Source organism: Equus przewalskii, chromosome 5, assembly GCF_037783145.1.
Source record: "Equus przewalskii isolate Varuska chromosome 5, EquPr2, whole genome shotgun sequence".
NCBI lineage: Eukaryota > Metazoa > Chordata > Mammalia > Perissodactyla > Equidae > Equus > Equus przewalskii.
This window is the reverse complement of record NC_091835.1, coordinates 37542714-37614802: the sequence shown is the minus strand read 5'-3', so window position 1 is coordinate 37614802 and position 72089 is coordinate 37542714. Positions and strand designations below refer to the sequence as shown.

The following is a 72089-nucleotide window of genomic DNA, read 5'->3' as shown; positions in this document are numbered from 1 at the left end:
TTCAATACAAAACCAAAATCTGTGTTGTAGCTTATAAGAAAAAAACACACAATTTAAATTGTAGTTTTCTTCCATACCTCAAAGACTCCCTTACTACCTGAAACCTGAATTCACCCTAGATATAGACTTTTACACAAATTAAATTCTAAGGATCCAGATCTGGAAATGAATTTAGAGATGAATTTACCCATTAGAGATTGAGGAAAACATGGATTGGGAAATAAAATAACTTGTATCACAGAGATATTTAAAATTTTAGGATTAGAATGCAGGTATTTGAGTATTAGAGCAGACCATGTGACATATATAAACTGAGAAAATCAGTATTGCATAGTGGTTAAGAGGTATGGTCCCTGGAGGCAGACTGGGGAGCCACTTATTACCTATGTGACCTTGAATAAGTTAACTAATCTTGCAATGTCTCAGTTTCTTTATCTGTAAAATGGGGATAATGACAACAGTAACCACCTCCTAGGACTGATAATGTGATTTAAATGAGGTCCACATGTAAAGCACTTGGAATAGTGCCTGGTGCATAGCATGTGTTCAGCAAGTGATGGCTTTAAAGAAACTTTGTGTTAGGAAACACCTTGGGAAACATATTTTTCAACCTTTCACCATAGTAGGCCACTTAAAAAAAAAATCCCTCTCGAATAAACTATTCAGCCTTTGCTTAAAGACATAGAATAATGGGACATTTTAATTTTAGGGTTACTCTGCAATAAATGGGAGCTTTAACATGATAATTGGAAGCACCTGGTTTTCAGTGCATATCTTTTTTTTTCTATCAACTATAGTCACCATGCTATACATTAGATCCTCACACCTTATTCATCCTATAGGTGAAAGTTTCTTCCCTTTTACCAACCTATCCCCATTTTCCCCAGCTCCTGGCACTCAATATTCCACTTTCTGTTCTATGAGTTCAACAATTTTTTTTTTATTCCATATGCAAGTGATTTCATACTGTATCTGTCTTTTCCTAGCTTATTTCACTTAGCATAATGCCCTCAAGAGTCACAAATTGCTTCCTCTTGCTTCTTTTAAGGCTCTCTGTCTTTAACTTTTGACAATTTAATTATGTGTCTCAATGAGGGTTTCTTTGGGTTCATCTTATTTGGAACTCTCTGGGATTCCTGGACCTGGATGTATTTCTTTCCCCAGGTTAGGTAAATCTTTAGCTACTATTTCTTTAAACAGGCTTTCTTTCCCTCTTCTTATTTTGAGATACCTATAATGCATATATTGGTTTGCTTATTGGTATCCTATAAGTTCTATATGTTATCTTCACTCTTTTTGCATTCTTTTTTCTTTTTTTCTCCTCTGATTAAATTATTTCTGCTGCCTTGTCTTCAAGCTTGCTGATTTATTCTTCTATTTGACCTAGTGTGTTGCTGAATCCCTCTATTGAATTTTTCAGTTAATTATTGGATTCTTCAGCTCTATGAGTTCTGTTTGATACGTTTTTCTACTTTCTATCTCTTTGTTGACATTCTCACTTTGTTCATGTATTGTTCTCCTGATATCTGTGAGCAGCTTTATGACTGTTATTTTGAACTCCCATTGGGTAAATCACTTATCTATGTTTTATGAAGGTTGGTTTCTGGAGATTTATCTTGTTCTTTTTTTTTGGAACATATTTTAATGTTTCTTCATTTTCCTTGACTCTCTGTGTTGTTTCTGCACATTAATTAAACAGATACCTCTCCCAGTCTTAACAGACTGACTTCATGTAGGAGATGAATCTTGTCAATCAGCCTGGCCCAAGCTCCTGGTTGCCTCTCAAACCTTTGTTATTGTCCAAGCCACAAATCTTTGTTCTTAGTGGCTCCTAATAGTTGAGAGTGTGCCAAGACCTATCAGTGTCTTAATGGCATGGGAAATGCCCATACTCATGTTCAGATTCCTGGAGGACTACTAGTTACCCACCCCTCCAGCTCCCCAATGAGAGCCAATTGGAAGCCTGACCTCAGGTAGCAGCTGGGAAAGTCAAGACATTAGTGACAAAGTCTAGCTTATATCAGGGAGAAACTGGGAGATGGGTGCTTTTGCTTACTCACTCTATGTTAAGCCAGAGGGAATAGCTACTAGGAGTGCTTGTGTGCCCAAATAGAACCATCTTGTTTTTGTGTGTGGTCTCAGATGACTCATGAGTGCTGAGCCCCATCAGTTCCCAGAGCTGAGTGCTTTGGGAGACAGTCCCTTAGGTGGCAGCTGTAACAGTTTTAGATGCTAAATGTGTGGACAATCTCCTTCTAGGGAGAAGCTGAAGACTTGGTTTCATTGTTGGAGTGAGCCAAGGGGAGAAGGTGAGGGAAGTGCTCAGCAGCTCTTTTAGGCTGTGGGGAATATCCCACTAAGCACTTGGATGTGGACTAATTAGAAGCTAGACCCTCAGGCAGCAGCTGGCAAAGTGTGTAGTCAAACTCCTTCCAAGGAAAAAACTGGGAGATGGATGTTTTGGTCTGCTCTCTCTGCACTGAGGGGGGCAGGGAGAATAGCCTCAGGGAGTGCTCACATGCCCAACTAACAACTGACTCCTTGTTTGCTATAGTCCTCTGGAATTCAAGCCCTGTAGATAGATTCACAACAGAGGGGGTATAGACTGAACATAACTCAACACAATAAAGGTCATATACGACAAACTCACAGATAAGATCATACTCAGTGGTGAAATGCTGAAAGCTTTTTCTCTAAGATCAAGAACAAGATAAAGATCGAGAAGAAGACAAGGATGCCCACTCTTGCCACTTTTATTCAGCATGGTATTGGAAGTCCTAGACACAACATTTAGGCAAGAAAAAGAAATAAAATGTATTCAAATATGAAAGGAAGAAGTAAAACTGTCACTATTTGCAGATGACATGATACTATATATAGAAGATGCCACAAAAAAATTAATAGAACTAATAATGAATACAAAATTAATACACAGAAATCTATTGTATTTCTATACACTAATAAACTATCAGAAAGAGAAATTAAGAAAACAGTCTCATTTACAATCATTCAAAAAGAGTAGAATACCTAGAAATAAATTTAACCAAGCAGATGAAAGACCTGTACTCTGAAAACTATAAGACATTGATTTAAAAAAATTAAAGATGACACAAATAAGTGGAAAGATATACTATGCTCATGGATTGGAAGAATTAATATTGTTAAAATGTCCATACTACCCAAAGCAATTTACAGATTCAATATCCTTACCAAAAGACCAATGGAATTTTTCATAGAACTAGAACAAATAATCCTAAAATTTATATGAAACCACAAAAGACCCTGAATAGCCAAAGCAATCTTGAGGAAGAACAAAGCTGGTGGTGCCCTGCTCTCTGATTTCAAACTATACTACAGAGCTATAGTTATTAAAACAGTATAGTACTGGCACAAAAACAGACACATAGAGAGCCCAGAAATAAGCCCATGCTTATGTGATTAATAATCTATAACAAAGTAGGCAAGAATATAGGATGAGGAAAAGACAGTCTCTTCAAAAAATAATGTTGGGAAAACTGGGCAGCTACGTGCAAAAAGAGTGAAAATCGATCACTTTCTTACACTATATACAAAAATAAACTCAAAATGGATTAAAGATTTAAATGTAAGACTTGAAACCATAAAACTTCTAAAAGAAGGCATAGGCAGTCAGCTTTTTGACATTGGTCTTAGCAATATTTTTTTGGATATGTCTTTTCAGGTAAGGGCACCAAAAGCAAAAATAAATAAATGGAACTACATCAAACAAAAAAGCTTTGCACAGTGAAGGAAACCACCAACAAAATGAAAAGACAACCTACTGAGTGGAAGAAGATATTTGCAAATCATATCTCTGATAAGGGGTTGATATCCAAAATATACAAAAAATTCATACAACTCAATATCAAAAAAACAAACAATCCAATTAAAAAATGGGCAGAGGCCCTGAACAGACATTTTTCCAAAGAAGACATACAGATGGCCAACAGACATGTGAAAAGATGCTGAAGATCACTAATCACCAAGGAAAGGTAAATCAAAACCACAATGAGGTATTACTTCAAACCTGTCAGAATTTCTGTTATCAAAATGAGAAGAAATAAAAATGTCAGTGAGAATGTGGGGAAAAGGGAACCCTTGTGCACTGTTGGCGGGAATGTACACTGGTGCAGCCACTATGGAGAACAGTATGGAGGTTCCTCAAAAAATTAAAAATAGAGCTATCATGTGATCTTCTTCTGGGTATTTATCCAAAGAAAACAAAAACACTAATTTGAAAAGATATATGCATCCCTATGTTCATTGAAGCATTATTTATAATAGCCAAGATATAAAAGCAGCCTAAGTGTTCATCGATAGACGAATGGATAAGTAAGATGTGGCATATGTCTGCAATGGAATATTACTCAGCCATAAAAAAATGAAGTCTTGACATTTGTGACAACATGGATGGACACAGAGGGTACTGTGTAAAATGAAATCAGACAGACAGAGAAATACAAATATCCTATGATTTCACTTATATGTGAAATCTAAAAACAGAACAAACAAAGCAACACAGAAACAGACTTATAGATACAGAGAACAAATTGGTGATTGCCAGAGGGGAGGGAGGTAGGGGAATGGGCAAAATAGGTGAAGGGGAGTAAGAGGTACAAACTTTCCCTTGTAAAATAAATGAGTCACAGGGGTGTAATGTACAGCCTAGGGAATATAGTCAATAATATTGTAATAACTTTGTTTGGTGACAGATGGTAACTAGATTTATCTCGGTGAACACCTGTATGAAATACCAATAAATAAAAATATCAAATCATTATGTTATACACCTGAATCCAATATAATATAGTATGTCAATTATAATTCAATTAAAAAATATTATTTTCTTTCAGCCATGAACCAGTTGTTGAAGAAGTAAGATGTCAAAGACATGCACAGAATGGGATCTAAAATGCAGGTGGAGGAAGAATTGACCTTAAAAGGAGGAGAGACACTTAATCTTCTGACAAAAAAAAAAAAAGGAAGGAGTTGAGGGAAAAATACATTAAAATGTATTTGAAAGTTTGGGAGAGATGTAGAGTGAAATCATACGTGATGTTCTCAATTATTGATGTAATAGGATAAAACTTTGAAAAAGTAAAAGGATTCACAGGTTATGCTGATTGACTTGCCTAGCTGGGCCGCCAAAAGTCTTGCTCTGAAAGGGTTTAATATGTGTAGTTGTGTTATTTCTTCGAAACTAGGCCATGTTTAAAAATAAGATCACATTATTCTTGGTAAAGGCTATCTGGAATAATAAATATTTTACAATAAAAAATGCTTCATTTGTTTCTCTTTGTTTGATGTGGGGCAATAGATTTGTAGTTCCTCTCTTTACTTCTTATAATAATGTAAAGGTCAATGGACAAAAGGAAACACATACTATTCATATTTTTAAAAGGCTTTCTAAAAAGAACTTACTGATTTGTTGACTCCAGAATATTTTCTATACCTGAATAAGTGCTTTCTTATTTATCCAGTCTTTAGTTCATAAAGGAAAATGTCTAGCCTTATAAGAGCTCAGCTACTCTTGAATTTTTGCTTTTAGTCCTGGTAGATGGAGTTGGTAAGGAAGAAATTTCCTCATGCTTGTTTTGGACTAAATCAATCAAATATTGTTGTACTAATTTGCACAATTCCAAACCAATTAGGCAGAGTCCAAATCATAGCAAGTAATTGATTCTCCTCCCTCTTTCCTGGAACAATGCAAATCACTGCCCTGGCACCAAGCAGGTGACCACTTGCTTTCCTAAACAACTGGTTCTATCCATGGCTTGAAATATCAGTTAACCCAACCACAGAGATAAGGTGTATAACACAGAAGGAATCATGGCAATTGTGTATTGTACAATGGCCATATTCTACAAAAGTAGACATGAGGCCAAGTCCAAGATTTTTACTTTGCTTAAGTCCAATCTCTTACCTCACCCTACGTGTCCTAACATTTATTGAGTTTTTACTATGTACCAAGGATTGTTCTAAGCACTTTATCTCTAATAACACATTTAATCCTCCTAAAAACACTATAAGATTGGTACTATTATTTTTCTCATTTTGTAGATGAGAAAACTAGTTTCCAAGAGGTTTCAACACGCCTAATATCAATTAGTTTGTAAATGAAAGAACCTAGATTTGAACCCTCTTAGACTTCACAGCTCACACTTTAAATATAATACAGGCAAATTTCATCTTATTGTGCTTCACTATATTGCACTTTTTAGATGTTTCCTTTTTTACAAATTGAAGATTTGTGGCAACCTAACATTGAACAGGTCTATCAGTGCCATTTTTTCAACAGCATTTGATTACTTCGTGTCTCTAGGTCACATTTTGGTAATTCTCTCAATATTTCAAACTTTTTCATTATTGTTATATTTGTTATGATGATCTGTGATCAGTGATGTCTGATGTTACTATTGTAAGTGTTTTGGGGCACCACGAACTGCACCCATATAAGACAGTGAACTTAATGGACAGATGTTGTGTGTGTTCTGACTGCTTCACCAACCGGCCCTTTCCCCCATCTCTCTCCCTCTCTTTGGGCCTCCCTATTCCCTGAGACTCAACAATATTGAAATTAGGCCAATTAATAATCTACAATGGCCTCTAAGTGTTCAAGTGAAAGGAAGAGTCGCATATCTCTCACTTTAAATCAAAAGGTAGAAACGATTAAGCTTAGTGAGGAAGGTGTGTTGAAAGCCAAGATAAGTCAAAGCTGGGTCTCTTGCACCAACCAGTTAGCCAAGTTGTGGAATGCAAAGGAAAAGTTTTGAAGGAAATTAAAAGTGCTACTCCAGTGAACACGTGAATGATAAGAAGGTGAAACAGCCTTATCGCTGATATGGAGAAAGTTTTAGTGGTCTGGATAGAAGATCAAACCAGCCACAACATTCCCTTAATTCAAAGCCTAGTCCAGAGCAAGACCCTAACTCTCTTCAATTCTATGAAGACCGAGAGAGGTAAGGAAGCTGCAAAAGAAAGGTTTGAAGCTAGTAGAGTTTGGTCCATGAGGTTTAAGGAAAGATGCCATATCCATGACATAAAAGTGCAAGGTGAAGCAGCGAGTGCTGATGTAGAAGCTGCAGCAAGTTACCCAGAAGATTTAGCTAAAATAATTAATGGAAGAGGCTACACTAAACAACAGATATCCAATGTAGACAAACAGCCTTATATTGGAAGAAGTTGCCATCTAGGACTTTCATAACTAGAGAGAAATCAATGCCTAGCTTCAAAGCTTCAAAGGATGGCTTGACTCTCTTGTCAGGAAATAATGCAGCTGGTGACTTTAAGTTGAAGCCAATGCTTGTTAACCGTTCCAAAAATCCTAGGGCCTTTAAGAATTATGCTAAATCTACTCTTCCTTTGCTCTATAAATGGAATAACAAAGCCTGGATGACAGCACATCTGTTTACAACATGTTTTACTGAATATTTTAAGCACATTGTTGAGAACTACTGCTCAGGAAAGAAAGATTCCTTTTAAAATATTACTGCTCGTTGACAACGCACCTCGTCACCCAAGAACTCTGATGGAGACATACAACAAGATTAATGTTGTTTTTATGCCTGCCAATGCAACATCCATTTTCCAGCCCATGGATCAAGGAGTATTTTCACATTTAAGTTTTATTTGTTAAGAAACACATTTCATAAGACTATGACTGCCAGAGATAGTGATTCCTCTGATGGATCTGGGCAAAATAGATTGAAGACCTCTGTAAAGGATTCACCATTCTAGATGCCATTAAGGACATTCATGATTCTTGGGAAGAGGTCAAAATACCAATTTTAACAGAAGTTTGGAAGAAATTGACTCTAACCCTCATGGATGACTTTGAGGGGTTCAAGGAGGAAGCAACTGAAGGTTTAGTGGAAGTAGCAAGAGAATTAAAATTAGAAGTTGAGCCTAAAGATGTGACTGAATCGCTACAATCTCATGATAAAATTGTAACATATGAGAAGTTTCTTCTTAAGGATGAGCAAAGAAAGTGGTTTCTTGAGATGGAATCTACTTCAGGTGAAGATGCTGTGAAGATTGTTGAAATGACAACAAAGGATTTAGAATACTACATAAACTTAGTTGAAAGAGCTGCAGGAAAGTCTGAGAGGACTGACTCCAATTCTGAAAGAAGTTCTACTGTGGGTAAAACACTATCAAACAGCATTGCATGCTACAGAGAAATCCTTTGTGAAAGGAAGAGTCGATTGATGTAGCAAACTTCATCATTGTCTTATTTTAAGAAATTACCACAGCCACCACAACTTTAACAACCACCATAACCTCATGGGTCAGCAGCCATCAATACTGAGGCAAGACCCTCCACCAGAGAAAAGATTACCACTCCCTGAAGACTTAGATGATGGTTAGCATATTTTAGAAATAAAATATTTTTTAATCAAGGTATGCACATTGGTTTTTGTTAGACATAATGCTATTGCACACTGAATAGACTACAATATAGTATAAACATAACTTTTATATGCACTGGGAAGCCAAAAAATTTCTGTGACTTGCTTTATTGTGATATTCACTTTATTGCAGTTGTCTGGAACCAAACCCCCAATATCTGTGGAGTATGCCTATATTTATTGTTAAATAGAAATGAATAAAGTAAGTAGACCTGAGGGCCAGAAGCCTAGCTTAAGCTCTACTGAAAAAGCTATATGCTTTGGCACCTGTCTGCATCCACCTGGAAGAAGAGATTACTTTTTCTTCACATAAAGATGCTATATAGGCTGGCAGCAGCCCTGATTTTAGGAAACTGAAAGAGACCCACTTAATTCTTCATTTAGTGTCCTGAAGAAAGGTTCCTGGGCTTCTCATGGTCGCATTTAGAAGTTTGCTAAATAATTCAGACAAAGATTCCTTTTTCACCATCAAAGACAGCATTCTTTTACATTTTTGCCCAAATGGTCACTGTAACTTTGAAGCCTGTTCACACTAGACTTTTGAAATCACTCCAGGTCTGTGAGGGTCAGAAGAGGTCTCAGCACAATGTCTGTTCTCCCTGATTCAGATACTCCCTTGTGAGCATATAACAATGTTTCCAAGTTGGCAGTACAGGAAATAAGCAGATTTTTGTGCATTGAAGAAATAGGAAGGGAAAGGTAAGTCACCAAACAGAAGACTCAGGAATAGAGAAACATGTGATTCTTCAGACTAGCCAGAAAGAGTACTTCGGTGATTTGTCAAAAATCCTGCAATAGTATAGATCTGGGGGTTAGATTCACTCTTAGGAGTTGAAAGTCCAGTCACTGTGCTTGCTTCACATTGGTGAATTGTATTATCCCATCTTTTCTAATGCCTGGAACATATTAGCATCTTAACAGAATATCATGCTCCATGAACTTTGTCTCAAATCTATGTTGAAAAGTATTGAAGGAATACTTGTAACTTGAAAAAAAAATTCGTTTGAATGTTATGAAAAACATAAACTTTGTATGTTTTCCTTACTCATTATGCGGGTATACTTAGTTTTCTTGTTATATTTTCTATGGAAATTGTGTCACTTTGTAGGGCTCATCTTAAAAACAAAATTAGCATAATTTAAGCTAGATCCCCTGTCCCTAATATCTCCACAATTGCCTGTGCCTGAAATTCTACCATTAGAGAGACTTTTGGCCTTGAAATATTTTTTATTATTCACTCATTTTATGTTAAAATGCACATGCCCCAGAATAGTTTCATCATTATTATCAAAATGAATTTACAAGTGAGGTTCTTCAAAGGGGAATAGAATGGAATGTATGATGTTCTAAGGTAAACTTTGCTATTTTCTATTTAGTCAGAATTAGCCCAGATATTTTCTTCCCAGATGTTGTAAGAATATTTATCTTTTGATGAGATGGCCATTAAAATTTCCTCTACAGAAGAAGTTATCGAATATTTTGGATTTCATAGGTCAATAAAATAATATAAAATAGAAATTAGGTGGGGCTGTCCCAGTGGTGCAGTGGTTAAGTTCGCATGTTCTGCTCGACAGCCCAGGGTTTGCTGGTTCAGATCCCGGGTGCGCAAATGGCACCGCTTGTCAAGCCATGCTGTGGTAGGCGTCCCACATATAAAGTAGAGGAAGATGGGCACAGATGTTAACTCAGGGCCAGCCTTCCTCAGCTAAAAAAAAAAAAAAAAAAAGGAGGAGGATTGGCAGCAGATCTTCCTCAAAAAAAAAAAAATTAGGAAATTGACAAAAGGTGGCTGACCTCTTTTTTACAAAGTAAGAAATTAGACAGTACGACTATTTATTTTTGCCATTACTCTATAAAAGAAAGGCAATTTGATTCCAAACATGTAGGAAGAATGTAACCTCAGAACGAAGGACTTAATGTGTTGTCAGGTTTCCTTATTTCCCCAAGGATTAACGCAAACTTGGTCACCAACACCAATATCTTATTCTCAGGTATTCTCACATAATCATTTGAGAAGGACTGCTCTAGTGGTTTTCAACTGGGGATGATTTTACCCTCCTCTCCCAGGGATGGTGTATCAGTGTGTGGATAGATTTTTGGTAGTCAGAACTGAGGGAGATGCTACTAACACCTAGTGAGTCGAGGTTAGCAATTTTGCTAAACACCCTACAATGCATAGCACAGTGACCACAACAAAGAATTATCCAGCCCAAAATCTCAATAGTATCAAGATTGAGAAACCTCACAACAGGAGATCAAAGGAGTAAAGAAATTCCTCTATTGACAAGATGGCAGCTCAAAAGCCCCACAGGGCGACACTTGTTAGAAAGGAACTTCAGTGCCTTGTTTCCTGCGATTTTGACTCTAACTAGGGACTTTGGCCCCTATCTGAAGGCGTGTGGGTCAGAGTTAGTTACCATTTAATCCAATGCATTTCTTTTTACCTCCCTTTTCCCAGGCTAGATTTGCAAAAGAAAATGTGCATGAAAGTACCTGGCACAGTGTCTTAAAGGCTCAATAAATGCTGCTTTTCTTATTTTTTTCTTCTAAATATTTTTTCTAAGAAACATTTTCTTCATGTATCAATCCATTACTGGATTTAATAAGGTATCTGAAACAACTCACCAAACATTCCCTCAAAAAAGAAAAATGGTAATTTTACATGCTACAGAGATGCTGAATGGATTGATAGATGTAACAGACCAAGTTTACACCAAACTTTCAAGATATTTTAGTTAGCGAATTTGAATAATAACACTTAGAACTTTCTTGAATCCAATTTCCAATCAAAGAACTATTCTTGTCACTCCACATCCTGAACACTTTAATGGATTACAGTTGCCATTTGGACAAAGTAAAAACAAAATGGCCTTATGATCTGGCACCTTGGTTTGATTGCTGCCTAAGTTTCACTATATCCTACTCTCTCCTTCTGCATCCCAGCTTCTCTGCACTCTGAATCCCTGTGCATGACAGACTTTCTTACTTCTAAGTTGTGGAACACTTTTTACCTTTATTTGAGACCTACAACTTATCGCAACAACAGACACAGATTTTCATTACAAACACATACCTGTCTTTCATGTGGTGTCATACGTTGAAGGAGGAAGCCTTCCCTGCTGCTTCGATCTGTGCACCTCTCTTATGAGCGCCTCTTGGAGTTTGCAATTGCCCTTCCGAGGCACTTTTATCACACTGTATTATGACTGGTTTTTAAAATGTTTCTTCCATTAAGTTGTAAAATCTCTTAGAGTAGGACTCACATTTTTCTTGTTAATTAATTACTGAATTCCCAGTACTTTTTTTAAGGTTTGGCAGATAGTAGATGTCCAGTAATTACTTGTTAAATTAATGACAAATTCTTTTCAACAAATTATCCTGCTTTTTATATCCTTATCCGATTAGCTATTTGGAGGACCTTTCAACTACTTCTTTAGGTTGTAGGCATTGACAGGAGACCAAAGACAAGAGGGAAATAATGAATTCCTATGTGTTATACATGGTTAGTAATTTGGTAATCATACCCTGAAGAGATCCCTGAAAGCTCGTGATCAACTATGAATGGATCGATTGTAAAATGGCAATTGAGCCAAATTATTGAATTATATCATATTTGTCGAGTAAGTGTGCATAATAACAATTCAGCTTAATATGCTTGATATTTACCATCAGAGGCAGAAAGCCAGAGTTAGAAGGAAATTTGGACAGGCCTAGGGCAAAATAGGCTATGAGAAAAATATAACTTAGCCTATAGCAACACAATATATTTCCATTAAATGTATCATTGCTGTATGACCACAATATTAGAAACTGGTAGAAAGACTGATGTGTAAAATTATATGAAACAGTGTGGCAAGAGTCATAGATAAACGTAAATATCACCATGGTAATCACAGTGAGCTAGGTGTCTAGACCAGCAGGGTTACTCAAGGTAGTTTGAGGATGGTTCAGATGGTCACAGGGAAGGAGATCAGACCCACTCAGCTCAAGTTACTTCACTTTGTTGCTACTCTTCATTTAGCAAGCAGAGGAAAAGAGAAAATAAGGATACAACCTCCAGATGCCTCCTTTGTTCTTCAAATAAGTGCCGTCTTTATTGGTTTTATCAATCTTGGAGCTGATGACAGAAGGAAAGGGAGTTCCACTGGTTCAGAGGAATCCGGAACCTTGGATTAGCTAACTTTTATCCCCTTGTATTCTAGGGAGAAAAGAGAAAATCATACCTCATCACTCAGGCTTACTGTCTAGGTTCCAAATTCAAAATTTTTTTTGGCCCCACAGTTTTATAACCTAAATCCTTCCAGGTTTCATTTTTTGCTACGCCATCCAGCCTGTTTGAGCTAAAGCATAACAGTGGCCCTGGGTGTGGAGTACAACACCTGATGAAGGCTTCTGATTTTTAGATAATAATAAAAATAAGAACCCGAAGATTCTCACATGAGAATCCTCTTTGATCCTGCCATCCTCCAGATAGAAAATTTCCTAAAATGTTTGTTTCTCTATTATTGTGTTTACATGGGTTGAAGTTGATTTTGTATTTATCTCACTAATTGTATCATCATATTCTTGAAGAAAATAAACCATATATTATTTTTCTTTGCTTCTACCCAATCACAAGACCTAAAACACATATCAACAAACATTTTTTGAGGGGCTGGCCCCATCGCCGAGTGGTTAAGTTCCCGTGCTTCCCTTCAGCTGCCTGCATTTTCACCAGTTCAGACCCTGGCACAGACCTAGCACTGCTCATCAAGCCATGCTGAGGCAGTATCCCACTTAGCAGAACTAGAAGAACCTACAGCTAGAATACACAACCATGTACTGGGGGGCTTTGGGGAAAAGAAGAAAAAAGGATTGGCAATAGATATTAGCTCAGGGCCAATCTTTAAAAAACAAAATTTTGAACCAATGAATAAATCTCTGTGTTGAGTGGATAACATTAGTTGGAGTCTAAATATTTTGCTAAGGCCATGATTCTTCATGGATAGTAAGAGAAGTTTCAGGGAGATGGTGGTTTCAGTGATTAATTACATAATTACGAAACTACATTATATTTTTATCATTATTACATATCCTTACCCACCTCGCACTTTAAGCTTTTAATGTTTTTTCTAGTAAAGAAAAGCATTGTATTGGGGCTGGCCTAGTGGTATAGTGGGTGGGTTTGCTTGCTCCTCTTGCGTGGCCCAGGGTTGGCAGGCTGGAATCCTTGGCAAGGACCTGCACACCACTTGTCGGGCCATACTGTGGGGGCATTCCACGTACAAAGTGGAGGAAGATTGGCACAGATGTTAGCTCAGGGACAATCTTCCTCAAGCAAAAAGAGGAAAATTGGCAATGAATGTTAGCTCAGGGCCAATCTTCCTCACCAAAAGAAAAGAAAAGAGTCATAGAACTAAAGATGTCTGAACTACCACATGGATGGTAGCATTTGATAAGATTCCGTTTGACATTTGCCTGTTTGTTTATTTGTCTGTCTGTCTTTTTGGGTGGAGTGATATTATTTAGGATTGGAGGTGGACCCTTAGGCACATGGAAGGATAAAAACCGATCCTAAACGACCTTGAATAAAATCCTATCTTTGAGCTTTGTTTGCAGAATTGAAAAAATGTGGTTCTGTAAATCCACTTATGTCTTAAGTATCCACTTGGCCCTTCATTATCCGCCTGTTCCTCTCCCATTATTTGTTGTTAAATTACTCATCCAGGTAGGCATAATATGATTAGAAATTTCTTGGCAACTCTAACAATCAATCAGTGATGCAGGAGATAAACAACTGCAAACAAGAAGGTCAATTTCACTTGTTAAGCTGGTTATTGTTTTATGAGGAAAAGGTGATTTCCCTCTCAATGATTACAACATCAGGAACTGAATAGTTTTGTTCATTTTAAAACATAATTAACTGCTTATACAATACTGATCTTGGGCAATACTCTTATTTGTAATGTTGTCGTGAACATTTCATAAAGGTGAACTAGAAGTTCAAGATTTCTCAGGAACTCTGAAATAGATTTTAGACTTCTGACACTTAAAATGGACTATCATTAATTATGCAGCTGGGAAAATCAGGAAAATTTTTTCTTCTTGCTTAATTATCAAAACAACATTTCAAAGCATTGCCTCAGATTCAACTCAGTGGTGCTAGGGAAGTAAACCAATATGGCCCCATGCCTGGTGAATACTACCCAGCTGGAGCAGTGGAGGAGCCAGTCATCACCAGTCTCTCTAACCATTGTCTCTCTTCTTTCCCTTTGCAAATGGTTTTCCTGTACAATTTTAGCAGTTTCCATGATGTTAAACATCATCAACATGGTGTAATGATTTCCAAATCTATATCTACATCTTTAACTTTTTTCAGAGCAACAGATTTATTATTTAAACTGTCTACTGGGTATCACCTCTTTGTTGTACTGCAGTCACTTCATGCTTAATACATACCAAACTTAAATAATCACTTCATCTACATATTCATTTTGTCTTTCCTGTCTTGCCTAATTGCAACAGCATTCACCATCAGTGTCAAGCTCACATTCTCCCTCTTCTTCATCATCATAAGAAAACTGCCTCAAGTTCCAACAATTGGAGTAAAAGAATCTTTCTTGAAGAGATATTGCCATTGTTCAGGCCCTTACCTCTGTAACCTAGGATAGTCTTTGAGCAGACTCATGTATGGTTCTCTTACCACTATTTTACCCACTCTTTTCTGTTTTCCGTGGAGTACAGAGTTATTATATTCATTACCCTTCAAAATAACTTTCAAATTCCTTAGCACAAGGAAAAGACTTTTCAAAAGCCAACCACAACTTTTTTCAATAGGCTTATTGAATGTCATTTCTTACCACACTTGTTTCTTCGCCAAAACTGAACCTGCTCTTATTTTCAAAACACACAATATTTGATTACAATTTTCTTCAAAAAGCTGTTACTTTGGAAACAATTTCTACCCTGCCTGGAAATTCCATAATTATATTAATATTTACAACTCAAAATGTCCTTATTAAATTCTTTTCCAACTTTTCCATTTGTCACTTTAATACGATTCCATTGAGCATTGCTCATAGTTTCAGTATAGGAGAGTCTTCATATCACATTGCATTGCAATTTATATTTACATATCCTTCTGAGTGGACAGCGAACTCTTCTAGGGAAAGAAGTGGGCTTACTCTTCTGTTTATCACCAGGAACTGGTTTAAACTAACTCCCCCTCAACACACATTTTCATGCTTCCCTATAGTTCTTTCTCCTCTGTAAGACTTATCATGAAATTAATGAAGCAATTAATTGGGAAATTATTTAGACTCTGCCTTTTCTGAAAGAATGATAACTCCACCAACTTATATTTATCTCTTCATCCCTACCATTTACTATAATTCTAGCAGTTAGTGGGTGCTTAGTAAATACATACTGACTGAATGGGTGAGTAGAGGTGTTTCCATAGCAGTGAACCTCAATAACCTAAGTAGTATTGAATCTGTCAAGTGATGATTATGTAATATCTATTTTCTATTATATATCCCTTTGCTCAGCATAAACCTCTGAGAGTCTAGAACATAGTACATGAATCCATATCCTTTTGTATTCTTACATAGGAAAATATACTTTGATCTTATTTAATTTATGACTGTTAAAAGAAATTCTTTCTAACCACTTACTGCTTGAGTAATCCCATAAAAATTAATGACTTTTTCTCATGCTGTATTTTTCTTATCCATAAGATGAGAATAAATAATAAATTTAAAATTGTGTTTTCTGAGGACTAAATGAGATATTGTCAATATGAGCACCTAGCACACTGTCTGCCGTGTATTAAGTACTCAGTAAATATACTCCCTCTTCCATAGTTCCTCTTTTCCTTCATCTTCACTCTCCTTCTTCCTCCACTCTCCCATCTTCTATCCCTCCTCACCTCTCTTCCCTCCCTCTCTTCCTTCCCTCTCTTCCCTCCTTCATTCTTTTCTTTATTCCTTTCTTTTATTCTTCCTCGCCTCCTTTCTTCCCTTCTATATGAAAAGTGAACTTCTTTGGAAACTTGCGTCTTCTTCATCTTCTTGTCTCTAGAACATGGCACTGTTTCCGATACATAGCAAGTACTCAATATATATCATTGGATTCATATCTGAATGTTCTGGGATAAGAGCCCACTAATCTAAAGTAGAGGTATTTCCATAGCAAGACCGTGTTAATCAGATAAAATTATTTTGGGTTGTGTTAATCAACTAAAATTATATTTGGTAAGAGAGATATCATTAAAAATGCGGGTTCTCAAGATGATTTAAAAGAATAGTGCAAAATATATATTTTTGTTAACAGTAAATTGTCTTGATTAAAGTTAAGACAAATAGGGTCATTTATTCAGCACATAAATTTTACATTTGGGAAATGCAAATATTTTAGAGAAGTTTCATTACTTTAGGTTTATCAGCCTTGGGAATAAAGAATTGATTGCTTTGATTTTATAAACAATCTGCCTGTGGATGATGCTTGTCTTGAATGCTGATGAGTGAAAGCTGATGAGCTTCAATTGGTTTGGAAGCTGGCGATTTCATTTATCTCATAAGTATAGAAAGTGGAGTGTAGAGAGTGTTTCCAATAATAAGGCTGAGGGGCTATCAGAGGAAAGGGTATTGGTCAAAAACAGACTAACAGCTTGAGGGTCCAAAGGAAAGAAAGTCAGTCTTAAAACTGGCAAGGCAGGTCAACAACTGAGGATTAGCTCTGTAGCAGAGATTTTAGGAGAATTGGTCTCCAATGCAGGTTTAGAGGAAAGGGAGATGGAAACAAAATCCTAAATAGGGGAAAGGAGCGATGTCTCAATTCTACTGAGAGAACAACATGGTCAGGGTTTTCATGAACACAATTCTACCTTGGAATACGAAATGCAGTCAACAAGGGATCCTTGTTCTCACATTCCCTAGGCCTCATAACTGCCTGTATTTGCCTACCTTCATTCCACCTCCTCGTCTACTATAATTGGTTTGTTGTTCTTTCCTTCGTGTTTGCTGTTGCAATGTTGCAGGCCTATTTCTAAAAGACTGAAACCACTTCCTGTCTTTCATTATCCAATGTAACATTCTTCAAGCAAGATGCATTAACTCCATCAATACTTGAAATGTGAAGGATGTTTAAAAAAACACATGATGAATGGGAGAATTAACACACTGGATACTGTCAAGAGGTTACCTGTTTCTTAGGTATGGATCACTTTTCTTGTAGAAATGTTTTGCAATCAAAATGATGGTAAAGCATTTTTAAATTTCTTCTTTGCCAAGAAGTGACTAGTATGAGTATGTACACTCACACATTTATTTATCTCCTTTTCCTTCATTTTTTTCTAATTATATTTATTGCCAAAAAGGACATTGAACATTGTGAAGAAAATCTCACTAAGAAAATCATAATAAATGTTGAATGCATCCCAACATTTTAAATGTCATATTCTGTATTATGAAATTATAAAAGAATAACTTAGTTTCAATTATATGTGAAATGAGCCCATGTTGAGATTTCTTTTTTTGCATCTGGGTTTTAGCAACAGCAGATATGCTACTTCTCTCAGAAGCCTGGAAAATTTTGCTAAATCAAACTAATGAACTCCTAAGTGTCACACAACAGCTTTCTTTGTTTTTCTCTTTCTTCCTGCCCAAACTGTGCTCCTGATTCCAAAAACAGTAGCATCCAGTGAACTTAAGAAGGAAGTTGTATATAAAATGACACCCCAGGAGAAGTAATGGAAGAGGTTATCTAAATATGATTGGTGGGTCCCATGATACTTGCTCCACAGAATAACTGATCTTTCATTGTGTGTGACTATAAAAGCAACAGTATACAGAGAGAGGCAGAGTAAAAGGAAGCAAAGAAAATGGAGAGCTGAGGCAGCTGATTTCCAATAAGAGAGAAAAAGAGACAGAGACAGAGAGAGAAAGAATATTTATCTTAAGTCTTTATTGTTCAGGCATTGGGATAAAATGGTGCCCTCCATTTTTCTGAGCACCTTTTTGCTTCATTTTGCTGTTGCTGTGGCTTCAAAACCGTAAGAGAATATTATACTCTCTATTAATATTAAGGTACTAGCAAAGTGACCCTATTAAATATATTCCATGTTAAAATTTGATTATGCTTTGCCATTTTGACTTCTGAGACTGCTGGTTCGCCCTATACATTTTAGACAAGTGTATGAAGGGAATTGACATCTTTTTCTCAAGCGCTCTCTCTCTCTGCATACTGAAGTTTATTGTAATACTGTCTGTGAAAAATATGTATGTTTCAGGAATATCTCAATGAGCTAAAATTGCTTTTATGAATGTTCTGTAGTTCTCCTACACTTTTCTAGAGTATTGGTTACTTTCTTTGCGTAGGCAATATATCCTATGGATCTCGTCTGTGATGCAGAGTCATTCTACAGAAAAGGCTTGTCTCCACCTTTTAAACCTTAATGAATCTGTATCCTTGAGTGTTGTCTTAGAATATGATGGCTTCAATACCACTATTTTTGACCAGTCTGTGGAAGAGGATAACTTCTATGCTTGTGCAAATTTCAAGGTGAGGCACTGGATTTGACATTTCAGAACTTCAGATGGGAAGATACAATTATTACTCAAAATTAGTTTTAGAGAGAGAATAAATCTTGATTTTGGATGAATTGTGAAAGCTAGGGAGGAAAATTGGAGAGCTCCTGAGGGGCAACATATAAAAGGAAACTTTACATATGCAACAAAACTTGTAAAATATTGCCATTTTTTTGTTATAGGGAGTGATGATAAGACATAGGTACTGTTTTTTAGATAGGACAGCTGTTTAACAATATGAGGAAGGAGAATCTAGGTAAAGGGATGCAGAATTTGGACTCAGGGCAACAAAAAAAGAAAATAGAAGGCAAGAAGACATAAAAATCAGTTTGTCAGAAACTGTCCTACTAAATAAATTAATCGTAATAAGTGATCACTAAGTCTCTTATTAAGCAATAATGGGATTAGAAGGTTCTCTCAGCCTGAGAAGCCAAAGTAAGACATTATTTACTAAATGTCTAAAAATAATTTTCCCATTCTCTGCTCTTTAACATAAACAGGTTTCTCAGAAGTCTTCTGAACAGTTGGCTTTTGTGACATTGTTGGCTAAGGGAGATACTCTTAAAATCTTTGAGAGGAGATCTGTAGCACTCGCTTCTGAAGAGACGGTAACCTTTGTGCAGACAGATAAACCCATCTACAAACCTGGAGAGAATGGTAAGTCAATATTCATGGTTTCTTTGTATCATTTGTTGACCTGGGAACACATGCTTCAAATTTAAAGCAATCCAAACACATCAGCTTTAGTCTTAAATATATTCTTACTGTTATGGTATCAGGGATTTCTAGAATTTTTACTGACTGTCCAGGTCAATTATGAAATAATGTCCTCTAAGTCCAGTAATTGAATGTTTTGCTTCTTAAAATTTTGCATGCCTCTTTCACTGTTTACCAATTCTAATGACAAGCTTACATAATACCATGGTTAAAAGCGTGGGATATAGAGCAAAATTACTTGTTTTGAATTATTGTTCTGTAATTTACCAATTGGGCAAGCTAATAAAACCTCTATTTAGACTCAGTGTTTTCATCTGTAGAATGACGATAATAAGTGTCCCACTTGTAAAAAAAATTGTGAGAATAATGTAAGACAGTCAATGTGAAATGGTAGCAAACACACACAGACTCCATAAGTGATATTTATTCCTATTATTCATACCAGTGGAAGTAATCATAAATTTAATAACCTAAGCAAAGCCCTTCTATTTTCTTTATTATTGCAAGTAAAAGGTAGCAGAAATAACACTCAAGTAGGGTTCAGAAGAGTATGGTTTTTGTCTTGGCTCTGTTAGTAAATTATTGACTTCTGGCAAGTAAATTCTGATCTTTGAGATCTTTAGTTTTCTCATTTGTAAAATTAGAGGGTTGGATGACAGCATCTACATGTTTTGTTCTAATATTATATATTTGTATGATTTATTGAAAAGAAAAGAATTAAAACAGAATTCATATAGTGAGATTTTTGCTGCATTATATTCTCTTTTCTGGACTCATTAAAATGCTGTGATGACACGTATGTATACAAAAGTAGCTAAAATGGTTTTTCTGGGATTCTGCCAAAATTAATTTAATGTTTTCTAACATGGATATATTTTTTCAGGAAAATTATGTTTAACTCCTGCCATACATATTTCACATTTGTCCTTCTGTGACTAATTCTTTCACCAATTTTTAAGATAGCTCTACGGGCTATCTATGGGTAAAAGCTTCTGGTGGCGGCAGCAGCTAGTGTTAGCTTTGGTGACAATGGAGCATCATTGACAGAGGAATTACAAATATGCAGTAAGAGATGTTTCCAAATGAATCCCAAATCATAAAGGGTCAAATCAGAGAGGGGAGAAAGGAGTGCAGTATTCTATAATAGCAAGGCAATTAATTTCTATGTCTATTTACAAGATATCATATCTGAAAGAGAAATAAGAAGGAAAAAATATTGTCCCCTCTTCCTCTTTTCTTTTAGTTCAAGTTCGTATTGTGACCCTGGACACCAAGTTCATACCTATTGAGGATTTGGTGAGTTCAATAATTCCTAAGGGTACAATGAAATTTAAACAAATTAAACAAATCCATTGCTATATAAAGTGTCATCAGGAAGCTTTCCGTAAGTACGGAAATAGGTTCTAACATGGAACACTATATAGGTATAATTTCAGTGCTAAATATTAAATTTAAACATAAAACTTTCCTTTATAGTGAGTTGATTTATACATCTTTAGATCTTTTCATCATATATAGAAAAAATGGGTTGCATGGAACCTGCTTTCCACTTCCCAGAAGAGATTTGGGATCCTTTCACATTTGGGATTTTCTTGGCATCTTTATCTATAGAAATTTTGTCCTCAGGGGAACTGAGGGCTAAGTCTCAACACTTAAATTAAGTCTATAATTTTGTGATGAAATATCTGGCAAACAAAGAATGCACTATTACAGTATTAACCTGCATTTTTTTCCTATTTCAGTTTCCTTTAATCACACTTCAGGTAAGAGATCTTCTTTTGCACACCCATTATTTAAATATTCAGATAAATAGTGATGTGTGTCTAGTTTTCACTATGAGTAGTTAGAAATTAAGAGAACTGAAACAAGGGGAAGAGTAATCTTTCTATGCAAACACAAAGAAAGGCATCAAATAAAGATCTAGATAAGGGGCTGCCACTTGAAGTGTGGACTGTGTGGCAAATACAGTAACAGGGTTTCATGGGAAATAAAAATTGGCCTCTTTCTAAAGGAGGTTTATGTTTAAAATTGCATAATTTTGGCTGCTGGTCCTTCTCAATCATACTTTAGCCACATGTTGTTTTAAGGAAATAGAAAACATACAACACCTGAAAATTTAGAAAGAAGTAGATGGTGATATTATTATAAAATAGACTCTTTGTTTTCAGAAGACGGTCAATGGATTCTCCTTCTACCAGTTCACATCTCTAGTGTAGTGTAGTGGCTTTCAGATTTATTTGAAATCTTATGCCTGTCAGTAATTTGTATCAGTCAACTCCAACATATGTATTTTAATCCTTATGTACAATGTGTACCGTTATTATTAACTAATTCTGAAGGTTAATACACTGAGATCTAGTCAATCATCATTAATGATTATGTGTGTAAATACATACTTCAAATTGTCTTCATAATTTGAATGCTTTTTACTTTGTTATATGGATGACAAATAGTTCATCTTTCTAGTGGGATAAATAGCAGGTCAACCATTTTCGTGGTTTCTGCATTGTTAGTAATCTATAAATAGTATTATCATCACATCATAACTCAACTAGTGTTGTGTTCCATAGAAAGCAACAGAAATCTTAACTAACATTGGTTTAAATGAGTAAAAGTTTTATTGTTTTCACAAACCCTACATTTGAGTATAGGAACTTCAGAGTTAGGACAGTAACAGCATAATGTTACCAAGGACCCAGGCTTCTTCTTCTTCACCTCCCTGTCATCCTCAGTGTGTTGTTTTGTTTTCAATGCCATCTAAGTCTGATTCTTTTAGAAAGAATTTCTACCCAGTGACTTCTACTTAAATTGAATTGATCAGCACTCAGTCACTTGGGATATCCTTACTTAAAGGAAATCTGGAAATATGATTTAGTTTTCTAGATTTTATTCTAGAGGAAAGAAAAAACAGTGAGTAGTGAATAATGTTTTTGGTTCTTTGTAGAAATCTTTTTGCGAAGATTTCTTCAATCACAACCTGAAGATATCAGTAAATTTATTGATCCACACTCACATAAGCTGCAATATGCTAAAAACAAGTAAAGGAGAATAGGTGGCATTATCAATCCTTTCTTATTGTAGAACTTCCACTTAACAGCCCCTGCATGCAGTGTGTAATTCATTACCAACTTACTTACAGATCAAATAAACACCAGCGACAATCTTTCTAAGTATTTGTCAGGAAGAGTAACTCCTTGTGCTCCTGTTGATGTGGGTCCACTCTACTTTGGAGAGCACTACTCTGGAGCATGAACACTGTGTTTTAAATTCTTTATGCAACTCTGGTTCAGAAAAATCAAAAGCATTAGTTATAGATTATTTTTTCTTATCTGTTTTGGTCTTAAGAGAGATATACCTTAAGATTAAATTTGAATACCTCAGGAAATTATGTTGTTTTTACAATTTGAAATATTAGTTCAATGAAATGGTAGAGCTTTACTTCCAATAATTACAGAAAGTACCCAAAATAAGGAAGGAAAGGATAATACTCTCGTATGACCTATGTTTTTATTTCTTCTTTATTTTTTAGGATCCTCAAAACAATAGGATTTTTCAATGGCGAAACGTGACTTCTTTTCAAAACATTACCCAACTCTCATTCCGATTGACTTCAGAACCAATGTTTGGAGATTACTCTCTTGTTGTGAAAAGAAACTCAGAAAAGATGTTGACACACCAGTTTACTGTTGATAGATATGGTAACCAACTGCTACTTATGATTGTCCTATATAAATGAATAGTTCAAAGGACTGAACAAAACTTTTATGTTAGAGTTAGGCAAAAGTAGGTGAAGCTTGATTTGGTTTTCTGCCTTCTTCTTTTCTTGGCCTTTTCTTCTTTATCACCTCTCCTTTCTTGCTCCTCACTCCTTGCCCCATATCCTTATTCTCACATCTGCCTTTTCTCCCTAGGAAATATCTTATTTTCTAGAATCCAGACAGTCTTCTAGGAAGGATCTAAAAGATTACAATAAATAAAATATGAAGTTCTGAGAATAGGGAAAAGAAAAGAAAGAGAATAATTAATCATTAATGAGACACCATCACTAACTGGTGCCCCACAGAATCGGGGACAATTGAAAAGCGGTCTATACAGAAGCACACATAAGAAAATGTTGTGCATGGAAGCACACTTAGTTACGTGATTACCGTAAGTTTTGCTTACTGGGGATTGTGGGGCCTGAATTATATTTCTTTGTTTCCAGTGTTGCCAAAGTTTGAAGTTAAGGTCAGTGTGCCACAAACAGTAACTATTTCAGATGATGAATTTCAAGTGGATGTATGTGCTAAGTAAGTATTTATTCAGGAGATATGACTCCACAGATCAATACAAGACTCAGAGAGAATGAGAAATGAGATTAACCATGTAACTTTAATTATTTATATGCTTACCATAAAACTATTAGAGAATTAATGAGTTCTCATTGTAGAATATTTGAAAAATATAAAAACATAAGAAATGACCTATAAGTAATTCTACCAACTGCCATTAATATTATGATTTATTTTCCTCTAATCTTTTATGAATACTTTCCACAACTGCAATCATAACTTGTCGACCCACTAGAATTAAGAAAACATGTCTCCATGTTATGCCAATCTTTTCACTAATTCCAATTCCTTGCTGCGTAACATAACATATCTATATGTGGCTATACCACAGCCACTTAACTATTCTTTTATTTAACATGTAGGCTGCCCATTTTGTTTTCCAAGTAATAAATAATATTATAATCTATATTTTTGCATATAACTGTGTAAGAAGTAGCTTTTGAATTAAAAATTATTTACTTAAGAAAGATTTCCAGAAATGAAATTTCCAAGTTAGACAAAATGTGTAACATTCTTTTAGTCTTTTGATCGCCATATTGTTCACTAAATATGTTGTGTCATTGTACAATTCCAGCAGCCGGTTCCAAAGCACCTGCCTCATTGAATCTTCATCATGATTAGTATTTTCATTAAAAAAGAAAGAAAGAAAGAAAGAAAATAAACTGTTGAAAATATCTTAATGGGAAAAATTCAATTTTAATAATTTAATTTGAATTACTTTGAATCCTCTTCAGTGTAAAAAAATTCCTACATGATTTGAGAAACTTTGATTTTCTTCTTGTGAAATTATTTCTAATACTTTTTTCTTTTTTTTGAAAGTGTGATAACTTTTCTCAAATTTCTGATAATGGCAAAAAATAGCTGATATTTATTGAGTGCCAATGACTGTGCTAAATGCTACATTTATTGTATTCTCACCACAATGCTGTGAGATAGGAGCTATTATCATCTCTATTTTAAAAAGAAAAATAGTAAGACACAGAGAATGGAAATAACTTATCAACATTAAGGGAGCTTTTTGATGGCAGAACTAGGCTTTAGACCCAGGCTATTTGGCTTCAGAGCTACTGTCTTAACCAAGACCGCTGTTATACTTTATATAAATGATTAAAAATATTAATATTGCCATATTTGTTAAACACTGTTTATTTAATTGATGACATGAAAATTACTTGCTTTGAATATTTTCAGAACTACGTTAAAGATACATTGGGTAAAGGGCTGTCTAATAAACATACATGGGGAGTGCTCAAGGATGCCACAAACAACCTTGGAAACCAGTTTTTAGTCTTCTTTTTTATTTTTTTTTAAAGACTTTATTTTTTCCTTTTTCTCCCCAAAGCCCCCTAGTACATAGTTGTATATTTCTCATTGTGGGTTCTTCTAGTTGTGGCATGTGGGACGCTGCCTCAGCGTGGTTTGATGAGCAGTGCCATGTCCGCGCCCAGGATTCGAACCAACGAAACACTGGGCCGCCTGCAGCAGAGCGCGCGAACTTAACCACTCGGCCACAGGGCCAGCCCCTTCTTTTTTTTTTTTGAATAGTATTTAAAATGTTCTTTGGACTCTAGGAAAATAATCATAATATTTTTATGAGTTTCAATGAAGAGTAGCTGAATGTTTGCCAGGGTTTCGTAAATATAATAGATGAGAGATTATAAATTATCTGTGTTAAAAATAATGGAATAATGAATATAAGCTTGAAAAAATCCAGAATCCTAAAATGGCTTCACTAGAAAAACCCTACACAAAGCCAAAATGGTCTGTGGGATTAAGATCTGCCCAATGGTATGCTAGAAGAGTACAACACACATATGAGGAGAACCAAAATATTTATCAAGTATCACCTTCATAAAAGACTTGCTAAGCTAAATGCTGATATGAAATTGGGGCTTCTTGAAATTTCTTTAACGTTATAGCCTACTTAGATTTGACATTAAAGAGTACATCAGTATCAGCAATAATAAGACCCTGAAGCAGGACCAGCCAGTTGAGACAGAAGCTATGCTTCCTACAAGGTTATTTCTGGGCAGACCACAAGAACAAGATGATGAAATCAGTATGTCTAGAAGTTAACATCAGTGAATGGGTTGCCTATCTCAAGTTGTATAATACTGTGTCTGTGCATTGTTTCTTTAGTATTCCCTGAGATTTAGCTTGGAACACCTAGAGAAAACAGTAACAAATTAGATTATGTTAGTAAACAACCTCAGAGATGAATCAAGCTTTTAAGAGGGAAGAAAACTGGCCTACAGGCAAAGACATTTTAATAAACTTCATTAGTATCCACCAAAAGCTTTTCAAATCACAAAGGGAGAATGTTGATTCTGACCTGTGTGAAAATTTAAGCTACATATTTCATGAAGATGTGTTAACCAGTAGATAATGCTACTATAAGAGTTTTATTTTATAAATAAAAGACAGTAAAAAGAAGAAATAAGACATGTTCAGGTATAACACTTGAGGCCTGAGCTCAGTCTTGCGTCTACTTTACAGATGATTTAGTGATTTGAGTTGAATCAAAATCTCAGAAGTGTTAAGAATTTTTAAATAGAGAGAGAAACAAATTAGTGGAGTAGAAAGAGCATGGACTATGGAGTGAGGAAGATCTGAGTTTAAATTTTAATTCCACCAATTACAATGTGAAGTGAGTTACTTGATCTGTTTACTAATATCTAAAATGAAATAAAATACATACATCTCCAGGTCATTGGGAAAAATAGATGAGATAATGTATGTAAACACCAGATATGTACTGGTGTCCAACAATTAGAAAAAAAGTATTGTGATCAATAAATTTAATTATATTTGGTTTTACTGTATACTAATTTCACATTTGTTATCTATTTTTCTAAATCTTTGTGGAAGGAGTCCTCAAGTAAAAAAAAACTCAAATCAACTTTATTTGCCTTTGATTGAACCTTTAATGTTGCAGTTTTTTGTGTATTTTAGGAGAAAATGAGATATTTATTTAACCCTACTTCATAAGAGATTGTACTTTTTGTCAAAGCATATCCAGTTCATGCTGATATTCATACCTTTTATATTTATTGAGTGGTAAAATGAGAATTTTTTAAAATATTGATATTGATAAAGTGATAAATTGATGAATATTGATAAATAAAATATTATTTTCTGCTAAAGGAAAAAAGTCCTGCAAATAATTTTTCTAACACTTCTATCAGATTAAATATAATTTTTTTTAATGAGGAAGATTGTCCCTGAGCTAACATCTGTGCCAATCTTCCTCTGTTTTGTATGTGAGATGCCTCCGCATCATGGCTTGATGAGTGGTGTGGAGGTCCACACCCAGGAGCTGAACCCGCAAACCCCGGGCCACCCAAGTGGAGTATGTAAACTTAGCTCTACACCACTGGGCGAGCCCCAGGTTGAATATAATTCTAAAAGCTCAGTTTAATCATTAAGTCCTATTCACTGAGAGTTTAGATTCTATATTACCTTGAATTTGACTCCTAAAAAAGCAGCTGAACTGGGGATTGGCTCGATGGCGTAGTGCTTAAGTTCCCACGCTCTGCTTTGGTGGCCCTGGGCTCTCAGGTCTGGATCCAGGGTGTGAACCTAAAGCACCTCTCATTGAACCATGCTGTGGCAGCATCCCACATACAAAAAGTACAGGAGGATTGCCACAGATGTCACCTTGGCAACAATCTTCCTCAAGCAAAAAAGAAGAAGATTGGCAACAGATGTTAGCTGAGGGCCAATCTTTCTCATCAAAAAAAAAAAAAAAAGGCAGCTGAATCTTTCTAACAGATCTAATGCCTAATTTAACCTAAATTCTATGGGGAAGATAGCACCAAAATAGATGAGAATTCCTAATTAAATTTGGTCATTGGAGTAGTCATAGTTTAGAGATTTCATATATAATTTCTGAAGAAGACCATAAAATATTACCATAGTATTGTTCATCTGTAGTTATCTGTACACCTTCTCACCCTAGGTACACCTATGGTCAACCTGTGCAAGGGAAAGCTGAAATCTGGGTGTGCAGAGAATTTGCTTACTCTAGAAATTGTGAGAATGACAACAATGAAATATGTGAACAATTTATTGTACAGGTATGGATCAGGATCTTTACTCCAAAAAAAAAAAGTCTTATTCATTTTCATTATTGTTTTCTCTTTGATTCTACTTACAAAAAGGACCAAACACTATATTTAACACTATTTTCATTTTGTAGATAATAGAGAATACACCTAGATAAGGTGAAGAATGAGGAGAAAATATAATGTTTAACAAGTGTGCTAACTTTCTAGGCCATGTAAATAGTTATCCACTTATAGATTCATAGAATTTTTAGAATTTGAAAGATCTTATTGACTCCCTTGTTTTGTGTATTGTCTAGGTGACCTCCCTGATCTTTCTCTGGAGAATCATTAATCATCCTTTAAATAAATGAATCCTTGATAGTACTCACCATGCAACCTAGCATTGTCCTTATGAAAGAATTTCATGAAAACATCTGCAGTTTAGAGTATCTGCTTTTGCTGCTTTAGATTTGAAGTTTATTGTAGAAGCCATCATTTGCTTTCCTGATCTGTAGCATCTTAACCTTAAGTGGACAAATCTGTTCATGTCTTTGAGGATCACCTTTAGAGTTCAAAAGTGAAATTTGTATACATCACACTGTTTGTATTATAAGTCTGACTGTCCTGAAGTTATTCACCAAATTTAGTGAACATCCTTTAGGTAAATATCAATATTTGGTAAGGGTGGGCAGGAACCTATCTTTTAGATAGGAACTGAAGGGTAAGAAAGGTTGAGTGAAATTCTTCCACATCAGTAGCACATTATCCTGTGGTGTGCTTATAATGTTATTTAATCAACCGTTTTACCATGTGATGGGTGTTCACTCAGCTAATGTTTTATTTTTTCCCCAGCTTAAAAAATACGGCAATAAACAATCTACTAAAACTATCTTTATATATGACAGGTTTTATTTAAATGGAATAGATTCCTTGGAGTGGATCTCCTGAGTCAAAGAGGTAGGTAGATAGATAGATAGAATCATACATAATTCTAATTTTTAAAATATTAGTATATTGTTGTCCAAAAGAATTTTAAGCATTCAAATTTCTGTCAACAATATATGAGAATACTGTATTTCGCAAGTTACTGCCAGCAATATACATAAGAGTTTTGAAATTTTTGCCATTTTGATAGACGCAAATTTATTTTGTCTTAATTTCCATTGCTAGTGAGTTTGAGCATATTTTCACATTTTTGTTATCAATTTGGATTTTTTTCTTTTGACAGTTCTTAATTATCCCTGTTTTTCTTGTTCATGTGAAAATGAAGCTTTCTTTTATTATAAATATTACCTTCTATTCTCTAAGCAAATTTTTTTTCATATCTGTTACTTAAATATTGATTTCATGTCTGGTATTTTTGAAATATCACAGTTCCTAATGTTAATGGGTTCTCAGCCTTAGCTAATGTCCTACCTGCCTTTATGTAGTACATGTAGCTATTGAAATATTCTTTAAGATTTAAAAACATTTTCCAATTATGTTCTAAAATAAGATTTTGTTCTTTCAGATGAATATTCAGTTGTGTTAGTGGCTAATCTTTTATAATTTTGCTCTCTCTTTATTCTAGATCATGCTCATGAAAGGTTCATCTGTTTTATTGGTCTTACTCTGATTTTTGTTCTTATTATCATTTTTGTGTTACTAAATAATTTATTTTAGTTTTCATCTTATTAATTCTTTTCCCTAAAATTTTAGTTTATTTTTTTGATTTTAAAAATTATATTAGTTGCTTCTTTTTGTTAAAAACTCATTCAGTGTTTTACATTTCCCTTTAACCACAGTTTAACACCATAGATTTTGACGCAAAACATTTTTTCCTTGACACTAATATTTAGATTCTTATTGATTTACCTCATATTTTCTCTTTGACTCAGGAAATCCTGAAAGATGACTTTTTTAATTAATTTCTAAGCAATTAAGGTTCTTCTGATTACTTTTTATTAATTCTTTTTCATTTGATTGCATAATAATTAGACAAAGTAAAATGATCTTTTTTGTTGTTGTTGATAATTCAGAGGGGTACATGTTCTGGAATCAGAATGCCTAGTTATCTGCACTACCTTCAACCTGTGTGACCTTGGGCAGAGTATATAACCTATCTGTGCTTCAGTTTATTCATCCACACAATGGAGATGATAAATCTAGTGTCTAGCTCATATGGTAGTTTTGAGAGTCAAATAAATTGATATATGCTTCTAACATTTTAAATTTTGAATTAATAAACAGTTTTTACTTTAAAACATAGCTAAATCTATATTTCTCTAATTAGTGATGTGACCGATGAGAGATTATCTGTCGATTTTTCCTTATTGTAAATGAACAATTTACCTTGAAAAGTGTTGGTGTTACACATCTGAAGAGGGCTTCTGTTCCATCTCTTCTTTGTGCCTCTCAAGATAATTTTAATTTTCCTATTCTTAAAATATCATTCAGTTCCATTTTCATCATTTAATTTGTTCCCATCTACATTGTTTCCAAGAAAATATCCCTGAAATCTGAAAAATATACATTACCTCCTTGCCTTGTTTTAATTGCTGAGGAAAACTCCTTTCTCCCCTTTTTGCTGTAATTTTTTTATCATTTCAACAAATTTGTGAGATGGAGCCGTGGGTGGTTCAGGGAGTCATGTATCTGTGCTAAAACTCCATATTCTTTTGAGACTTTTGAACCCCTAACTTTTTTTGATTATACTTCCTCTTTATTTTTCAGTTAAGAAATGGTTGTGTTTCTCAAATTGTAAATACAAAAGTTTTCCAACTCTACCGTTCTGGATTTTTCATGTCCTTTTATGTCACTGCAACAGTTACGGAAATCGGGACAGGTAATGACTGTGTTTTATGGGCAACCCAGGGATAAATGCAGCTCAGTGGGGAGAAGTTAGGAATACTCACCAAATACAGATCAATAATTGTTCAACATAGTAAAGTGGAAGACATTTGCCAATAGATCAACTTGGGGGTTGCTTTTGAATAAGATTTTCCTAGTAATATTTAAAATAAAATTATTATATCAATGCTACACGTTTATATCTGCTTCTGTGTCTGCATCAGTTAGAGGATCTTCCCTCTGAATTAGTAGAGCTTAGCTGATAAATTAGATATCTTTTTAACTTTGTGTTAATCACTTGATAATCAATTACCAGGGCCCAATCTTTGATTTAATACAAGAGTCACAATCTATATCTAGAAAGTCAAATTCAGCTCCCTGCCTGTTTATGTAAATAATGTTTTATTGGAATGCAACCACATTCATTTACCATGCTTAAGAGCTACAACAACAAAGGTGAGTAGTTGAGAGAGAGACCATGTGGTCCACAAGCTTAGAATAACAACTATCAGATCCTTTACTGAAGAAGTTGTCTACCTCTGATTTAATACAACATGGGACATTTAAAGTACAAAAGTTATTGGTGAAAAATTTACAAGATTACACATAATGATCACTCAATAATTATCTGTTAAAGGAATGAAAAAGAAGAAAGTGAGATTTAATTTGGGATGGGGAAAACCAGATTCAATTACTAATTATTTCTTGTTACTTAAAAATGATTAGGATAATATTCTCTATAAAGTGCTTTATATAAATATACTTGATCAATGTTGTAATGAAATTCACAATAGATGTTTCTCACAGTTATATTGTAACTTAGCTAGGTATGCTTGCCTCTGCTTATTACATGATTTGTCAATATCACAATGCATTTCTATTTATTTTGCTATCAGATACTTTTTGAATCTGGTAAAAGTCTAAAAACATAGTCATCTTTCAGGTTAAAGAAAGATTTCAGGAAGTGAAAACCTTACTCTTGAGATGTTTATGACATTCTCTATCATAAAGAGAGATACAAGCCAGAACTGAGAAGAATGGTAGAAGGAAGGAAATTAAGGATGTTTTTCTTGCATCTGATTCAAATATTTTCATATTCATTATATTATTCAGTTTGATGTGTACTATAATCAAATTCATACAGAGTACTCTGGAACATGCTCCAAAGCACCCATACCTCCCTTTCGTTGTAGAACAAGAATATAATTCTGTGTATAGAAGTTTGTACAAGTCCCCTAAGCTGTTTGTCTTTTGAAATTCTTGATCAAGTGATTTTTATCCTCCCTGACACTGTTTCTCATTTCCTATAGGTGTGCAGATCAGTGAAAAGTCTTCTATTTCTATCACTCAATTGCTCGGGAGCGTGAACTTTGAGAACATGGACCCTTTCTATAGAAGAGGAATTTCTTATTTTGGAACTGTAGGTTTGACTAAAAATATTTATGTTTTCATTTCATTTTCTTGGATCACAGACTGCCCTTTGAAAATTTCTGGATGCATTCTTCCTACTGTCATAACACGTTTCTAGCCTTACTGCATCTGATATACTGGAAAAAGTCATAGGTTGAAAGAAAGTGATAAAGTTATAGCTTTTTCTGTATTACATATTTATTTAATAGAACATCTTTCTGTCTCATTGGAATTTAAGAAAATTACAAATAACCACATTTATGAATAGAAAATTATTTCTCTGTAGAAACGTAACATGTATTTTAAGAATTAATGCTTCTTTTTTTTGTACAGCTTAAATTTTCCGGGCCTAATAACATACCCATGGTGAACAAGTTATTGCAATTGGAGCTCAATGACAAATTTATAGGAAACTACACCACAGATGAGAATGGTGAAGCTCAATTTTCCATTGACACTTCAAATATATTCGATCCAGAGTTCAACTTGAAAGTAAGACGCCAAAGAGTAGCTGAGATCCCACAGAGGAGTGATTTGAATGTTAGGAATTTTGGACAGTAGCAATTTCTCAAAAGAGAACTTGTATGGAGAATATATTTTAACAAAGTTTTAAAATTTAGAATGTTTTATATATTTGCTTGTTCGTTTAAAAGCACATGAGAATACTTATTCAAGAGGATGAGATAATAGCTATTACAATTGTTATAAATTCTGTAACAAACGATATTTTCCTCTGAGAAACTAGAAATAGCTCATGAAAATGATTTGGCTTTTTTCATTTGGCCATTTCATGCATAGACAGGGGAGATACTATGATTTCTCTTTTTCTTCGTCTTAAACTGAATTTTGCAGTTAAACAATTTGTCAGTGTTCAAACGTACCTCAAACACACGGAGCCTAAAGCTATTCCCTGAGTTCAATTACAAAGTAAAAATAAATAATTCATTGTAGGCTTATTGAAATATACATACAGTTATGGTCATGCTTTGTATACAAAAAGAGGAGAGTGATATTATTTTACTTCCAATAGCTTAATGTTGAAACATCATCCGCAAGCTAAGATTCCCCCTACTTTGAAGAGATAAGAAGTCTTCCATTCTGTAATAATTACTGTCCTTGGAAGAGCTTTACAGTTCTAAGATCCTTTGCTTTCTTTTATCTTATCAGGCCACATATATTCGACCTAAGAGCTGCTATCTTCCCAGCTGGTTGACACCTGAGTATATGGATGCTCATTTCTCCGTTTCACGCTTTTACTCCCGAACCAACAGCTTCCTGAAGATTGTTCCTGAACCAAAGCAGCTTAGATGCAATGAACGGAAGATTGTTACTGTGCATTACTCGCTGAACAGTGAAGCATATAGGGACAATTCAAATATAAACTTCTTTTATTTGGTAACTCTCGGTGGATTCTTGGATCTTGTCTAATTGTCTGCTTAGCACAGAATAGCTTAAAATGTGCACATCAGTCATGCCACGTTAATCTGAGTGAGCCAACCTTCTCGCTTTGCTGGTGAATGTTATTGGATCCATTGAAAACAAACACGGAAACAAATAAACACAAAAAGATCCAAGGCGCTTTCAGTTTCCCTAAAATTAACAAACTTACTACTCAGAGTCTGTGATTTTAAGCATCCAGTTATAGCTCATGTCAAATATTTATGACTATTTGTGAGAGTAAATTTTTACAGATGCCAGAGAGTAAAGTGAAAGGCTGATTTTGATAAACAATAAAAGGACTTAGTCTTTTTGGTTCTGTCCCCATATTTATCCATTTTGCCTCTATTAGGCATATTGAAGGGTGAAAAGCCACAGACTTGGAAATTAAGACGCCTAATTGGAATCTTCCACCCTCTCTTATTTATCACTCAAGCTAGTTGATCTTGGACAGATTGGCTAAACTCCCTAAGTCTTAGCTTCCTTGGCTGTATATTTGTAATTGAAAATAATAATATTTACCTCCAAGGGCAAGAATTATGTTCCAGGCAGTGTTATGAGGGCGTTATATGAGTTAACTTGTTAATCAGCCCTATAGATATCTCCAATTTACTAATAAGGGAACAGAGGCAAAGAAGTGAAAGCACTTGGCTTATTGGAAGCCAGACAGTCTGAACAATGTTAGAGCTTTATGCACCCCCTTGCACAGTGCATTATGTATTATTCACCAAGTTTCTAGCACATAATGCTCTCAATCAATTGTAGTCACTTTGTCCTTTTTTAACTTGTGCAAGGTCCATTTTTAATATTTGTTTGTGTAAGCTATCTTATCTTATGGAATAGAATTATCATTAGATCATTCATTATCTAATAATAATATGATATCATATTACATAATATAGTATCACATATTGTGTTTTCTTTGTTCTACACAGATAATGGTAAAAGGAGCTATCTTCCTCAGTGGACAAAAAGAAATCAGAAATAAAGGTGTATATAATAAATTCATTTTTTAATACACTCTCTCCTTTCATTTTTCCTTCTTTTTAAGGAAATGTTGTAGCGATATTTTGTTATAGTGATAGAGGCAAGAGGTTAGGAAGAGCACTTATCATACGATTTTTGGAAGGCAGTAGCATGGCCCAGGATAACCTACTAAATATTTTGATGAAGGAGCTTTCAACCTGTATCTATCATTGCCAGATTATCAAGTACATTATAGAAAAGTGATGTCTAAAACCAAAATATTGTTTTTGCCTAAGTTATGCTATCTTCTTTATTTGTATATATAGTTCTCATTATTTAATTTATTTGCCTTTAAAATAAAGCCCAATTTGCTCTTTCTATGCATAAGTCATTCTCTTTTATCTAAGTGTAACCACTGAGCCAGGAAAGTTTTCTCATTGTATCTGTTGATGACATTTCCTATTTACACAGACTGGAATGGAAACTTCTCGTTCCCGATCAACATCAGTACTGATCTGGCTCCTGTGGCCTTTGTGCTTGTCTACACCCTTCACCCCAGTGGGGAAATTGTGGCTGACAGTGTCAGATTCCAGGTTGACAAGTGCTTTAAAAACAAGGTGATGTTTCTTCTGTTTCTTGCCTGTCTTGAGTAAGAAGGGTGAGCAGTTTTCTCGCTGTGGTCTCCTTCTTATGTGACTACTGTAACCTTTACATGGTAATCTCACAATAGATGTTGGCATAATTAAATTATTAGGGGTTGAAAGAATCACTGAACAGAATGAATAACTTTTGGCAGCAATACTAATCCTGAGATGATAAGACGATGATGAAGGAGGTGCTCCTGGAAGGAGAGTTGAGGGTGAAAGTGGGCAGGGGAAATATAGGTATAGAAATTTATAAAGATTAATTTGGAAAAGTTTGAATACATTCAAATTATTTTTACATAAAAATACCTTACTCTCATTCCTTTTCTTTCTCTACTTTAGGTTAGCATCAAGTTCTCTAGGGAGCAGGGGCTGCCTGGCTCCAATACCAGTCTCTATCTTCAAGCGGCCCCTGACTCGTTCTGTGCACTCCGGGCTGTGGACAAAAGTGTTCTTCTACTGAAATCGGAACAACAGCTGTCAGCTGAAAGTGTAAGCTCTCTGATGTCCTCATTTTCTTCATTTTTATCTGGCTTCGTACAAGGCTTACCCTTCAGATGATTTTTTTTTTCTTAAAGATGGGCACCTGAGCTAACAACTGTTGCCACTCTCTTTTTTTTTCCTGCTTTATCTCCCCAAATCCCCCCGGTACATAGTTGTATATCTTAGTTGCACGTCCTTCTACTTGTGTCATATGGGACACCACCTCAACGTGGCCTGACGATCAGTGCCATGTTGGCGCCCAGGTTCCAAACCTGTGAAACCTTGGGCCGCCAGAGCGGAGTTCACAGACTTAACCACTTGGCCATGGGGCCGGCCCCCAGATGATGTTTTTGCTTGAGATGGAACATGTTGAAAATATCAAATATTTTCCTCCTTTGTTCCTTCATGGGTTATATACTTAATTATTTTTCTTGGCTGACCCAGCACTATTTTGTTAATTTTTAATAAAATTATGATTTTGATTTATTAATTTGATGTAATGTGGGGGTTTTTTGGTACTCTACCACATTGATTTTTGTTTTTATCTTTATTACTTCATTACTGTTGCTTTCTTTTATTGATCTTGTTTTTAGCTTTTTTATTTGGAAATTTATATAATTTTCATTCATTTATTTTTATTGGCTTAGATGTTAAGGCCTATGAATTTTTCTCTAATTTCTGCTGTTAAAGTATCTCATAGATTCTTATATGTAGCAATTGCATCGTTGTTTTTGGAAATTCTATAATATCTGCATTTAGGTTTTTACTGAAAATTTATTTAGTGGAGCATCCCCTAATTTATATGTAGACTGGCCTTTCTACTTTGGAATATTTAATTTCAAGTTATATTGCCTCATGATCAGTAATATTTCTATTTTATGGGGACTAATGATATGCTTTTATTGTGCTCAAATATACCAACAGCTTTTGAGAATACTTCACACGTGTTCAGAGGAATATGTAGTCTCTTTATGTCTGTTCTGTATCCATAAGATCTGATTATTTAGATATTTTCTATTCTCACTTATTTTTTTAAATACACTTGACCTGTCTTGTACTGAGAGTAGTGTGTTAAACCATCCTGTTAAGACTGTTTCTATCTGCTTCTCCTTGCATTTTCTGTTGTTTTGCTTGGCTGCTGTGTTATTTTGTGCATAGATATTCATAACTATTGTGGCTTTATTCTGAAATGGGGGTTTTAACAGTATAAAGTGTCCTCTATCTTATTTGGTGCCTTTTAGCCTCAATTCTACTTTTTCTGATATAGAAAAAAAATGTAACCTCTGCTTTCTTATTATTTTCATTCACCTGACTTTTAGTTTTTTTTTTTACGTATGCTTTTTTTGATGAGGAAGATTGGCCCTGAGCTAACATCTGTTGCCAATCTTCCTCTTTTTTCTTTTTTTTTCTTTTTCTCCCCAAAGCCCTGGCACATAGTTGTGTAGCCTAGTTTCAGGTCTTTCTAATTCTTCCATATGGGGTGCTGTCTCAGCATGGCTTGATGAGCAGCGCACAGGTTCCAGTGTCCTACACCATAGGTCCCAGTGTCCTACACTGGGAACTATCGAGTCCATGGACTACGATCATATTTTGACACTTAATGTCCTTCTTTCTTTTATCTGGAGTAGATTTAGTGTGTGTTTCCTCTAATTCCTCCGCATCTGTCTCCTCTATTTTCATCTAGTCTTTTAAGCCTTCCCTCTTGAGCTTTCCATACTTCATATTTCCAATAGCAGTAAGATTCCAACTCTGCTGGAATTTGGTGGTTATTTCTCTACTAACAAGTAATTTGAAGTTCATGAAATTATATATATCTTAGTAATGTTAAAGACACAAGTCATGGATATTATTACTTGTTCTCTTTCATTTTATTTTTTCTTTGGAAGGATACGTAAGAAGATTTAGAATCAGGCAGTTATCACTTTCCTCCAGACCTGGGAGTTCTAGTGTTATAATTGCAATGAATCATCTGTGCATTAGACCTTGGATTAACGTATAAATCTCTAGGCTTCTCTTTCTTACATGTTATCCTAAATCCTGCATCCAAGCTGAAATGTTCTATGGACATGACATTGACCATCTAAAAGAAATTGAAGGTTTCCTCTACTGGAAAGATAAGTTGACTCAAAGTATTGGATTAAATATAATGGCTATGCTTTTAAACAACAGAGCAAGAATAAATGATTGTGGCACAGAATTTGCCAATATTGTAACAATAAATGAAGTGTTTAAAATCATTGGAAACCATGTGATTTTTCTCATAGGTGTACAACCTGCTTCCAAATATAGAACTATATGGTTATTTCTATCATGGTCTCAACCTTGATGATGGCAAGCTAGACCCTTGCATTCCTCAGAAGGATATGTTTTACAATGGTTTGTATTATATACCTGTAAGCAACAATGGGGATGGAGACATCGCTGATATTATCAGGGTAAGATAACTTAAGATTTTAAAAATTATTTTGCCTCAATTTTAGTTTAAGTATTCATAATGCATACCTATATTTTATTAATTATGTAGTTTTCTTCTTATTCTTTGAGATGAATGTCAGTAATCTGCTTAAAGAGCACCCAAAAATTGTCTTATAAAAAGGAGATATTAATTTTTGTTGATTTTCTTTCTTTTGTTGAAAATAAGTTAAGTGGCAGTTGAAATGATAAAACCTCATGTTCAAAGTAATGAGACAGTCTCCAATTTATTGTGATAAATCTTATATAGAAATCATCAAATCAAGAGACTAAAATACAGTCTGAGCTCCATCAGTATCTAGGCTATCAACTGGATATGCTGAGGCCTCCACAAAAGGATCGTTATAATTGAAGTCACAGGTTTGGAAGAAAAGGGGCATAGAATTAGACATGCTGTAGTGTAAGTCTCAGCTCTCCAAATTACTGACTGCATTTGTATATGTGTGTTTATGTTTGATGTTAATTAGGGTAATGATAGTGCCTATCTCATAAGTATTCTTCCCTTAGAATTAAATGGAGAATGATGTAAAATGCTTTAGCAAAATTCTAGCACGTAATAAGGGCTAGCTAAATCATAGTGATTATCATTTTGCCTCCAAATTAGAGATTTTTCTGTATATCACATAGAAGTAACGTGACTTCTAAAATTCCAAACCCTTACTAGCCGAGGAAACGTACATTTATCATCTGTTTATCCTTATAATGTAGCTGATAGGCCTTTTTTAGCTCTTGCATGAAAGAAATGCACAACCTTTCTTTTGCTGTTTGTTTCTTTGAAGATTATGGGTCTGAAAGTCTTTACTAATCTCCATTACCGGAAACCAGAAGTATGTTCAACGGAGAGAATGATGCCATTCCCTAGGCCACTGTATCTTGGAATCAAAGACTATGCACCGATGTACAGTGCCGCATCTAGAATTGAATGTGGGTAATCTAGAATTTTGTATCTGGGAGATGGCCAAAAGCATTCATGGAATTAGGTGTATTTGGGATAAAACTATGAAAAATTGGAATTTTACAAGTGAATTATGCCATGTTTTGGTTACAACGAGACATCCTGCCGCTGAATAAAACAGAATAAGGCAGGCTGGAAGTGATTTTGGCTTAAAGGAAAAATTAGCTTCAGATATGAGAGGAAGTCTATTTTTATTGGTATCACACAGTATCAGAAGTGTATAAGAGCAGGCAATGTGTGATGATGCAAGAGGACAATTATTAAAAGCATGATACAAGAGAATGAGATGTCTCTGTAGGGACTTTGTAGCCTTATTATATGCAGAGTTCAAGGCAGAGGATTTTGATTTTGAAATAGCCAAACAGTTGGTATCAGAAGTATGTTCAAATACTAGTCCATTTCCTACTGGAGGGACTATAAGTGCAAAACTCAGCAGTAGTCTTAGATAAGTAAGGTCATTAGGCAGATTTCCAATACAGAAATTTAGTCAGGGAAGTAAAATGAAACAAGGCCATCAAAACAGAGCCAAAGTCAAAGCTGTACTCCAGATCTGAAAATACTTGAATAATGTTCTTAAATCCCTCTGGCCTAACATTGAGAGTGGTGCAGTAATTGAAGTGGGGCTGATCCTGAATATGAGTATCAGAAACTCGGCTTGAGAAAAATTAAAGGCCTGACAGCTTTACAGGAGAGTAGACTCAGTGAGTATTCAAGAAGTCCTATAAAGTCCAGAAGTTGAAACCACTTTGAAGTCCTAGTCAAGAGGCTGAACTTATCTACTTTTCTGCTACTAGATTAAACCATATTTAGTGAACTTTATCAGAAACATCTAAACTTTTTAGTATCTTTGAATAAAATGTACTGAAACCGAAAGTCACCCATTTTAATCTCTTCTTTCTTCAGTTATTAATTTTTTAATTCACTCAACAAACATTTATTGAGGCCAGGAGCTGAGTTACATATTGTAAATACAGTGGCTTACTCTATACTTCCTAGAACTTTTAGTCTAACAGGAAAGTGTTATAGTAAAACAGATAATTACAAAAACCTGAAAAGACTGCACAAATGGAAGTAATAGGAATAGAAGAGACCTAAATTTCTCAAGGGCCTGTTATGCCTTCCTGGAAGAAGTAGCGTTTATGCTGAGACCTGAAAGATGAATGACAATACATCACAAAAAGAGTTAGAAGGGCATTCCAAGCAGAGAAGAAAGTACTATGAAATGTAAGGTAAGAAACTGAATGCACTTCAGAATGGCAGAAGGTATGGTTCAAGGACAAGACTGAAGATGACTAAAGCGAGAGGGATAGACAGACACATCATGAAGACCTTGTCGGGCGTTTAAAGAGTTTGGTACTCATTCTAATGCGATAATACACTATTGGCAAGTTGTAAGCAGACAACCTAATAGGTGTTTTTAAAAGATATTTCTGACGGCTCTGTGGAAAAGGGATTTGGCCTTGGGCTAAGACTTTCTATATGCAATGTTATAAACACTAGTAATTAAGTTGAGAGACACTGGTGCTTGGACAATTATGAAAAGACAGTGGAAATATAGAAATATGGATGGATTTGAGAGTTGCTTTTAAGCTATTTTCATTTGGTTGGTTATGGGAAATGCAGGATTGGGGAGAGGAGTCAAGGACAAATCTTAAACTTTCGATTTGGATAAGTAGATGGGCTTTTGAATTTTCATGGAAATAGGAAATACTTCAGAGAAGCAGGGGGGATATACAGTAGTCCCCCCCATCCAAGTGGATATGTTCCAAGACCCGCAGTGGACGCCTGAAATTGCAGTTAGTACGGAACCCTATATTTAGTGTGTTTTTCCCTATACATCCATACCTACAATAAAGTTTAACCTATAAATTAGGCAGTAGGAGATCAACAGCAGCTAATAATAAAATAGAACAATTATAACAATATGCTCTAATAAAAGTTACCATAGATCTTAGCAACCTCAGCATACGATTTTTTTCTTTCTTTATTAAGTTGAGAACTTTCACCTTTTCACTTAAAAGAGCACTTTATGACTTCTCTTTGGCATATCTGAGCTGCCAGCATCACTATTCTTGTGCTTTGGGATCATTATTCAGTAAAATAAGGGTTACTTGAACACAAGCACTCTGATACCCTGACAATCAATCTCATAACCAAGAAGGCTACTAAGTGACTAATGGGTGGGTAGACCTTTACAGCAGGGGTGCACTGGACAAAGGGGTGATTCAAACCTTGGGTGGGATGGAGAGGGACAGCATGAGATTTCATTACACTACTCAGAATGGCACACAATTTAAAACCTATGAATTGTTTATTTCTGGAATTTTCCATTTACTATTTTTGGGTAGTAGTTGATATTAGATAACTGAAATTGTGGAAAATGAAACTGCAGGTAAGGGGGGACTATTGTAATGAGTTTCCTTTCAGAAAAGTTTCACCTGAAATGCACATAAAGCATTCAAAAATGAATATGCACGAAGGTGTTGCATGCACAAGTCTAAAGCTCAAAAGAGAGGTCCAGATGGAAGACATAGATTAGGAGACATCACCATAGATATTGTCATGAAGCCATGTGTGAGGATGTCGATGCAGAGACAATGCATAGTAAGAAAAAGAAGACCTAGAGCAGAACTCTTAGGAACAAGTCAACAATGAGGAGATTACATCCTCAAACGAGAATGACAGAATGAGACTGACAAAAAAAGATTAGAAGAAAACTAGAAGGATGTGGCGTTATGGAGGTTAACAATAGTGACTGTTTTGAGGACGCAGTGTTTAAGAATGCCCAATATAGCCTAGAGGCCAGCAAGTGAAAGAAAGTGTTCTTTAGAATTAGCAATATTAATGTCATTGGAAACTTCAGCAAAAGTAATGTTAGCATAGTAGAATCGGCAGACAACAGATTGCTTTGTGGCAGACACCTGAATGTCTGATGAGAAACTTGACTCAGTGAATAGACATCACTTTCTCTAAATTTGGCTGTAGAGGAACAATGTAGGCTGATTGTTTGTTATTTTTGTTTCTTTGTTGTTGTTGTTTTTAACATTGGGAAAGATGTGAGCATCAAAATGCTGATGCCTAGGTTGAGATATCCATTTACTGGCAATGAGGCCCAGGAGCAAATCCCTATATTGTTTTACACTGAGCACGTGTGGTTGAAGACATAGCTTAAAGGTGTGTGTCATTGAAACGCATATTTTTATTCTCCCTAAATAAAACATTTCCCTTTTCTTTTAGTTGATGGAGTCACGGAGAAGAATGTTAACTATGTAGAACGGGCTATGATGGAAACAGTAAGAACATACTTTCCAGAGACATGGATATGGGACCTCGTCAGTGTTGAGTGAGGTTTAATGGTTTTCTCTCCTATGTGACTTTATTTCTATTTTCCTCTTGTTTTTATTTCTTAAACTTTATTTCTGGATATATAAAGCAGTACCATATTTGTAAAATGTACAATACTATTTATATGTATGTACTGAGCACATAATTTATTTTATTTTTTTCTCTAGCATTGTTTCATAGCTATTAACTTCATGCAGATAGATGTAAGCTTCCTCAATTTTTTTGAAAATAATGTGGTGTTTAAAGAAACATGACTTTTTAAGGTTAAATTTTATAGAAATCCACCTCTCAAGATTTTTATCTAATTCCCTGTCCAAACACTATAACTCATTTTTAACCTTCAGTTAATGGGTTTTTTTTGCTTCCTCTTGACTAAATTTAGGTTCCTGATTTAGACAAAGAATGCATTTTGCCAATAATATCTCCCTGTAGTTCCTCAGGTTCAGCAAATCTTTCATTCCTCATCCCTGATACTATAACCCAATGGGAGGCAAATGGCTTCTGTGTGAATGGTGATGCTGGATTTGGCATTTCATCAACAACTACTCTGGAAGTCTCCCAATCTTTCTTTGTTGAAATGACCTTGCCCTTTTCAGTTGTTCGAAATGAACGATCTGATTTGATTGTCAATATCTTCAGCTACCTGAATACATGTGTAGAGGTAGGTTGTTCCCTTTGATCTGGAGACAAAATCTAACAAGGTCAAAAGATTCTTTAATATTTTCCCTTAATATTGCCATATTCTTTTTATTCTCAAATGCAAAATGGTACTATAATGTGGTAAGATTTGTTTCCATACTCTTTAAAAACAATTGCTTTAATTCACGGCAATGATTCAAATACTCTTTTGAGAATGTCATTTCGTAATGATGTGTGTTCTACCATATTTATCTTCTTGTGAGAGGAGTCAGTTGGTGTCTTTTATTTTCACTAACTTAGAACAAAATAAATAAAACAAAATTTTCTCAAGATGAGAGGAGGAATAGTAACAGCAAAGTATTGAGTGCCACGCTCATTGCCATAACTTATTTTTTTTTAGATATCTGTTCAACTGGAACCATCTCCAGTTTTTGAGGCAAATATCAGCACCCCTAAGAACAATGGCAGTGAAGTTATCCAAGCTGGAGAGAGGAAAACATATGTCTGGACTCTTACACCTAAGAAACTGGGTAAGGCAGCTATGCGTCTATGCCAATCTCGTCTGGAAAACCAGCCTATTTTTACTGACTCTGTTTATTTTCCTTAAATTCTCTATAAAAACATAATTTTCCCTTTCACCTTTTTAATTCTCTTTTTTATGAATTCTCAATTAAAAATTCTGTCTTTGTAATCTAATTTCTGGTTGCTAATGCTTGCGTAGAGCAAAATCACCCTTCATTTGTTTAGAAGCATAATGTGATTGAAATACAATATAAATGCTAATTTACATAACCTATCAAATCTGTACATCCTATCTCAAATGAGAGCCCTATTTTCTTTAATGCTGCCTAATTCCTTCACTTCTCACTTGCTGCTTCGCCTATCATCAAGAACCTGTGTCAACTATACAAAAATTGCTTCTCAATTACAATGATTGCCAGGATTTGCAAATTTACTAAATACATTATGAGACACCGAAAACTTGGGTGGAGATCAACACTGAGAAAACTATTGTCTCAGTGCATATATTATCTGCAGTATAGAAAAATAAATTTTAAAGTTTCTTGTTAAAAATATAAGGGAAAGGAAAAGCTAAAAAGAGTCTAGTAAACAGAATGCTAGATGTGGTAGATGCACGACACTCATTATCACTAAATTTAAAAATTGTCCTTAAAATTTCCTTTATTTCATGTCTCATATCCAGTATTATTTTAGCAGCAAATAGTACGTTTATGAGATCATTTTACTTCACCTGTGACATCGGTCTGCCTTAGACTAGTTTTCCTATTAGATTTTAAATCTCTCATTTTTTCTAACTACACAAGGTCTTCAAAAATCTTACCCTGTCAACTGAGATAGAACACTGTACTAATTTGTATGGTTTTATGGCATTAAGTGGTGGACAAAGTTCTATGAGTGGATTATCAAAGGCTTTCTAAAACAAAACACAGCAACAAACAAAAAGCAGAACAGTATATTGATTATGCATGTTGGTTTATAGGCATACAGGAAATATTAAACCAAAAGAATTATCTTTTTCAATACTCTAATTTTACAAGTAAGGAAACTGGCAATAAGTTGTAACTATGTGACCTCTGATGTCACAGGGAATTAAAAACAACGGATTCATTTCTATCACTTGATTTAAATCTTGTGCCCTTTCTACTATGTCATATTTTACTATTTTTGTTTGTTTGATATTGGGGAAAGTTAGGAGCCCTGGTTATCTGATGTTATATCTTCATGTTGTCATATGAAATCTTTATAAACAATTGCTATCAAGGAATTGGCTCCGTTGGCTTGACAGAATATTATTTTTCCTCAAAATTTCTTCAGTTCTAATTAAGTAAATGAATCACTTATTTAATATAAGGAATCTTAAAACAGGTAAAGGAGAACATACCAAATTATCTCCAGGCAGGAGAAAGAGCAAGTTATTTTGGTCTGGGCATAAATATGATAACAGGATTTAGTTCATCCAATTCAAGATATGGTTCACAGACTCTTACCATTTCCCATTACAGAAGGGGCCAATGGTCAATTTAACTTATACTTGGGAATTTTTTTTACAGGGAAAGTCAACATCACTGTAGTTGCTGAGTCCAAACAAAGTAGTGCTTGCCCAGATGAAGCATCTGCGCAGCAAAATCCGAACTGGAAAGATACTGTGATCAAAAGTTTATTGGTAGAGGTATGTACATGCAAAATTATAGAGCTCTTCCAGATAAAAAATAGACAGTGGCTAATAAGTTAAATATTAAAATACATTCTCCTTGAAGAGACAGTTAATTGACCATAGTTACTTTTGACATATGTCTTTTTTTTTTTTTCGAGGAAGATTAGCCCTGAGCTAACATCCACCACAAATCCTCCTCTTTATGCTGAAGAGGATTGGCCCTGACTTAACATCTTTGCCCATCTTCCTCTACTTTATATGTGTGACGCCTGCCACAGCGTGACTTGATAAGTGGTGTGTGGGTCCATACCTGGATCTGAACTGTTGAACCCCGGGCCACCAAAGCAGAGAGCACAAAATTAATTGCTACGCTACTGGTCGGCCCCCAAGATGTCATTTTTAATGAATTAAAATAGCAATAAAACTCATCCTTTCTTTAACTAGTACTTGACCCAGGATAGAACAACTTGACACTTGAAACAGGCTTGATGAGTTTTTGTTTGCTACTGACTTATAATGTTTCCTGTACACCTATTCCTGTTCCCTTACCTTTTTCTGACTGAGTCTCAAACCCAAGAGACAAATCTACTTGTCCTACATGCCTGTATAGTTCCCATCACTATCAAAAAGAATCAATGCTTATCAGTGGAGCATTCTCACCTCACCTCTTGGCATGTTTCTACTCTGCAAAATGCTTTGTTTATCTACTAGAGATGTTAGACAGGATCCGAGGAGTTGAGAGTGTCGCTTGATGACATTAAAGTTATCTCTGTCAGAACTAAGGGAACATAGGGCCTAAAATGAGTATTAGTAACGTACAGTGACTTCCAAATGTAAAAAGAAGTGGACAATAAATGGATCTTGTCCCAGGGACAAACATGTGCCAGCCATGTCTATGTGAGCTGACGCTGGATTACTTTTCCTTCGTGGAAAGATAACCCAGACTCATTATTTTGTGCTTGTTTTTGTTTACTTTTTGACAGCCTGAAGGTATTGAAAAAGAAATGACTCAAAGTTTCCTTATCTGTACAAAAGGTAAGAAGATCTTTTAGGTGGTCAAATTAGTCATAAAGTAAGTTTATCCAAAGGATCAATTTATTCTATCTCCTTCTACACTAGTCCACTTGCCATACTGAGTGCCTCAGTGGTTTCATTCTAAACACCTAATGAAGGATTTTATTTCCTGCCCTATGTTCATTGTATAATTTTAGCAAACAAAAAGTATATTTATGAGATTTTCTTTTAGTTTACCTAAGACACCGATATGCCTCAGCCTATTTTTCGCATCTTGTATATTTTGGGCTCCTCTTGTCATATGATTGTGGCACAATATTGGACAGTGGGAAATATTATGCCCAAATAGCACACAATGTAACCCTTGCTTTTGTACACTTGGGATGAGAGTGCCCGTAGATAAATCACGGCCCCTCAATCACCTGCTTTATGGTCATTATGAGCATTGTTTTATCTGGTTGATGATAATTTGATTTTAATGTCTAATAGCAGTCTTCGAGATTTACTTTTTGTGTGTGCTGTTTTATATGTCAGTTAGTAGTTTCTTACATTTTTTTTCATACGTAAATAGTTTAGGCACTAAACTAATGGAGAATTGGAGCCATTCTCTAACACACAGATATATATACCATTTTCTGAATGTATTGTTATTCTGAACTGGATCAAAACTTCAATTGTGTCTCTGCTAACAAGCGACGTGTAAAGTAAAAATAAATAATGCAATATATTTCTTAATACGTTTGTCTCACAAATCTTGCTGCTATTGTTTATAAAAGGAAACCATTACATTATTTATTTTATTGTTTTTTTCTTTCCAGGTGCCAAAGCCTCCAAGCAGGTAGTTTTGGATTTGCCAGACAATGTGGTAGAAGAATCAGCAAGGGCCTTTTTCACTGTTGTGGGTAGGTTGGTCAAACTTGTGTTTCACACTGTCTTGAAAGTCTTGATTGAAGTAATCTCAAAAAAATCCTTAAAATAACAGGATGGAGAGATTTTCTTAAGCTATCAATTGGAGGGAATTGTTGAGGATTTTCTATGCTTATTTCCGTATGGGATCTGAGAGGATTAAAGTGTCATTTTCAAAGCTATGACCCTAGGAAACATTTGTTCTGGTAGATGATAACTGGTGTTTAGAATACAAAGGGGTTTATTGTAGCCCATTGATCTGAAATATTAAATTCCTCTTTGGAGAATCAGAATAAACTTTGCTTGTTAGAGATGCTGGAAATTTACTCAGTAATAGGAGAAATTTGTTTTACAATAAACTTATTTGTCTATCATTAAAATTAACGCTTTGGGGGAGAGGATGGATTACAGCTTATGGTTCATCGGGTCAGTTTCTCTAAAAGCAAACAGGCAAGCAAACAGACACACTTTCCTAACTTTCCCCTCCTTCTGGTCATGAGATTTTCAGAAATATTTTTCATACCAGAAACTCCTTTAACTTCACCCATTATCCATATCTCATCTTCAGAATTACTTCATGAGAATTTTTCCTTGTTTCCACCTTTTAAATTCGATTTAAAATATTTCCTACTTCCACTATGCCTCTTTTATCTATGGTTATTAATGTTGAGCTGCCAACTATAAGCCATAGTAACTTTCTGTTTTTTCCATTTTTAGGGGATATTCTAGGGCTTACAATGCAGAATCTAGAGAATCTTCTCCAAATGCCCTATGGATGTGGAGAGCAGAACATTGCCCTGGTGGCATCTGATACTTATGTCCTTGACTATCTGAAAGCTACTAAACAATTGACAGAGGAAGTTAAATCTAAGGCTTTCTTTTTCTTATCTAACGGTGAGAAGATTCAAATACTTTCTGCCTATAATAGGTGAAATCTGTTGTTACTAATACCAAGATGTCATAAAGCTGTTATTATCAGGTAGTCTCATGGGGAAAAAGTGGATCTGAACTGAGGTACTCTAGGTCCTAGCTATGTTTTTGGTTTTTCGTTTTTTGCCCTTCAGTATCCGTGTGGTCATTCAAGTTTCACAATTCAGAACTGTAACGTTTCAAATTATGAGCTCGGTTTTTCTTTTAATGCCTAATATTTTGCCAAGCTACCTTGTTTGTTGTTGTTATAGCTATAAATTTTGTTTATCAACTTCTGTATTTTTTTGCTCAATTGCGTTCCATCTCAATGAAGTGATTGGATTTATATGTAAAAAGGGGTGTATAAACCTTGTAAAATATGATATTAAAGAAAAGTCTGAGGGTATAATTTCTTTGGGTTTTATTTTCAGAAAGATAACACTGAAGTAAAATAACCTTAAAGAAAACGTATTAAACAATTAGTAAGTGCCAGTTATTGAACTAGGCATAGTCATATGCTGTATCTTATTTGTCTTTAAAAACCCATAAGGTAGGAGGGTTATTTTTGGTTTTTCACTATGGATAGAGAACCTGAGTTTCAGAAATTAAAATTTAAATGATAATCCTCATAATTTGTGTCTAACAGAAAAACTCAGGGCTTGCCACTATACCATTCTTTTTCTTCTAACTTTCTTAGATTAAAAAAATAATTTCCTACAATGTTGTGTTTTAGGTTATCAAAAGCAGTTGTCTTTCAAAAACTCTGATGGTTCATATAGTGTGTTTTGGCAGAGGAATCAGAAAGGAAGCTTATGGTGAGAGATGAAAATTTTATTTTAAATAATATAGCAATGATTTGAGGAGGTCTTGGGAAGGAGTGAGGGGAGTTGAGTTTGGTGGAAGGTTGGAAGCAAAGTGGATTTCAAAGCGAATTTACAGAGGCGAATGAGATAAAACTAAAATATTTGATTATTCCAATTCTAATGCAACAATATACCTAGAGTCTTATGGTAATTTGCTTAGGAGTCTTATTGTTTAATGACACCCTCCTGTACATCCACAAATTGTTAACTCCATGGAAAATGGCACATCTTGGTCTACACTTCTCAAGGTCCCACATAGATTCAGGAGAGTAAATCTAGAAGGCCCCAAAGTATCTAATTAGACTTATTCTGTCTCCACATATGGATAATTGATAAACTATATAGCAAAAACTTTGTGTATAAACATGCTGAAAATTACATACAGTTATTTTCACATACTGCTATTTAAAACATTTACTGACCCAAAGGGAAGAGCCACTATCAATAAAGACTCATTGCAGTCAACATTAGTCAAATTAGATGCAGCTGTTATCCAAAGGGAACAATGGTGATGAACCTGTTGAGTAGATGACATCATTTCTTTCTTATCTGACTTTTGTCTAACTGGTGATTTGCATTACAGGCTCAGTGCCCTTACTTTTAAGACATTAGAGAGAATGAAGAAATATGTTTTCATTGATGAACAAGTTCAAAAACAGACTTTGATCTGGCTTTCAAGCCAACAGAGAAGTAATGGGTGCTTTAAAAGTGATGGCAAACTTTTCAACAATGCCTGGGAGGTGAGAGACTAACAGAACTAGGCTTTCCTTGCCTCTTCTCATTGCCTACCTTCCCTATCTCTGGCTTATGTGGTACATGAATATTTTTCATGTGAATATTACCTCTTCTGAGTCTGCTGTAATGATAGGCCTGTGGTGTAGTGGTCAACAGGTAATTCCTGCTGTATGCATGTTAACCACAGCCTACATATAACTCCTCATGAATCTATTGTTTGCCTTGCTCTCTTTAGTCCTTCCGTAGAACCAGCATCCTTCAGTAGATAAACTAGAAACAGGAGAGAGAGGAGAGAAAGGGAATCTAGAGAGGAAGAATTAAGAAATTTGGATCCAGACAATATTTTAAGGGAGGGTGGGCTTCATTAAGTAATTGATTGCTATTTATGGATGGCCAGAAATTTCAGGGAGAGTATCTAGTAATTTATGTCATTTCAATGAAGCATTCTTCCAATACCCTTTCAAGTCAAGGCATGAAGGCAAGCTGGCCCTGGGTCAAAATACAATGAAATGAAGTATGTTCTTGATAGTACTCACTCCTTCCCTTTTCCTGTCCATATATAGGTAAATCACCTAGCATTCACCCTTCCTTTTAATTTCCTTTCTTTGCTGATAGATGTTCACCCCCAAACCACCCTCTGTATCTTTTATTTCCCTCATCTTTGTGCTTCCCACTGGAAACACAATCCCAGATCATGATATTTTAGCATGACTTGATAGCCCCTGAAATATTCTGGGCCGTTCCTCTGTATCGTTCTTAATCACTGCTCCTATTCTTGGATTTTGGAATATAAAGCTAGTCTATTTCAAAATATATATGAATAGCTGTACGGTATTTAATTTTCATGTAAATTGTTTTCAAATTGCTTTACTATTATGTAGCATGGATAAAATATCTTTAAATTATTCCAAAACTATTCTTCACAATGAGAGGACTGTAACGGAGAAGTGCTCTTGTTCCTATACAGAAAAAAGAGAATTTTTTATGTCCTCTTCTAAAACATCTTCTCCACATCTTTATTCTTATTGGAATCATTACTGATCACTGCTTTGGTTTGTCTGATCTTATCTAATCTTTTTCCTGTAATTAAACGTGTGTATGTGTGTGTGTGCGTTTTGAATTGATCTTATCTAATCTTTTTCCTGTAATTAAACGTGTGTATGTGTGTGTGTGCGTTTTGAATTGAGAGGGAGTAAGAAGCAAGGGAAAAACCAAAAACTTATACTGCAGAGGAATGATAATACAACTTGTTATAATTTAAATGTGCTCTGGATCCCCACATCTTATTTTAGTGTCCACCATCTACAGTTATTTGCACCTTAAAAACTGAGCTCCTTGGAAACACTCATTTTTCTGAAGAAGAGAGAGATTATCTTTTGCTTAAATAGATAAAATGAAAGGTTTATATTAGATCACTGGATCTCAGACCCACTATTTTCATCAGTATCACTAGAGCAGCCATTAAAATTAATTTCCTTCTATCTTATTCTTGACTATTTAAATCAGAATCTCTTATGTGAATACTAGTTTATTTAATGCTTAAGTTCCCCATGGAATTTTTAAACACAGCTTGCAAACCACAAAATTTATAAATGCTTTTCTAGTTTTACACTGTAAGAATCTATGAGACCCGACTATTGTTACTTCTTAGGATACTTTTCCAGGGATGTTCAAGAAGCTTCACAGAAACTTTCTATTCTACTCCATCAAAAATTCTTTGCTTGCTTTTCAAATTATTACTAAATAGAGTAAAATAGGGTCATATGAATTGCTTAGAATTCATGCTTAATGCCAGGCCACATAAATATGATTATATATGTCGTTAAGTATACTTGAGATTAGTTGTACATTTTATTTCATTACTACATTGGATCTTGATGCTTGAGATTAGTTGTACATTTTATTTCATTACTGCATTGGATCTTGATGGATTCTTGCTCAGATAGCATGGTTATTAACCACTTAACTTAAAAATTACACGTTTTTAGATGTTTTATGAATAATGACATTTGTTCCAGTGTTTCTTTCATATCTAGTTTCACTTCAGAAGCATAGCTATTCTTCTGTGCTCTACTACCCTAAATGACTCATTGTTCCTTTGTGTTTAGGGTGGAGATGAAGAGGACATTTTACTCACCGCATACATTGTTGGAGCATTCCTTGAAGCTGGGCTCAATTTCACTGTATGGATTCTCATCAGCTTTTAGTTTCAGTCAACTGAATGCACATTAAATGGACTATGGATTCAGAGTGATTTGAAATTCTTAGACTGAATGAAGCATCAAGAGAATATTTCATTCATGACCACTCTTTAAATCTAGGCTACTCAAACTTTTTTGATTCATAGAAACCTTTGATGAACACTATTGAGTTTTTCCATAGGGAGAATATACATACATACACATACACAAGTTTTTCATACCATTTCAAGTATTTACATATCTCCTGAAGTTCAGCCATGAATTTCAGATTGAGATCTAAGTATAATTATAATGTAGTATTCTGTTTGTCTAACCAAGTCAGTGTGTAAACATTTTCAACTTGTGTGATTCATTTCAGCTACCTCCCAATCCAGTGTTCAGATTAACTGATTGCAAAATCTATTCCTGAACTAAGATACTAGGAATTTTCAGAGTCATTAATATATCTCAAAAATCTGCTTTAGAAATATAGGTCTCTATTTTAGGCATCAGAGTAAAATCGTAGACCTAAAAATAAATTTGTATGCTTTGCCACATGGAAGAAATTTATATTAGTAGCTAAAAATATGACTGATCAGATATAGAGACTGCCATTTTCATACTACTTAAATTTTATTTCTCAAATACTAAACATTCATTAGAAATTAATTTTGACAATATTTATAAAGTATGATGCATATGTATGTATATGAACAGGTTTGCATGTAAAATGTACTTCAAGGATATATTATATGCATTGTAAAGAATGATCAGTTTAAATATTCAAAAAGCTTATAAAGTATTCAGATATTATTTTAAAATATATTATTCTTCTTCATAACTAGTTTCCTGCTTTACGAAATGGGCTCTTTTGCCTAGAGGAAGCATTGGAAAATGGTGTCACTAATGGCTATAATCATGCAATTCTAGCTTATGCTTTTGCATTAGCTGGAAAAGAGGAGCAGGTGGAATCCTTACTGCAGATCCTGGATCAATCTTCTACAAAAATAAGTAAGTATTATTATTCCCTTTTGCTAATGGAGATGACCTTGAGAATAAAGTGATGAAACTTCCTTAGCAATCATGTAGGAACCCCATCTTCACTAGCATATTTCTGTTTCTATTAAGGAACTTCTGAGTGGCTCTTTATCTCTAAAGAGCACTGTATATTTTCTATTTCCCTTTTTTCCCTGCTAGTTTCTTCTCAAACAAGTGAAGTAAAGGAAATCAAGCAAGTTGGCCATGCCATAGATTATAAAAACTATGTGTGAAACTTAATCACATACCACTTTTGACCTTAGGAAGTTGTTATTTGAAGTGGTTTTAATTTGCTAGGGCTGCCATAACAAAATACCATGGACTGGGTGGTTTAAACAATAGAGATTTATTTTTCTATGGTTCTGGAGGCTAGAATTCCAAGATCAAGGTATTGGCTGGGGTGGTTTCTTCTGAGGCCCCTCTCCTTGATTTTCAGATGGCCATCTTTCCCCTCTGTCTTCACATAGGTTTTTCCTTTGTGCGTGCATCCTTAGTGTCCCTTTCATGTGTCCAAATTTGCTCTTCTTATAAGGACACCAGTTGTATTGGATTAAAGTCCACCCTAATGACGTCATTTTAACTTATCACCTTTTTAAAGGTCCATCTCCAAATGTAGTCACATTCTGAGGTTCTGGGGAGTAGGGCTTGAATATATGAATTTTAAGGGACACAATTCAGCCCATAACAGAGGTCAAGAGTGGAATTTGCATTATTATTATGGCCACTCACCTCTCTTTGTAGAAATTGTGTGAAAATTCTTCCTTTTTCTCAGATGATGTGATATATTGGGAAAGAGCAAAGAAACCCAAGACAGAAGCATCCCCATCCTTTATTCCCCGAGCACCTTCTGCTGAGACTGAGAAGACTTGCTATGTGCTGTTGGCTGTCATTTCCCGGAAAACTCCTGTCCTCACCTATGCTAGCAAGATTGTGCAGTGGCTTGCCCAACAGATGAATTCCCATGGAGGCTTCTCTTCCACCCAGGTGATTGGTGTGGGTCTGACATTAATAACAATATGTTTAATGCAAAAGATGCCATTCTACAATGATCTAGATAACAGAGATAATCATAGAAAATACCTTCTGAGGTGAAGACTATTTGTCATTATAAATCTTATTTTATTTAGTCAACAATTATTTATTGGGCAGTTGGCACTCTACTAGAAATTCTCTATACACAAATGAATAAAATAAGGTCCCTTTTCAAGGAATTTATGCCTGATTTATATCTCCATTTACACAGTAACAATAAAATGTAAGTCTAGAAGAGATTGTTGTCATAAGCCCCAGTGTCTTGACGGTAAGTTAGATATCTGATGATGGCATGGTCAAACTATGTATCGACCAAGAAGAAATATTTCTGTCTATTTTTGTGGTCTACACACTGGGAAAAGCAAATGAAATGAATGAATAACACAAGAAATGGATATGAAAAACAATGATTCATGTCTTTTCTTAACAGGAAAAAAACTTTAAATGCAAAGATATGCAGTTTTATTCCCACAAGGAAAATAGTCACTTCCCTCTTTACTTTCCTTTTTTTTGTCTTAGTCTCTGAGTAAAACCATATGTCAGTGAATCTCCCAACATCCTTTCCTGATTCTGACTTCCCTTCTTTGAAGATAGTTGGGCATAAGCATTAGCCAAGGCAGTGGACTTATACAACAGCTTAATTTTTTAGAAAATATTTGGCATTATTTTCAACAACAGAGATTGTACTTTATAAAATTCTTTAGAAAACTAAAATCCAATGAAGATTTGTTGGAGAAAATTAATTTAAATGGCAACAACTAGCACAAACAAATATATTTTCCCATTGTTTAGGATATTGCTTCTTGGTATTCTATTGATCTGTCTTAGGAATATTTCTATGGATTGATTTAAAGTTCATGGTCAAATGATGATAGATGCTGCATCATAACTGAACTTGGATTGTTGCTTGTGCTGTTCTGTGCAGGACACTGCTGTCTGTCTTCTTGCCATAACCCGCTACGTGGTGCTAACCTTCTCTAAGGATCAAAACACTGTCACCATTAGCAGTGAGGAATCCAATGAGATTTTCCAGGTTAACGGTGACAACCGCTTACTGGTCCAACGTTCAGAACTAACAAAAGCACGTGGACAATACACAGTAGATGTGGAAGGACAGGGTTGTACATTTATCCAGGTAATAGAAATCTACCTGAGACGGAGACGAATGATTGCCAGTAAAAGAGTCAGACTGTTCAGTTATAGATGAAGTGGTATTTTACCATTTTGCATATTCCCAATATCATGTCTACTCTTTCATTGATATTTTCCAATTGATAGCTGAAAATGAAAGTTATTTTATGAAGAGATACTTACCTTTAAGTTTAACTGGGTAACTGAGAAGTTTCTTACGGAATTTCACCGTCAGAAAGCATTCTGATATTTTCATTGAATTACATTGTTAAAGATTCTCGCGTATTCTGAAAACTAAACAATTACATTTAACCTTATTCTTTGATGGTAAAGACGTAAAATAAGTGCATTAATAATGAAAATAGAGAAACAAGAAGTCCTTCAGTTTTGACTACAGGATAAATGAATAGATTTTTTTTATAATTTGCTATACTTTCTAGGCTACCCTAAGGTATAATGTGCTACTACCTAAAGAGGCATCTGGATTTTTCCTTTCCTTGGAAATGGTAAAGAAAAACTCTTCAGATATGTTCCAGAGTAATTTTGACCTGACGGTAACCCTCAGGTAAGTGTCCCATCTTGATATCAAATCCCAGGTTAGAGAGAAGGTAAGATATCAAAAAAGAATTATTTTAAACATTAGCAAAGTAACAAAATATTAAGGATGGTAACCATGATGAGTTCATATGTTGTGGTGATATTTCTGTAGTATAGTCACTTTATAGTTCTCTGTGTCCATACCACAATTAGTACATTTTAAACTAAATCACAGCTAGAATTGTGCAAGTATAATTTGTACTGTATGCATGTGTAATCGGAAGGCTTCTGCCACACTGATATTCCAGCAATGCTTTCATTTTTTTTTCATGGAAAAACTGTCAGTTTTGGACAATGCAATTGCTATTTTTCCTCCTAAAGATAAAGACAGGTAGGTCTATAGGAGAAAAACCTACAAATGTTTATTTTATAACTGTAAAGACCAAATTTTAGATTTTTGCTTTTCAGAGTAGAAAAACAAAATAATTCTCTTGAATTAAAATATAATTTATAGATGTCAAAGAGTATTTTAGCCTTGGTTGATATGTGGAGAAACGCTGAACACAATTAACTTAGGGATTTTTCTTAGGATTTCCAAAGGAAAATCTCTTGAACACTAGAGCTAAGATAAGAACTAAATACATTGTGTAACTCTTAACTTCATGTCCCAGCAATCCTATACAGAGTCAGGGACATAACCTAGAAGATCTCTTGGGGACATATCTACTCTATGATTCTGCCAACATCTTGCTTTCTAAACAAAGATCTCCTTTAAGAGTTGTGCACATCTGAGGCTGACATATGTATATGTAATATAAATTTATAAGCTTCATTTATAAGTTCTGACTTTGAGGGCACAGGTAATCTTAAAATCAAGGTTTAGGGAGATTCTAGGTCCAGATAATTTATTCTTTACTCCAACTTATGTTGCTTTGTATTATCTCATACATTATCACTCTAGTTATCCCTATTCTTAGATGTCTTAGAATTAACTTTCTTCAGGTGTTTCCTCTTCAGCTTTTTCCTTTCCTCTGGACTCATAGCCAGCTATACACCCTCCACACTTGCCATAAGATAAGTCATTTTTCTAAACTGATGTCTAAACTAGTGTTTTGTTTTTAAATTTCAGATATACTGGAATTCGCAATAACTCAAATATGGTCCTTGTTGATGTAAAAATGCTCTCAGGATTTACTCCAGTCATGGCATCCATTGAGGAGGTAAATAAGAGAAGCCTAATCTTTCAGCACAGAAAGCGCAATAGGATATAGAGGAAATAATTTGTTAGCAAAATCAAGCCATAGAATCCTTTAATTTATTCACAGTTCACATCTTTATTTGTTGTAACACTGGAGGGATGGTGTTCTTAATTTATAGCAATTATTAGTCATTATTTCCCATAGTTCATAATCTATTTCTTTGTTTAGTTTCTACTTGTGTTTATGAAAACATAATGGTACAAGGGAACATTCTATAAAAGAGATTACTGACCATTGGTTCAATAAAATGCATGAAGCATTCAATACTGGAATTCTTTAATATCTGTCCCCCATCCTTCCTGCCAATTTATTCCAAGCTTGAAAACAATGGCCAAGTGATGAAGACAGAAGTCAAGAATGACCATGTTCTGTTCTACTTGGAAAATGTAAGCTGAGAAATTATTTTCTTCCATGACTTTCTTTCTCTCTTCTGAGGATAATTGGATGCTTCTATTTCAAATTTAACAGGGTTTGTAAAAAAAATATGGAGCGTTAAAGATGATCAGTGTTCTTCTGTCCCACTGATAATCTATTTTCCCCGTTACATCTGACGTTATTACATATGTGCCTTAGCTACCTTACTAGATGATTCTCAAGTTTAGAAGCATCATTTCTCTGTTTGTTTTTTTTTTCTCACAGCATCTAACATAGTCTGGTCACAGAAGAGATGTATAATTCTTTTATAGTTTGACTTGAACTCCAACGAAGGCTGGCACGAGTTTGAGAGTCATCCTTTCTATGTGTATATGATTACCATTCACATAAATGCCTACATTACTCTAATGCTTTCGATTAGATTCCTTGCACCTTAATATAAACAATGAGACTTAAAATTTTATACAATTTAATGTTACCTAACTCACTATTTTGTCGTTATGTAAGATAGTGATACACTCATTCTATTTAACTGGGTGAAGCGTGAACTTCTGGAGATAATTAGCACAGTGATTTTCTTTTTTCAGACCTGCTATGATATATTTATGATTTGTGTCTTTATAGGTTTTTGGTACAGCAAACAGTTTCACCTTCTCTGTTGAACAAAGCAATCTTGTGTCGAACATTCAGCCAGCCCTAGCTTTAGTCTACGATTATTATGAAAAAGGTAGGCAAGCAACAACCATGCTCTAAAGCTGCTGAACATGCTATTATATCTAAGACTCCCTGAGCTACTAAATTTTCCAAAATTATCTTCAGTCTTCAAAGACTGAACAATGACTTGTTTTATTTTATATATTGATTTTTTTACTCTATGATATATCTTCTGATTGGGCCATTTTCCAGTTATCAGAGTTTTCCAACAATTAGAATCCTTTGTCTATAATGTGAAAGAGCTTCCTTTTAACTTGAAATACAAACCATGCTAAGCTTCAGATTATTTTGTTGTTGTTGTTAATGCCAAGACTTACCATTTTATGCTACCTCTATGGACTTTGATTTGAGATGGGGATTGGGCAATATTCTGAAATGTTATAGGAAAATCTTGATAGATTAGGTTCCAAAACAATTACTAAGACTTAAAGACCATAAAAAATTTCCCTTGAAGGTTAGTGCTATTATTTTCCTGTTGAATGTCATACAAAGTTTGTCAAGAAGTATTTGAATTCTGATTCTGTCATTTACTAATTGAATGTATGTCATCAAGGGCCTTAAACTTTAATAGGTTGTTTCTGGATTTAGAAAATGGAGAAGTGATTGACTCTCTTGCAAAAATATTAGAAAGATTTGACCTCTGCATCTATATTGTCTGACTTAATCTTGCTATAGAAAGTTGGAGATTTTTAATAAGGATGAATTTTTATTTTATTTTCTAGATGAATATGCCTTCGTTTCTTACAATATCAACAGTGTTTCCGTTTCCTAGTGAGACAAAACAAAGCACAGGAAAAGGTAAGGAAATTACACACATTGAAAACATTGAAACCATTGAAAACACAGCTGGTAAGAAAATGAAAACCTAAAGAAGATAAAACAATAGATGAAGCAAAGAGAAGTCTCTGGTACTTCACAAGGTTTGACTAGCTATGTACACTAAATGTCTATTCTGAGAGTCATTAAGATGAAGAATTTACAGCTTATATGTAGCTTTTATAAATGTCTCATTTTAAAAACCTCATCTTTGTTTCGTAAGTTGTTAGGTCATTAAATATCTGTGTACATATATTTATACACATTCATGCATGTTATTTGTTTATGTGTGTAAATGTATGTTTATATGTATACATTTATTATCTATATGTATACATTTATTTATATGTACTTACACACATTTATTTATTGTTTAAACTATATTTTTAATCCCAGGTGGAATGCTATTTACTTTGAACAAACTCATTCTTCTGTATCAAACCTGGAAGAAAACCATGAATCACTTCACATCCTGAATAGTCTTCAATCTACTGTGACTTCTTATCAGATTTTATTTCTTTATTATCCCATTAAAAATTGTGATTTTTGCATCTGGATCTATGACTTTCTTTTCTTTCAGTATATCATTCATAATTTTCATCCTAGGAAACTCAGGGATTTCTTTAATTGGAACTCTAATCATTTGCTTTGTTGCTTTCAATTCTGAATTCAAGTTTTTAGATAGTATGGTGAACACAATATGAAATCCTCCAACATCCAGAGAAAGAAAAAGAGAAAGGCAGAGTCGGTGGGAGCAAGAGAAAGAGACAAAGTTGAAGAGGACTTTGATATGACCTCAAGGAAATAAAAGAAACACACAAAACGCAAAACACACAGACTCTTCTCAGTGAAAGGTCATCAAAGAATAAGGGGGAAAAGTAATTAGAAAGTCACAAATGAACTGATGGATTTATTGAGTTCACGTACATGATAGAGAAGGTAACCAAGGATATTTTATGTTTTTAAAAATTGTTTTCTTGTTCTGAGCTTATCAGTTACTACTGAAAAGCAATACTCAATGTCTATCCTTTGCTTAACTTAACAATACTATTATGGCAATGAATTAATATTCAAAAGATGAAGACAGGAAGAAACTGGAGAAAATAGGGATGGAAATGAAAACAATTTCTCTGCTGACTTTAATACAGGCTTCTGACTGCTGAGATACTGCTACAGACAATAAAAAGCTATTGATAAATTCTCCAACTGTGGAGTTAAAAATTTGGAAACAATGTCTTAAACTTTACCAGTATTCAACAAATTAAAAATAGAGTGTTTTAATAGAAGATGGTTAGACTTATGTATTCTTGTAATCTCCCTGCCCAATGTGTACTGCTAATAGTGCCTAAATTACAACTGGGCCCTTAATGAATGTTTATTCATTGTTTTATCATAGATAAACTGCCGGTTTCAGTCCATGTCTGGTGCTACAAAAGTCTATTTCACTTTATTAAGAATTACTTTATACTTTCTAAGTTCTCCTATTTTACCCAAACATGGCACGTCATATGCAGACAAGATATCAGTTCTCATATTTTTTAAAACCACCCTGGCTCTATAGATATTCATGGATTCCTCTCATGGAAAATATGACTCTTCTAGTACATTTTGTGCTAAAGTTTCAAGAAAAATGAAGGGAATTTGCTTTGTGGTAAATAATGTCTCATTGTGGGAAACATCGTTTTTTTTTTTTTTCTAAGTAAATAATCAGTTCTCAGTCCTCATTTTATTTGACATGTATTCAATAGCCTGCTTACATAATAAAATTGTTCCTCAAATTATAAGCCAGCAAGGAGGGCGTGATGAAGTCAGCTACTTGCTGTACTCCAAGGCACAAAGCCCTGTGATTTAATGTTTACATTTGCAAAATTTCTTGGTGTCGCAATGAGCATGGGAGGTAACAGAGAACTGAGATCAAAATATATTCTAAAGAATGAAAGACTGTAGATGAACAATGCAGCTTTGTGGCTTGCCCTATTCATTGAAATCTCTTCCAGTTTATTTTGGACAGAATGCTGTAGTTATTTTCCTCGTCCAAATTTTAATAGAAAATGGGGCATAAGGGACATTTCAGTTTAGATGTGTTGAATGGGAAATACTGATCTTTGATGTGATTGTGTATGTGTGTGTGTGTCTGTATATGTGTGTTTAAGAAGAGGTCTTTAGTAAACTGGACTATCATGAAATATGTCATGAAGGATGCACAGCTCTGATTCGATGAGGCTTGTGTGATAAAACATCATATGACACCTGCCCCTATTCCCTCCACACAGAAGCACTTGGACAATGGGGATAATTTATTCCACCTATCATGTTCTTGTATAGTATTCACACATTTTTTTTGCATTTTGAAATAATTATATGTACCTAAAATACATGAACATCCTTTTTAGTATCTTCTAGAAATCTCATCCTCTTTGGCCTCCTCCTCATTCCATCAATTTTGTTCTTTCTCTTTTCTTTAGTCTCAGCCTCTTTCTATTTTTGTTTTTTTTTTTTCTTCCATCATCACTTAAGGATTTGCTGTTCCTCCCATAATGTACACATTTTCCTTCTCACTTTCTGGATACTTGCTAATCTTCTTTTTGTCTCCACCGTCTCTTTCTGAACATTAAATAATACTTCATGATTCTAGCAACCCTCTTCTCACTAGACATACTAAAAGTCCTGTGACTAAAATTACTATCTTTTTTTTATGATTCCCAAATATATGCCTCTATATCTACACTTCAGATCCACATATCCAACTGCCCACTCTACTTCTTTAACCAAACGTCCCACAGGTACCTCAATAGGACCCATAGTCTACCCCCAAACCAACTTTTTCTACTGAGATCCCTCTCTCACTGTGTGATAATATCATCACCAAACAATCATCTAAGTATCAACTTAACTCCATTTGTCTTTCATCTCTCACATTCTATTAATTACTGTTTATAATTGACCATTGTTGACTTACCTCCTGAATGACTCACAGATCCAGTTGTTTTTATCCACTACTGCCATACTGCCTTACTTCCAACAACCAGTCTTGAGTGCCTATTTGTGCCCAAAACTCTTCTGGATAGTTGGGCTTTATCAATGAATGAAAATAATAAAGATTGCTGCCTTTGTGGAGTTTACATTCTAATGGGGGAGATAAACACTACATGTACTATAATCAAACAATATATACAGACATAAAATCAACATAGTAGGCAAGCAAAATAAGGAAAATTAGAAGATGATGAGTGTTATGGAAAATAGAACTGCAGACATGGGTAGAAGGGTTTAGAATTCCCAGGGAGATGGGAAGAGGGGAAAAACTGAAATACTAAATAGGAGATTTAAGGCCAACCTCATTGAGGCAGTGAGATTTGAGCAAAGGCTTGAAGGAGGTGAGGGAGTTAGCTACACAGGCATCTGAGGGAACACTATTCCAAGCAGTGGAAGCAGCTACAGAAAAAATGTGTCAAGTGCTACTGAATATTCAAGTAAAATAAGAACTGCAAATAGATCATTTACTAACTTGGAAAAAGTTAGAAAAAGTCCCCCACAAAGGGACATAACATACCAAAGTAAATTGCATTCATTCTTGAACTTTTAGGACAACTGTTTTAGAAGAGTCATCTTTTGGCAGCGGTGGGGTGGGTGGGGGTGCTTCTCAAACTTCCTAGGTGCCTGAGGTGTTAGTAAAAATTATGGATGCTGATCTCATACCTGCACCAGTTTAATCAGAACCTCTAAGGAAGTGGTTCTCCGACTTAACATGCATCAGGGCCACCCAGTTGATGAGATTACTAAAGGGTACTCCCAGGGCTCTGACTCAATAGATCTGGGTGGAGCATAAGAATTCGTATTTCTAACAAATTCCCAGGTGATGCTGGTACTCCTGGACCCAGGACCACACTTGAAAACCCTTGTTCTAAGGATGTGGCTTGGGCACCCAGGGTTATTGAAAGCTCCCAGGGCATTTCTAATGTGGAACTACAGTTGAAACTGCTGCTCCAGAACCTTGCTACTCTGAGTGTGGTCAGAAGAGTGACAGCATCAGCATTGCTGGAAGCCTATTGGAAATGCAGAATGTCAGGCCTTACCCAAACATACTGAATCAGAATCCACAGTTAGCAAGACCCTCAAAGGACACCACATATCAAAGTTTGAGAAGCCCCTTTAGTCCATCTCTGAATTCTTCTCTTACAGAACTCTACACGTGTTGGTATAATAACCATTCTTGCTGGTCACTGATCTTTGAGAGCTCTCACTTTTTCTTTGCCATGCTAAAGAATAATATTTCAGCATTTTATCTTGCTCACAACTTACTACACTTCTCTTCTTCCCCAAGCCTCTTATACAATGCAATATTCAAAATAAAATATGTTGAAAAATGCACCTTTCTGTGTTTGTGGCTGCTCACCCAAGAGCCTTCTCATTTCTTCTTATATTTAGAGAACTGGTCTTTTTCTCTGGCCTCAGGGTGCTTTTGGATGAATCATAATTTTTTTAAGCCGGTCACATTATCATAGTCCCCTCTGATAGTGATTGGTTCCCACAGGTCAGGTTCCCTGGAACATAGACTCTGAGATGGAGATTTCTGTGTAGAGGGTTTATTTGGGAGGACTTTAAAGATCAACACCAATGGAGGATAAAGGAATCAGGATTGTACAGACAGAGGAATTGAACTGCGATGAGTCCCAATAAAAGTTTCAGCCCATAGGAACTTTGGTCCTAGGATGATCTTTTAGAGTTCTCCTACTTTAAGGCAGGGAGCCAGTTCTTTATACCACCACAGCACCCATTATTGGATATGGAGCTGCCCCTAAGGAGAAGGGAAGGACTTGAGTGAAAAGTCTCTCTGATCTGAGGGGAATTCTCAGAGCTGAATTCTTGTGAGAACCAGCAGCCACCAACATTCCTAGCAGTAGGTTATGAGTGCTTCTGCCACAGAGGGGAGTATCTAAAGGACACATCACAGATCACTACTTAGGTCTAGCAATGAGAAATACAAAGCAAATCTGAATGAGGACCTATCCATAGGTGTCTCCTGGTATAGAATCTGGAGTGATTTTGCTCCTTGGTAAAAAGAGAAAGAGAGAGAAATTCAGGAGAAGAAATTCTTTTCCTGCTAACTACTTTCTCCCAGATTGAGATATTGTTGCGAAGAAATAATCTCTGGTACTTCAGAGGCCAAACTGTGGCCAAAAGGCAAATAATGCTGATACACCAAGCAATAGTGCAGAAAGAATGGAAGAAACTCTTTGATGGTATTGGTGAGCTTCTGAATCAATGCCGGTACCACCTTCCTCAGATTTTGTGCCAAATGAGATAACAAATGTTTGACATTTTAAAGTCTCTATCAGTTAGGCATTCTGTTACTTGCAGCTGGTAAAGACTTTCTTGTCATTCTTTTTTTTCCCCAATTCTTGGCTTCCTTTTCCCTATCTTATCTTTATATAGAACTTGTGATATCTCCTTTTTTAAGTTCTTTCTAATTTACTAATCCCATGGAAATCATTTGGGAGAGAGGCCAGTACAAGGGCCTGGCTGACACGCATCATCCACTGTTCACAGTAACGTTCTTCATGACTAGAACTTTAGTGTGTGCGTGTGCGTGCGTGTGTGTGTATTTAGTCCCATAGGGACTTATCCAATGTTTTCTATATGTTAGGCATTGTGCTAATCACTTTAAATATATTAATTTATTTAATATTCACAACAAGCTTATAAAGTATTGTTATTATCATTCCCATTTACAGACAAAGAAAGAGAAGAATGGGGAATTTAAGTAACTCATCCAAGGTCCCTCGTCTGGTAAACCAGAGAACCAGGATATAGACACTGGCTATGAGGATCCAGCACCTTTGCGCTTTCCTATAACTGCCTTGCAAAGGAAGAAAAATTCTACTCAGAAACAAAATTCTTAGTATACTAATATTTAAAAAACAGAGTGAGTAAATGTAGTTTCCTTTGGGCTACAACAAAAGTATAACTTTATTTTATGCAAAGGGGTTGCATTTAACACAAATGTTTCCCAGCAGGGTGCATTCATTCCTAACTGTACTCTGCCTGAAAGACTAAATCTGCCTCTGCTGGCAAGAGATTGTGGAAATATTTATAACTTGCTGTGACAACTTTGATGCCAAAATCAAAACAGACACCTTATTGTTCTCAGTAATGGTAATTCAGGAGAGAACACTGCGAGCTTGCTACCCCTGACACAGTCCCACCACAGGTACAGATTCCTGTGGGTCTTCACACAAAGAGAGGTCTGAAGGGAGAAGACAGATGAGCATGGCTTACCATCTCCTGCATGAAACATCCGCCTGCTGAGGTGGTAGGTAGAATGCTCCAGAAGAACAGGTTCTGCAGAGGGAAGAACAAGTTCTAATTTTTTTTCCTGACTCACTGTAAGTTCCTGGTAGATTCCCCTAAGCCTTTTAGCTTCTATCTAAGAAGAAACATTGCTTAACACTGAATGTTATACAAAGTAATGACAGTCAAAGGTTGCAAAATGGTTAGGGTTCTTTCCAGAAGTTTTATGTTTCCTTAATGTTAATTATAAATACCTGGAAGAATAAACATAGCTACAATGTGCATACAACCTAAAGCAATCTACAGATTCAACGCTATCCCAATCAGAATCCCAGCGACATGCTTCCCAGAAATAGAACAAAGAATCCAAGAATTCATATGGGGCAGCAAAGGACCCCAAATTGCTAAAGCAATCCTGAGGAAAAAAGAATAAAGCTGGAGGTATCACAATCCCTGACTTCAAAACATACTACAAAGCCATAATAATCAAAACAGCATGGTACTGGTACAAAAACAGGTGCGCAGATCAATGGAACAGAACTGAAAGCCCAGAAATAAAACCACACATCTATGGACAGCTAATCTTCGACAAAGGAGCTGAGAAGATACAATGGAGACAGGAAAGTCTCTTCAACAAATGGTGTTGGGGAAACTGGACAGCCACATGTAAAAGAATGAACATCAACCATTCTTTTACACCATTCACAAAAATAAACTCAAAATGGATCAAAGACTTAAAGGTAAGACCTGAAAACATAAGACTTCTAGAAGAAAATATAGGCAGTACACTCTTTGACATTAGTCTTAAAAGGATCCTTTCGGACACCACATCTTCTCAGACAAGGGAAACAATAGAAAGAATAAACAAATGGGACTTCATCAGACTAAAAAGCTTCTACAAGGCAAGGGAAAACAGGATTGAAAGGAAAAAACAACCCACCAATTGGGAAAAATATTTGCAAATCATATATCCAACAAAAGGTTAATCTCTATAATATATAAAGAACTCACACAACTCAACAACAAAAAGTCAAACAACCCAATCAAAAAATGGGCAGGGGACATGAACAGACATTTCTCCAAAGAAGATATAAGGATGGCCTACAGGCATATGACAAGATGCTCATCATCACTGATCATCAGAGAAATCCAAATCAAAACTACACTAAGATACCACCTTACACCTGTTGGAATGGCTAAAATAACCAAAATGAAAAATAACAAATGTTGGAGAAGTTGTGGAGAAAAAGGAACCCTATACGCTACTGGTGGGAATGCAAACTGGTGCAAACACTGTGGAAAACGGTATTGTGAGTTCTCAAAAAATTAAAAATAGAAATACTATATGACCCAGCCATCCCACTGCTAGGTATCTATCCAAAGAACTTGAAATCAGCAATTCAAGAAGACCCATGAATCCCTATGTTCGTTGCAGCATTATTCACAATAGACAAGATGTGGAAGCAACCTAAGTGCCCATCAACTGATGACTGGATAAAGAAGATATGGTGCATATAAATGATGGAATACTACTCAGCCATGAAAAATGATAAAATAGTCCCATTCACAACAACATGGATGGACCTTGAGGGAATTATGTTAAGTGAAACAAGCCAGATAGAGAAAGACAATCTCTGTATGACTCCAGTCATATGTGAAAGTTAAACACGTGGACAAAGAGAACAGATTAGTGGTTACCAAAGGAAAGGAAGATGGGGGGTGGGCACAAAGGGTGAAGTGGTGCACCTACAATATGACTGACAAATAATAATGTACAACTGAAATTTCACAAGGGTGTAAACTATCATAATCTCAATAAAAATTAAAAAAAAAATTATAAATACCAACCAAGGAAACATATTTTAAAGAAAATGAAGCAGGAAAGGTGAGAAGGACATAGTACGGAACAGAAGTTATACTCAAAATTGACTTTGAAACTGAGAATATCTTTTCACTAAGACTGGAAACATAGTTTATTCTTTTTCTTTTTTCTTTCTACTTTTCACAAGCATGTATTACCTACTTACTTTTTAAGAGTATATATTGTCTATATACTCTTCAATCATTTTTCACTGTAGACAACGGTATGTGGATATAAAACGTCTTTGTATATTATATATATGACTATTCATTGGAAATAAAAGTACACAGCATCTATTAATAATGTTATTGAAATATATGCACAGGATACACAGACTTGGACTTAAGTCTTATATGTGTTTTGTCTTGAGAATTACTGGACTCATTTTTTTTTATTTCATAATGGAGATTGTTGCTCTTTTGAAAAATTTTTCCGTAAAAGGCATCCAAAAATTCATTCTTGACTAGACCAATGATTTTGAAATTAAGAGCATTGATTTAGATTTTGTTTGGACCTGTTTTTAGTCGTAACTGTAAGGAGGTCTTATCTCGACATTACGCTTCCATTGTTCTTGATGAAATGCATCTCTGTTTCATAGGGAAGTATGTGAATAGAAAAAGGGGAATTTCCCATATGCTGGAAACATTACACCAATTTTACCTGATGGAAACACAGCCCATCATTTTTTCCATTTTCTCCACACCCTTGATTTTACCAATGACATCCCTTCTTTCTTTTTTTTTTTTTTTTTTTAAGATTTTATTTTTTCCTTTTTCTCCCCAAACCCCCCCGGTACATAGTTGTGTATTCTTCGTTGTGGGTTCCTCTAGTTGTGGCATGTGGGACGCTGCCTCAGCGTGGTCTGACGAGCAGTGCCATGTCCGCGCCCAGGATTCGAACCGACGAAACACTGGGCCGCCTGCAGCGGAGCGCGCGAACTTAACCACTCGGCCACGGGGCCAGCCCCCATCCCTTCTTTCTAATAGATGGTGAAATCATTTCCCACCATAGAAGGAGATTTTCAATGCAATAGAATGAGAGTCAAAAACAACTGTTCTGCATTCTCTATGGAAATATTATTCTTACTCATTGAATTTATCCTAAAAAGCTTGTGTATGTCTGTGTTCTTGTGTACATATATATTTCTGTTGTTATTACTATTTCACATTTAAACAGTTAGATAAATTTTACCTAATTTAGAGGATGTGTTAGATACACATGCACACACACACAATGTCTACTATGCAAAGTTCACTTTGAATGCCCTGGGGGCCATCTCAAAGAAATAAACAATCATATTCTCAGTTAGGTGTAACTCAATTACAATCAGAGGCAAGTGTAAATAATATTAAGAAAATCCTTCTGTAAGAGAAAACAAACCATTATTATAATCATGAGCCCTAAATAGAAAATTATAAGGGTAGATATTACAAATTTTAGTTGCTAATTGGCAATCTAGATGATTCTCATATGAGTGAGTCAATTTCATGAGCTCAAAGGTGACATATGTTTATCAGAGGGATAGGTATTCAAATATTTAATAATTATGATTGTCTCCACCAAATCAGACAGATCAGATTGCAAACGTGTTTGTAAACATAAACTCAATTCACCTTATAAAGGGAGAAGTGTTATGCAAGTTTTCCCTCCAACCCAACAAATTTAAACATTCATAGTAATTAATTTGCATTTTTAAAATTTCTCATTAAATTTCTTGTTGTTGATATTAGATTTGTACTTCCAAATTATAACGTATGAACAAAGTCTTAGAAAGCAGTTGACTTCCAGATATGCCCCACTGCTGGTAGGATTTATGTTCTGCATTTTAATTAATAAAGATATTCTAAATGCAAGCATATGCCTGAATATTTGAAAGTTCTTCAACTATTAAGTGACTATGTTAGAGTCATACCTTTGAGTGAGTGCTATGACAAAAAGCAAAGAAATGCCAAGGAGTCAGTAATAGACAAACAGGAAGAGAAGCAGATTTTATTGTTGCTTTTTATAAGGGATAACATAAATGATTCCTCCACCTGAAATTGTTTCCCCTCTGTGATGTAAAGAAGTATTAAGTTAAAGGCATAAGGTCTATTGTCTTAGTCGAGTGAGTAGAGTCAATTTGGACAAAACCTTCAAGGTAGAGAAGAACATCTTACAAGGCTGTCTTTTTAAAAGGGGTAGGTGAAAATAAAAAAAGAAGAAAATGCAAACTAGAACTTCATTAAGTTGACCATATCCTCAATACCAAACAATGATTGGCTTTAATCCTTTTGATTCTCTGGAATGTGCAATAGTGGGAATCAAGCAAAAGACACTATTGGTAGGAAATGCATCTTTCTGCGTCAAAATAACTGTCTGATCCTTGGACAGATAAATGTTTTTTTCTTTAAAAGTTTAGGGATCAAGAGTGCTTAGTTTAAACACATCATCGGGTGGGTTCAGAGACTAGGAGGAAGTCTTATTTCTTTCTGGAAGAATTAAACTCTTCTACTTTGCTCCCTGAGAATATGGTTAGTTGCAGACAATGGCAAGATTCTATGGAAATCTAAACTGACTAAAGCTATAAGTGATTCAAAAGGTACTTGCATTTATTAAATATTTAAAATAATATTAGCATTCATTAAGGACCTATTCCAGCCATTGGAAAGTTAACCATGAATAAAACACACAGGCAGTACCTTTAAGAGACCTATAGCCAAATATAGACATAATGTAAAAACAAACATTTATAGTGTAACATGACATTCTGTAATAGAGTTATGTACCTGAGTTCTGGGAGTTTAAAAGCAGGACCAACTAATTTCATCTGGGGATTCATGAAAGTTTGAAGTGAATCATGAAGAATAAGGAGGAGAATATATACCTGGCAGAAAGGAAGTCATGGGGAGAGACATTCTAGACAGAGAATTTAGCACATGTATAAACATGGAGAGATACAGTTGTGTGGCTCATGTAAGAAATTGCTAGTGTTTCCATGGAAAAAAGCAGAGTGCCTGTAGGGAAGTGGTGGGTGCTAAAGTTGGAAGGGTAGGCAAGAATCTTCTTAAGAAACTTGCTAAAGAGTTTGGGATTTATTCTGTAGGTAATTATAGACCATTAAAGAGTTTTTAAAGAGAACATGATATAATTAATATACACTTTAGGGGAAAAAAAGAGTTGGTCTACTGACAGTGTAAGATGGATTTCCTGCTGTTTTCAGTAAAGGGGCAATGTTAGAGGCAGAGCCCAGCAGAGGACTTCTGTGTGATACGCGATGATTCCACAGCAATCACAAGATTGTCTTCCAAGAGTTTTTTTATTTAGCTAAAACTGTAGAGATAAAGTAACACAAAATATTTGTCAATATTCTTGGAGAGGAAAAGAAGAAAATGCAATGCAAAACAAAGTAATGCTTAAATGTCCTGCCAGGATATCTCTATTTTGTAAACCACAAGGTCATGATAAGGCTTACCTAACTCCACCCAGATTCATCTTTACAAGTTTTCCTAACTTGTAAACATTTCCTAACTTGTAAACATTTTCTACTGTGAACATTAGACAATTTCTTTATCTCCCAGAAGTCCTCTTAAGTTTCTAAAGAAAACTGCTTCACTACTTCCCTGAATTCTGTTTATCAAGGAATAAAAAGAAGTGCAACCTTGGAAAAGTAATGAGGGAAGGACAGGAAGTAAGAAAAAAATGACTAAAAAACATTCTGTTGCATGCTTTCCAAGAAGCAGAGGGTGCCAGCTTGCCTTATGTTTACACAAGTGACTTTCTATCTCCATTTCAAGGTAACAACCTAAGTATATCTTTAAGATGGTAACTTCTCTCGCTAAATAAATTAATAAAAGTTATCAGTTTACTATGTACCTTGATACATTTGTGAACTGCTTGGAGTAATAAAAGGTAATTTTTATAGGAATATGTTGTTACTTATTATTTTTATTTTTATTACCTTCATTATATTAAACATTTGTAGTCTGGGGTTAATTATTTTCTCTTCATTTGGAATATTGTCAGAATATCTTTGGCATGTAAAAATATGCTGTATAGAAAATGCAACATCAATAATTACCAATAAAAAATACATGATAATACTTCAAATGTGTTTCAACCTGAGCTTCCCTAGGTCACTCTCTATCATTATTTTTCAATTGCTTCCATTGTAATAACTATATGAAACTATTACTAACCAGAAATTGGTACTGAGTTTTCAACAGAGATTTAGCTCACAATCAGGAAATAATAGTGTAGTAAGATAGAAATTCAGTTGCAATAATTGAACCTACTGAAATGAGGTTTAACTTGAGCTTGAATGATTCACTCACAGGTATCATATTTTAAGTTTAGGAACTGCTGATGCAAATTTTTTCACAAATGAGCTGGTGATATTAAAATCTCACATTTAATGAAATGAAATACACATGTACTGGAGGGGACTAAAATTCAAAAAAAAGGTATCTAATTAGGATACTAAGCATTATACTTTAAGAATGATAAAAGCAGAAGACATCATCATCATGGTGGTACAAGAGGATTGCTTTGTCTCTCTTCAATCTACAATGAAAAAAGCATCCATAATCCAACAAAGGCTACATTGTCCAACACATCAGAATGATGGAGAGATCCATACATTGATACATACAAAGGTAGATGGATTGGAGCACAGAGAGGAAGCTAAAAGAGGGAAAACAGCAGAGGCAGGGCCCATGATCCTGGATCTCTGGCTGCAGTGGCTGAGCCAGACCCCCATCCCCAGATCCAGGGCACTCTCTGGGCAGCAGGAGGATCATGCATGTGACTCCTGACAGCCAGCTGCAAGAGCACCTGTGGCCATGGCAAACAGAGCAGGAACAAAGGTGGAGGCCCGTGATCCCAGGCCCCTAGCTGTGTCTCAGAGCCTGGCTGCAGTGGTGGAGGTGCACATAAGACTCAAACTTCCCATCTGCAGCAGCATCTGTTACCACAAGGTAACAAGCAACAGCTGAGGCAGTGCCTTGTGAAT

The 72089-nt window shown here is 35.2% G+C and overlaps 1 protein-coding gene across 2 annotated transcripts; it reads left to right on the top strand.

Annotated features, from left to right (window-relative positions):
- The first annotated feature begins 18225 nt into the window (after nucleotides 1-18225).
- LOC103562460 (ovostatin homolog 2) lies at nucleotides 18226-59507 on the top strand. Of its 2 annotated transcripts, none has more exons than XR_011539972.1 (36): nucleotides 18226-18456; nucleotides 18782-18965; nucleotides 19492-19648; nucleotides 20952-21004; nucleotides 21451-21471; nucleotides 23238-23406; nucleotides 23913-23997; nucleotides 27998-28115; nucleotides 30798-30909; nucleotides 32225-32334; nucleotides 32658-32816; nucleotides 33492-33719; nucleotides 34697-34751; nucleotides 35199-35344; nucleotides 35714-35863; nucleotides 38119-38289; nucleotides 39106-39250; nucleotides 42519-42624; nucleotides 43059-43287; nucleotides 43666-43795; nucleotides 45338-45456; nucleotides 46425-46476; nucleotides 47274-47357; nucleotides 48079-48255; nucleotides 49004-49085; nucleotides 49717-49873; nucleotides 51977-52051; nucleotides 52894-53059; nucleotides 53859-54070; nucleotides 55044-55253; nucleotides 55690-55814; nucleotides 56916-57006; nucleotides 57214-57431; nucleotides 58045-58147; nucleotides 58857-58932; nucleotides 59347-59507. XR_011539972.1 is itself a non-coding variant. In XM_008537500.2 (36 exons), exons 1-35 carry the CDS (start codon nucleotides 18392-18394, stop codon nucleotides 58904-58906), a joined length of 4365 nt encoding a protein of 1454 aa, XP_008535722.2. In that variant the 5' UTR covers nucleotides 18226-18391; the 3' UTR covers nucleotides 58907-58932; nucleotides 59347-59507. The 2 variants fall into 2 exon arrangements, 1 of the variants encoding a protein (XP_008535722.2); XM_008537500.2 differs by having other exon boundaries at nucleotides 57363-57431.
- The last annotated feature ends 12582 nt before the right edge of the window (nucleotides 59508-72089 follow it).

Coding starts and splice junctions, on each gene's coding strand:
- LOC103562460 (XM_008537500.2), top strand. CDS start 18,392: ATGGTGCCCTCCATTTTTCTGAGCACCTTTTTGCTTCATTTTGCTGTT. Junction 23,407..23,912: donor GTTTACTGTTGATAGATATG/GTAACCAACTGC, acceptor CTTTGTTTCCAG/TGTTGCCAAAGTTTGAAGTT. Junction 43,796..45,337: donor TCTTACACCTAAGAAACTGG/GTAAGGCAGCTA, acceptor TTTTTTTTACAG/GGAAAGTCAACATCACTGTA.